At 32.5% G+C, this 72,089-nt stretch overlaps 5 protein-coding genes and 1 pseudogene across 5 annotated transcripts in view; 1 reads left to right on the top strand and 5 right to left on the bottom strand.

The window, feature by feature from the left end:
• The window catches only part of LOC139501425 (keratin-associated protein 10-6-like), a 7,323-nt gene extending 6,900 nt beyond the window's left edge, over window positions 1-423 (bottom strand). The window contains exon 1 of the mRNA XM_071290501.1: window positions 301-423. Coding sequence (XP_071146602.1) covers window positions 301-361 — 61 coding nt within the window. The 5' untranslated portion in view covers window positions 362-423. The remainder of the gene's footprint in view (window positions 1-300) is intronic.
• Window positions 424-27,709: 27,286 nt separating this feature from the next.
• On the bottom strand, window positions 27,710-29,773 carry LOC139501372 (complement C1q tumor necrosis factor-related protein 3-like). Its single transcript, XM_071290410.1, has 2 exons — window positions 29,545-29,773; window positions 27,710-28,293 (listed from the first exon to the last, which is right to left on the bottom strand). Exons 1-2 carry the CDS (start codon window positions 29,702-29,704, stop codon window positions 27,863-27,865), a joined length of 591 nt encoding a protein of 196 aa, XP_071146511.1. The 5' UTR covers window positions 29,705-29,773; the 3' UTR covers window positions 27,710-27,862.
• Window positions 29,774-39,631: 9,858 nt separating this feature from the next.
• Window positions 39,632-42,607, bottom strand: LOC139501369 (cerebellin-2-like). Its single transcript, XM_071290407.1, has 2 exons — window positions 42,377-42,607; window positions 39,632-40,141 (listed from the first exon to the last, which is right to left on the bottom strand). The coding sequence occupies exons 1-2, from the start codon at window positions 42,534-42,536 to the stop codon at window positions 39,708-39,710; spliced, it is 594 nt and encodes a 197-aa protein (XP_071146508.1). The 5' UTR covers window positions 42,537-42,607; the 3' UTR covers window positions 39,632-39,707.
• Window positions 42,608-50,694: 8,087 nt separating this feature from the next.
• Window positions 50,695-54,863, bottom strand: LOC139501370 (cerebellin-3-like). Its single transcript, XM_071290409.1, has 2 exons — window positions 54,612-54,863; window positions 50,695-51,273 (listed from the first exon to the last, which is right to left on the bottom strand). Exons 1-2 carry the CDS (start codon window positions 54,724-54,726, stop codon window positions 50,834-50,836), a joined length of 555 nt encoding a protein of 184 aa, XP_071146510.1. The 5' UTR covers window positions 54,727-54,863; the 3' UTR covers window positions 50,695-50,833.
• Window positions 54,864-60,734: 5,871 nt separating this feature from the next.
• LOC139500186 (myosin-11-like) lies at window positions 60,735-62,741 on the top strand. Its single transcript, XM_071288924.1, has one exon. The coding sequence runs from the start codon at window positions 60,735-60,737 to the stop codon at window positions 62,739-62,741; it is 2,007 nt and encodes a 668-aa protein (XP_071145025.1).
• A 7,665-nt stretch (window positions 62,742-70,406) lies between these two features.
• The window catches only part of LOC139501371 (complement C1q tumor necrosis factor-related protein 4-like), a 2,369-nt pseudogene continuing 686 nt past the window's right edge, over window positions 70,407-72,089 (bottom strand).

The following is a 72,089-nucleotide window of genomic DNA, read 5'->3' as shown; positions in this document are numbered from 1 at the left end:
AAAAAAAAACATTTGACAAGAAAGTCAAAAGATATTATAAGAATGCTCGTCTGTATTACATGCCTTAATCAACTTAGTGCAAACGGTGACAAAACTCTTGTGAAATTTACTCATTTTAATCTTTCACTAGAAAAACCTGACCAATTGTAGCTAGTAAAATATAGAGAATAGGTTATCCACGATTAGTTAAGCCTGACCTTTTTTGCAGATTTGTATTTATTTTATTGAAATAAATATAGCTTATTTTGATAAATATCTTAACCATTATAAGACAAATGTTGCATTAAATAAATAACCTACCAGTGTTGAAAATAACGAAGATGACACAAATCGAAAACATAAGCGTTTTTCTATATGCCATTCTGTTGAGGTATTGAATTTAGTCTTAATTCTAAATCTTGAAGTACCATACGTATCTTCAGCTTATCTAGATATACTTTGAATCTATTGTGTCATACATACTTATATATGTTCCTTTAAAAATCGCTTTTGTTTTTTTTTTTTTTTTTGTGTTTTTTTTTTTCAGAAGGGGAAAACTGAAAATTTGAAGAAGAAAAAAACATTTAATTTGCGACAGAATATGTAAAGTAACTCGATTGAAATAAGAGATCAAAGACGAAGATCAGTCAGAGAGCAAACAATTCATTTACTTTAAAAATCAAAAGCATCTATAAACGTTTGATCAGAAATAGGCTTGAACAGATACTTTTGCATGCGTACTATTATCTAATTTTTCACGACAGAGACAGACGTCATGGACATGTAAAGTCCTTTGTTGACAAATAAAATTATGTAATGAATTATACGATACAAATATCAAAACAATGTGTGTTTCTTTGACATTTTGACCAGGAAGTGATTAATACTGATAATAATAGTAAACTAATAATAGGTATCACATATTTGTTACGAATACGTTAGATTTTGCATATGTAATAACCTAAAAATTGCCCGGTGCAAACAAGAGGTTATTTGTTATTGTGTCCTGATTCCAAATGACGTAATGTCATTGCGTCCTTAACGATAATAACTAACTTCGCCACAGTTATGCCAAAATTATTGCTTTTATGTAGTACTATATTTAAAAATAAGTAGAATGTTACAATACATTTGTATACAGTAAATGATAAAACAAAATATGGAAAATGTGATAAATCTGTTTCGATTTTAACTTTTGAAGTTAATCAGAACGTTTTTCTCTTTTCTGCAGAACTTAAATATGTGATACATAGATTATAACATGTCTTTTCCATATTGGCCCTGGTATCATCCCTCGCCCCATATCGGCCCTCGGCTTTAGCCTCTGGTCGATATGGGAGTCTCAGGATGATACCAGGGCCAATATGGAAAAGGGCATGTTATAATCTATACGTATTTACACATTGGATATCGTTACATAATAATAATTTAAAATATAATTTGACGACAATTTCCTGGTCTCACTGGGTGTTTTCTCCCCGTTTAATATCAAAATACATTGCCCCAGCCATGTGTACCGAGTGTTGATAATCGTGTTGAGGATCGCCCATCCTATTTAAATAAAAAAGTGATAACAAATAAAACCAACCCAGCACTGATATATAAATATAGATTTAGAACTAATGAAGTAACCACGATACACTAGTGTAGTAGTCTGTGATATATCTTTGATAAATTCTTTAGAAATTTCTCTTATCAACAATTTCTGGACATTAGTACATATGACTACCTGAAATAAAATTCATATTCGATGTAGAGGGGAGAAGTGCCAAGACTATGACTGAAATATGAAAAAGTGACAACTCACACATTAGGGAAGAAAATCTACATTGATGAAATCATAAAATTGAGTATCTCTATTTTTGATATTGTATCTGCTATTCAAATGCACAATATAATGCTTTGAAACCCGAAACATATTCTAGATAGGGAAAATACTGGACGCAAAAATAATGAAATTATTTCCAGGAATAAAATTATGATTACCTAAATAATGCATGCTTATAGGATATTCTCAAGGAAAATTAATGTTAACCATATAACTTTTTATTGGACAGGTTTTACGAGTTCTATGTGCAAAAAGAACGGCAATGAAGGCTCTTATTGTCAGGTTTCGTGCAATGATGGGGACATTGACCATGGCCTCTCTTGTTGTGGTCAATCCTGTTTAACCCCGCAGAATTGTTGTCCCAAGTCAGGAGCCCATGGCCTTTGTAAGTCTTATTTTGTATTTTTCGTTTATCTATATGTTTTGGAGTTTAGTGTGAAGTCCATATTCACTGAACTAGTACACAGTTATGTTAAGGTGCCATCTGAAGGCGGGATTTTTTTCGCTGCGCGGAAGACTCATAGGTGGTCTTCGGCTGTTGTCTGCTCTTTGGTCGGATTGTTGTCTCTTTTGAATGTTCCCAATTTCGATTCTCAATTTTATCAACACTTGGTACACAATTCTGGCTGGGCCGATGTATCTTGATATCAAAAAGGGAGAATCTACCTAGTTGGATAAGGAAACTGTCGTCAAATGATATTTTAAATTATCATGTAATGGTATCTAATATGAAAATACCTACTATTATTTTCAATATTAATCACTTCCTGTTCAAAATTTTAAAGAGAAAAACAAAATCTTTGATTTTTGTATCGTAACATTCATTACATTATTTATAAACTCAACCAAGGACTTTACTATGTCCATGACGTGAACAAATATATAATAGTATAATAGTACGCATGCACAAGTATCTATTCATGCTCATTTTTGATTAAACGATTGTATATGCTTTCGTGAGTAAATGAACTGTATACTGTCTGACTGATTTTTATCTTTGATATCTTATTTCAATCGAGTTTTGTTTAGATCTTCTGCCGCTGATGTTGTTTATTGCAAATTGTCAGTTTTCCTTTTCTAACAAAACAAAAAAAAAACAAAAAAAAAAAAAACGAGAGCTAGTTTTTAGAGGTACATATGCAAGTATGTATGATACAATAGATTCAAATTACAGTATATCTAGATAGACTAAAGATAAGTATTGTACTTTAAGATTGAGTCCTATTCCAGAAGAGAATGGCAGACATAAAACGCTTGTGTTTTCGATTTTTGCCATCTCCGTTATTTTCAACACAGGTAGGTGATTTATTCAATGAAACATTTGTCTTATAATAAGAAAGATATTTATCATGATAAGCTATATTTATTTTAGTAAAAAGACCCAAAAAAACTACAGAAATGTCAGGCTTAACTCCTCGAGAATAACCTAATCTCTTTATTTCACTAGCTAAAAAAGAGGGACGAAAGATACTAGAGGGACAGCCAAACTCATAGATTGAAAATAAACTGACAAACAGACAAATAATAGTACAGAAGACAAGACATAGAAAACTAAAGACTTAGCAATACGAACCACACCAAAAAATGGGATTGATCTCTGAAGGTGCTCCGGAAGGGTAAGCAGATCCTGTTGCACATGTGGCACCCGTCTTGTTGCTTGTGTTTTTACAAATGCGGTAAAAAAAAGTCTAAATATAGGTCAAGTTTTTCTATTGACAATTGAAAATTGGTAAGATTTCGTATGATTTTGTCACCTTTTGTATTTAGTTGATTTAGGCCTGTCATACAGATAAGAGAACACATTTATCATGACTCATTCTTGTAATATCTATTGACGTGTTTGTTAAATAATGTTTTTACATTTCTTTTTTAGGTACGAAAATCTTAAATCAGTTTACGCTGACATACATGCTCTTTGCTAAGCATTTCATATCAAATATTTAATATTCCCTTTATATGACAGTTAATGCTAATTATGGATGCACTAAGTGTGGAGGAATATGTTCCGATTCTTGGGATTGTCATACGACTGCAGGCGAAAACTAAAAGTTAATTGTCGTTATGCAAAGGGTTGCAGCAAGTGCACCGGTAAGTATTTTCACCAACTCTTTAGTGAATAGAAAATGATTATCATTTGTTAAGAAATGGAATTATCCATATTATCTCATTTAACCTTATAGGTAAACGTCTGCAATGCAATTTCCCATAGGAACTCCTGTTATGGCTAAAATTGTACTACATTTACTATGAAGTTTTGAATCTTTTTTATCCTAGAATACAAAACTGATATACATTACTATTTTTTCCAAAGGTCAAAATATAGGGTTGTGCGTCATATTTTCAACATATGCCCCAGTCTCTATGGTGAACCTAATATCTAATATTTCGTTGTTACCATCTTTAAAGTTTTACCATGTTATTCTGATTACGCATCCTCCTTTATTTTTAATAAATTCACATGATTTCCCGGTGTGCATATATATGCATATGTTATGATTTTGCTAATTATTAAGGACATACATTGTCCTACAATTGTTTGTACCATGTATCTGCGTCAATTGTTCTCTGGTGGGTAGTTGTCCAATTTGTCAATAGTACAATCTCCTTTCTTAAGATTTGCTTTAAAATTGTGACATTGTCTCTGTTTAAATAGAAATAGTCTTTCAATTAACCTTCTTCTAAGACTGTACTTATACGTTGTTCAGTGTAAAATCCTCTTCATTACTTTCATGTGTATAATTTTTGAACTTGTTTGTAACAGGTTTTTATGGTAATGCTAATCATCTTCCTGTGGATGATGCCTACATTATATATATATTCTGTACCGGTGAACACATTTTTTGAAAGACCTACGTGACATATTCTTAAATTTTTTTGGTCTTATTAAAGAAATTATTGAAGTGCATCCTCAAGCCATACCAGCTTTTAATTCTATCCTGCATTTTGACACTTAAATACCATCACCACCAACACTTTGGATGCTGATTTGTTTTAGTTTTTTTGTGTTTTGTGTTTTTTGTGTTGTTTTTTTGTGTTTTGTGTTTTTTGTGGGTTTTTTTTTTTTTTTTTTTGGGGGGGGGGGTCTTTTATAAGCGCTCTGAGTGTTTTACTTTTATAGTAAAGTTGAGGAAAATATTTCTTTATACAGTAAGCGTGTCTAGAAGTAAATCAGTAGGCATCATACCCCCGAAAGTAAAGTTCAAATATTAAACTTGTTTCGATGCAAAGAGTCCTCGATACACGTACTTAAAGAACTATTTTTTTAATGCCACTTTTGTTCTAACCTCTACTGAAATCCGACTTATTTTCCAGAAATATTAGGAGTTGCAGAATACAACTTTTAGGTTGTTTTTGCGTTTAACTATATTGGCATTTTTCTCTCTCGCACGAATGATGACAACAATCAATTTGTGTGTTTCTATTGGTGCCCATCAGACGTCGTAAAGTGTATAAAATAATGTTCACCCACTTATTATTTTTACACGTGTTATGTTACAATCTTTACTCATATTTTCAAAACTTTAGATACGTGTCCAGAAGGTTCATTCTGTATTCCGAGCAACGCTTCGTGTGATGGTGGTAATGGCATAGTAGATCGTTCATTGTGCTGTGGTGATCAAGTCTGCTGCACACCATGTAAGTTCGACCAATATGAATTAGATATGTATACACATGGAAAAAAGTATTGCAACACCAAATTGAAATTGAAATAACAAAAAAACACTTTTTATTTTTTTGTGATATAATTTGGTAAAATAGAACAACTTAAACATTATTTAAGTATCACCTGAGCTTAATCAATAAATATCGAATCGATAAGTTTTTATCTGCACATGCAGCTACTGTACCCGTAAACAGCAAAACAGATGTTTTCATCCTCATTGTTTTCAACACTTTAAATAACCAAGTTTTTAAAGTTATGTGATTGACATCTTGTAATGGGTCCTCGACAACTCTAAACTGCAGCAAGATGGCATATTATCAGCATGAGAGAAGCAGGTATGTCGCTGTAACAACTGCACGTATTGTTGGTCATCACCATTCCACTATAAGTTTTGAGTTAAAAAATAAGGCACTAAACGATGTTCAAGACCTTCCGAGATAAAGAAGACCCCCTATACCATTTGCTAGGGAAAATCAAGCATAATGAAGGTTGGTCAGAAGGAAACCCATTGCATACAATACAATTCTAAAAAGAGAGTGGTGGGCATACAGGAGCTTTTTAACAAGAACTGTTCGTGATCGACTCATCGCTACTGGTTATCGTGCGATAAGACCATTTCAGAGACCTTTGCTTACAAACAGACACACAGTTATCCGTATCCAATGTAGTGCAGAGCTCGCTAAAGTTGAAAATTAGCATCGTGGAGGAAGATCCATTGTTCCAATGGAACTCGGTTCATCTTCCTCGGACGGATCGTAACCCGGATTTGAACCATATGGAGCATATATGGAACACTATTGGGCGGAACGTGCGCGAAAGGACACCCCAGTTCAAACACACCATGAAATAAACAATGCTCTTCATCAGAAATGGTTGCTGCTACCTTAGCAACAAATTAGTCGATTTTTGGCAGGAATCAGAAGACGTTTAGATGCGGTTATCCGTTTGAATGGAGGCTGCGCACAAAGTACTAATTCTTTGGCGTATAACGATCAACCATGATGTGAACAGTCATCTGAAGATTAATTTTGAAATGTCTGACATTGTAAGGTTCGACTACAGTAAAAGTTGTAAAATGCATATTTTTGTACAAAAAACACTTCATTTTGTTATTAAAATTGTGGTTATATAAATCAATTTTTTTCAAACATTTTTTGTTCCTTTCAATGCCAATGTTATCATAAACTATATTTCAATAATATTATACAAATATTTTATTATATTCCATCCAAAAAAAAGAGACTGATTTTTCAACTTCTAAAAAATCAAGGTGTTGCAATATTTTTTTCCATGTGTATATATGAGACAATATCTGAAAAAGTCAAATTTTTGGCAATTAGAAAAAAAACAAAAAAATATCTTTATCCCGGTATTTTAATAGCACAAATCAAAGAACACACATTGAGGATCTAGGAACTGTTGTCTGTAATTCAAACAATTCTTAAATGTGGTAACAACATGAACAATGGCAATTTGAAAAATGGTAAAAAAAATCCAGTTCTTTCCTGTTACCTTTAGTGAATCAATTTTAAAAAGTTTCTAATGAGAACAAGGAATAAGTTTAAGACACTATGTGTGGTTTACTAGTATAACCTGCAATAGTTGATTAAATGCCAATTATTGATTTTAGCATTTACTATACAAAAGGCTTAGAAATATACTAAAATATAGTCAGATATGTCAATTACATGAAAGAAACTTGAGTAACAGGACAACGGTAACAGGACAGAGTTGGTAACATAAAGGATTTTTTCTCAAAAAAATGCTTTATTTTATATTTTAAGAAAAATACATCATTTCAGATTGGTCTCAATTAGAAGATAACAGCAAGCAATGTCATTTATCCTTTGAAACTGTATTTGCAAGACGAAAAATCTGCCTAGGTAATGAAAAATTTTAAAATAAATTCCTTTCTGTTACTATCTACTATACTATAATTGCACAATGTTCTCTGCTGTTATCAAGAGCAAAAAAACTATTTTTTCATTCAATATACTGTATACTATTTTGAAATTTATTTAATATGGCGATGATAACTTATATTAAATGAAATAAATGGTATATAGTATATTAACTTTGTGATTAATCAGTGAAATTGTATTTAGCATACTTCCTGTTACTGATTATGGTTATGCTGTTACTTTTTATCAAGTTGCTGTTACTTTTTATCAAGTAACATGTCAGAACGTAACAGAAAGGAATTTTGCAATACTTTTTGTTCATTTAATCGAATTGTGTAGAAGTTTACTTCTATCTACATATCAATTTTTCAAACTGGCTGATGTTCATCTAAACATATGTAGTCATACATTCAGGAAATGATGCTCTTCACGTTGCATTACAAGAAATACATTTCTGGTCTTTCAAACGTGTCCACAGGTGGAAAAAAAACAGCGGTAACAGGAGGGAAATTACCCCTGGGGACAACATTTAAAAGACCTTTAAAAATGCCAAATTTTTATTACATGCTTCAGTTATAACAAAATCAGACCAGTAATGGAGAAGTTTTTGTATATAATCTATCAGATTTGTGAAAATCGGTAGGCTGTCTACCTATATTCTTTGAATGATTAAATTTTCAAAAAATAACAGGGGACAACCTGATGGGGGTGGGGGTGGGGAGGGGGGTGGTTGACCATTTAAATCATAAAATTATTAGAAGAAATATTAAAAAGAATGTTTAATTGGGTGCGATTGGTGCATTATATACTTTAGACAATACTAAAACTTAAAATTTTCCAAAAAGATGCATGAATAAAAAAATAATTGCTGGTGAAAGGTGGGACAAGAAAATTAGACTTTTTCAGATATTGTCTCATATATCAACATACATGGTCTGCTTGTTTGATTGATACACATTAATAGTATACAAACTTTAAAAAAAAACAATACACACTTTTACTATTGCAACGGCAAGTATTTGAAATTGTAAAATAAAATCTGTTATTCTTACTATTTCTAAATAATTTAATTTTTGATTGGCTGACATTATTTTGATATCAGACCATAGACATAATTTAGTCATGTGATTGTGACGTCAGCAACGTTTTTCAAGGTTTTCTACGGTTTAAAATGGAATTTAGAATTAAATTATAAGAAATGACTGTAATATGTTTTCTGTCTATTCGAAATAACATAAAAAATGTGGTGCACACTGTTAAATAACCTGCTACGCGCGTTATTCAGTGTGCACCAAATTTTTGATGTTATTTCTTCATAGACAGAAAAAATATTACAGTCATTCCTTAAATGAATACAATTAAACATAAACATCACAGTTATAGTCTTTTCTTTATTTTTTCGCTTAAACCCTGTAATTAAAAACGCGATAACAAATCAAAACCAATCCAAAACTGATATATAGATTTAGAACTAATGAAATAACCACGATACACTAGTGTAGTAGTGTGTATAATATTTTTAATAAATTCTCCCGCAATTTTGTCTTACCCAAACAATTTCTTGACATTAGTACATATGGCTATTGCTTCTAATTTTACAGGTTTTGAGTTTTCTATGTGCAAAAGTATGGCGCTGAAGTCTCTTTTTGTCAGGATTTTAATGTCATTCATTGACGTATGATTTTTTTTATATTGAGTACTAATCTAATAATATTCTAGTAGAATTATGCTTCAATGGATGCTATTAACATTTGTTTCTATTTTCAAGGCTGTTGGTACCATAAAGATATCAGAAGACATGCTATTTATGGGAAGATACTATATGAACCTAAATGAAAAATGAAATAATAAAACATAGCATTACAATTGAGTTATTTTATGTCTATCTTTTCAATACTTGTTTCACATATTATAGCATGCTACATAAGAGCACCTTAGAGGTTACTTCATACTTATAAAACAACGAAGCACAATAACCGAAAATCTTGAATAGCTAAAAACATACTTTCTTATCCCGTTGTGATGAACATATGTGTATGATGTACCATCAACGCGTTCTACTGATACATGTATAAATGCAAATGAGGAGTTCCGAGCTTTAAATAAAGTTTAAACACCGAATTGTTCCGAAATGGACGACGACGACCAGAATGTCGATGTCGAGGTAACTTGTATTTTGAAATATTTCCTAATTTGCACTATTTTCATAAGGTGTATATCAAATACATCAATTGTTAGATTGATTTACTTATATCTGCTATACATCTAGCAATCTATTTTACAGGCATAATATTGAGTGTTTTAACTAGAAAAACTGACATGACAATTTAGGTCGTGTGTGTACATATCGATGTGGGTAACTAAAACAAACAAATAATACTGGTGGATACAAAGTAGCTTAAGAAGTGTTCTCATAACAGATTGTTTTTTGTGCATTAAATGCGACTGCGAGCTTCTTAAATAAACATACAATATCCACTAGATTATTGCCATATATAGATATAAGAAAATGTGTTATGAGTGCTAATGAGACAACTCTCCATTCCAATCAGCAATCCTTGGGTGAATTCGCTACTATGAAGGCACGGAATCGGCCGAATTGTGACGAATGATCTCAATCCAAGTAACAATTTGTAAAAGAAAAACCATTATAGGTCAAAGTAAGGTCTTCAACACGGAGCCTTGGTTCACACCGAACAGTAAGCTATAAAAAAATGACTAGTGTTAAATAAAGACAACAGTAGTATACCACTTTTGAAAGTCATAAATCGATTGAGAGAAAACAAATCCGGGTTACAAACTAAAACTTAGTTAAACACATCAACTATAAGAGGAAAACAACGAAACAACAAAACACTAAAGTGCAACAAACAACCAAAACGGCAATGCAATACACATAGAAACGAACTATAAGATAACAACTGCTATTTTCCTGACTTGGTACAGGACATTTAAAGAATACAAAATGGTTGGTTGAACCTGGTTTTACGGCCAGACAAAACCTCGTACTTTGATGGCAATGTTAAATATAACACTAAAATGACAACATTGCATGACAGGACTACATTATATCTACGGAATACTCATCAGTGACACTCAGATCAAAATAGAAAAAAAAGCCAAACAAGTACAAAGTTGAAAAGCATTGATGATACAAAATTCAAAAAAAATTGTGACAAATATTGATAGGTTATCTATGCTTGGGATAAGAAAATCCTGCGTATGCATTTAAAATAATTCGTACTTTTGCAAACAGTAAATTTATAAAAATGACCATATCAGGAATCTAATGTACAGTGGTTGTCGTCTTTTTATGTAGTTCATAAGTGTTTCTTGTTTCTCGTTTTTATTTAGATTAGACCATTAGTTTTCCCGTTTGAATGGTTTTATACTAGTAAATTTTGGGGCCTTTAAAAACCTGCTGTTCGGTGTTAGCCAAGGCTTCTTGTTGAAGGTCGTACCCTGACCTATAAGAGTTTACTTTTATAAATTGTTACTTGGATGGAGAGTTGTCTCATTGGCACTCATACCACATCGTCCTATATCAATATAAATGATATTCATGTGGACAACAAAGTGGTGACTAATCACAGAATAAAAACGAGTACGTAAAACAACCTAGGATAGCACATAAACAGCACACAATGAAAAAAACACATGCATTGTCTTATACACGACTGGATAACGCTACAAAAGTGACGTCACAGGTAAAAGCATTCTAACGAGAAAGCCAACGGTGTAATCTATATAAAAAACGACAAACGAAAAACACGTATGAACCACATCAACAAACGACAACTACATAACATCTGATTCCTGACTTAGTACGTAGAAGTACACACATTAATATCCATGTAAAATACACCTTTTATTAACAAATATTCAAGTCTTACAAGAATGCCTATTCGGTGAGGTTAATTTATGACCAGAACAGAAGTGGATACAATAAAAGAGATACATATGGATATCAGAGTTACATACAGGACATGTAGAATTTGTACAATAGATATACAGAGAATACAAACAATAGATATAAAGGCAATACAAATAACAGATATACAGATAAACAAATATAACAAAAACTATTCACATGCTCATGAACAATGATAGGAACAACATGTACATAATGTTTGAATACATGTTTAGTGGAATGATATATGGACATTTATAAGTAATGATAAGAAATAATGATCTTTTATCTATTTAGTTTTTGGGTTGAAGTAGGCAGAAAAGATAAGTCTAAGAATGTTTGTTGGATATTTACTTTTAAACATATATCATTAAGAGAAATAACATAGATATTATTACATGTGCATTTGCATTATACCTGGCAAATCCTTGAAAACAAGCAGGTAAAATTAGATTATTGATATCAGACTAGACAAAAGAGAGGCTTAAAAGTTGTTCTGTATGTTAATTTTTGGACAACAAATCAAAACAAATTCAGGAAATTAGAAAATATTTTTGGTAAAGCAATTCCAAATTTGCTATAATGGACATATAAGAAATGAACTTCGTAATCAATAATTTTAAAGTATGAACAACACTTAATTTAGTGTATAAAAGAAATAATTCACAGAAAATAGAGAATAACTTTGTTTTTCATTTGCGTATTCAACAATTAAGAGTTATCTTTATTTGCTCTCTGGTATTGTTTAAATGATGACATATTGTATATTGCTTGAAATTTCTATTATATACAAATATATAGTATGAGTTGAAATATAAATATATCATCTGCCAATGAAGAATCTTATGTTTCAATGATAAACCAGGGTTGTTGTTCTTAAGTCAATGATATGGCAGTAGACAAACTTAAATGCAATCTTGATTAGAAACATATAAAATAATAGTTGTAATGATTTTTTGCAGACTATTTATTTTACTAAAAAAAATAACATGGGAACACATAAAAATAAAGGTTTTCTGACTGTTTCTGCTTGGAATGAGCGTGGCCTCGGGGACAAAATCCAAAATGAACTATTTTTAGATAAAATTCGAAGTTTGATACATATATTACTTCAAACCTGGAAAGGGGAGTATAAAGATTACAAAATATATAATTATAATACCTTTTGAAAAATTCGAAAAAGAAAAAGAAAATGCACGTCGACATAGAGGAGGGATAATTGTTTATTAAAAAATATAAATAGCTAAGGGTATAACAAATATAGATGGTACAAAATCTAAAACTTGAAAATGAGTTCTGTTGAAGATTTATATATATGCGTAATATACGTCCCCTTATAAATTCAAACTATTTTAGAAATGATTATAACTTATTAAAAAATGAGATCAGTACTTTTGCAAGACAAGGAAACATATGTTTAATTCGGAATATGAATATGCTGGGATTGGAAAAATGTCCTGATTGTATTATAGGAGATTCTTGTCAAATAAATAATGTTGATCCTGAAAATCTAATACCAAGTTATGATGAAATGAAACTGAAATATCTAGAAACAAGCAAAGTTATCTTACACATGTACAAGACGAATCCTTATTACAATAAAGTCACATTTCTTTAATCATCTAATGTTCCCATAACACATACATCAAATTTTCCATCAACAATTACTGTCTCTAACCATGGCGATTATTTTTTGAAGCGAAATTCTAACACTAACCCAACAAAAACAATCTTGTATCATAGATCACCATTACTAGATCTACCAAACTTTACGGGAGACATATTAACATAGAAACATGTGTTGGTCGTTTTAGAAAAACATTCGAAACAAATCAGTTCATACATCAAACATGCATTTTCTGCCAAGAAGCACATTCTTGCTTCATATGCACTATTGTTGATGTTTTGATATTATAAAGCAGAAAAAGGAATGCTACAATTTCTTTGAAAATCACATGGTCTTGGAATGTTGCTCACGATTTATATGTAAGAGATGTAATATCTAGCATCATACTAGCCTTTGTGATATGCAGGAATAAAATTCATGAATAAGAAAACGCATGTTCATTAAAAACCCTTACCACAAAATGCTTCTAAAATTGAAAATAAAAGCAATGTTACTTCTTAATTTGTATTTATGAAAATTAAATGTACACATTTCTGACCAATGACAGTTTTTGTTACACAATTTGTTATAGAATCTGGGGGTAAACCTTGTAAAGAACTAGTTAAAGTTGGATCATTTACAATAATTGTGGCATATTCTCAATTTTTTGTCAAATAAACATAGATTTTCTGAATTTACTTAACTGAAAAAGGGGAAGTCAATAGGAAAACTTAAAATCGAAATTCCAGTATCAAATAGACATTTAAAAGATCAACACATCAAACGAATAGAAAAACGGTACTATAGACCGTCTAGAAAAAATATGGTTAAAGGCAGAAAAATATCATATTAGAAATGGTTATCAATATATTGTACATTTAATTATATAAGAATATCTTTTGCGTTTAATTTACACTCCTTTACGTTTTGACACACCAAAGCAATATATTTCATTTTGTCAATAGATTTAATATTTGATCATATACGTATTAAAATTAAAAATGTAAATATATTGGATCATCAATTCTAGGTTTTGTGATAGGCAAGAATAAATATGACTAAATATGACTAACAAATTCAAGAACTAATGTATAATTATTGTCTCCTTAATGTTTTGTATATGAATTGCTTCAGTTATTATAAGATCACCAAAGAGGGGCGAAATATACCAGAGGGACATTCAAACTCATATATCGAAAATTAACTGACAACGCTATGGCTATAAAGGACAAAGCCAAACACACACTAAGGGTAGTATACCTTACCTAACAATGCCTTCACGATTCAGCTATCAAGCAAGCTAACCAAAAATATTACATTTAGCTACATACTCATTGAAATCGGCTGTAAGTATTCTATCGAACTCGGTTCACATGACAACATTATATCTCTGACCTGATTGACAAAGCACCAATCAAAAGACGCGTTACATCCAAAACTTAATTATTGTCGTATATATAACTTCTGTTTTGATTTATTAAAGGCATTTGTTATATCCCATTACTAACCTTCGTCAATAGTCAAATGGTATCAGAAATAAACAAAATACCCCGGTATAAATGATGAGTTGTTTATTAGCGGATTCACCCGATGATTGCCGAAAAATAAGTCCGAATTTTTAAGTTATTAAGTTTTAATAACATGGTTTGTTATCTACCTAAAAGATTCATAATTAGACAGTTGATTTGCCTAACCTTTTTCTCGAAACATATGCAATGAATGAATTTTTGAATATTCTGACTTATAATCATAATTAGAATATCATTAATTGCATATATATTTATTAAAACTTAACCACACCAACAGTTTGTCAACGATATAACTCAAGCAAAAAACAAATATTAACGAACATCTTTTTTTAATTATAATTGAGATACTTTTGTGATTCACACGAGAATATTCAATGTTTATTATATGCTTTTTATTTGTTATTTAAAATTCAAAGTGTAGATACAACATAAGTAAATAGCCAGGTGTGCTTGCAATAAATTAAGTTGATGTGTTATCATATATACAAATGATCTCTATTCTGTCGTTGTCGTTTGTTTATGCGTTACATATTTGATTTTCGTTCATTTTTTTTACACAAATAAGGCCGTTAGTTTTCTCGTTTGAATTGTTTTACATTGTCTTATCGGGGCCTTTTTTAGCTGACTATGCGGTATGGGCTTTGCCCATTGTTGAAGGCCGTACGGTGACCTATAGTTGTTAATGTCTGTGTCATTTTGGTCTTTTGTGGATAGTTGTCTCATTGGCAATCATACCACATCTTTTTTTTTCTATATTCTATGAATATTGGCTAAAGATCTTTGGTAATTTTCAAGGGTAACTTTAAAGATGAATATCTTCTGAAGGACTGCTTCATTAACATAGCGTTGTGATAATATCAGGTAAAGCAGTTATTGTTCACATTTTTATCGATACTTCTCAACGACCATAAACAAGTTATATAGACATTCGTCACAACTCGGTTGATTCCGTTTCGTTCCGAATAGAAAGGTAGTAGCGGATTAACCCGATGATTGCCGATTGGTAATATAAGTTCATCCATCTACAGATGTCTACGTTTTCCTTCAAGGACGTTTGTTTTCATAGATATGGCGACATTTGATATATATCTGAGGTGGTACATTACACTACAGGGAGATAACTCTGTAAAAATCAAGTGAACGTTTTAATCGCGTGTTATTGTTAAGGAAATGTTGGTCTTCTCAATAATCACAATTAGTACAATTAGAAACTGCTAAATATTCAATGAAATTTTCCGATAAAGTGTGTGGTTCAATTTTTTTGAAATTTTTATATTTTGCCAAAAGGTTAGAGTAAATATTTTGTCCATACTTTATGAAACCAAACGAGACAATCAATTTTAGTCAAAGTGTTTGGTACCACCTAAATACATTAATACAATAAAAGTATAATATTCGATCTCATGCTATGAACTCTGCCCAGCTCTTTTGTAATATTTATAATATTATAATAGTGTAACAAATAGCATTATTATGAATGATACCACAGGGGCAAAAACTGGCAACATAATGTTAAAAAAAAGGAAAACAAGGTGTTTAATTCAAAGATTGAACAGCATGAACACTATCAGTTTCTGAATTCAGTCTATTGGTGGTAAGGGACAGCCATTTCTGCAAAAAAGGTTTCTTATTAAAATGTATATATGGCTAATACTGTAACATTCTGAGTTACGGTTTATTTAATGTTTTATCATAGAAACACTTATTCAAATGCATGAACTTTGATCTGGAAATGTCAGTTTGTTTTCGATAAATGACTTTGAATGTCTCTGTTGCATGTCTGGTATCTTTCGACTCTCTTTTGAAACTATAAAAATACTTACACACGCAAACAAAAGCATATTATTAACAGTAAAATGAGTCAAAATCATTTGTTTCGAAGAATAAGGAAGATGATAGTAAAGCAACATCAGGATGATAAGTTATATTCCACGTTATATCTCAGAATGTTAATTGCGACACGCAGTCGAAACTGATTCTTCCTTTTGTATTAAGGTGTAATATCACCAAATCATGGTACGTCACATCCGGTTGTATACGAAAATAGGTGGAAAAAAATATTCCCTTGAATTTGACAGTTGTAGGTAATTAATCCTACATTTTATTGCAGTAAAATATTTCTGTGTCATAAACATATGTCTTGGTTATTTCAAAGCAAGCACCATTATTTTTTTTATTTGGGGTTTCTGTAGAATATTTTGTAAACTTGAGGGTACATGGTTACTAAATCTTGTACACAGGTTAAAAAAGGGGAGACATTTGATTGGTTAACATCAGTGATGTATATGTTCTTATATGCAATGAAATGTTATGTGAATTTTTTTCTATAGTCCTGGACAGGATAAACCTCTACTCATGCCAAGAATTTCTTTATTTGAAACAAAGATAAATTCTGCACATTTGTTTGAAAAGTGCATATTTAACAAAGACTAACAGGGGAAAATAAATGGTGGTATCACATTTTAAGCAAATCTTACAATAAATTCACATACATTGATTTTGTATCGACTGCAAAAAATGATTTTAGGCAAAAGAGAGTCAAGGGTTGTGTCACAGTTTAAACATGGGAATACACAAATATGCAACTCAATAATTGTTTAAAAATATACTGTGGATTCATTATTATTCGTTGGATACCAATTTTCGTGGCATTCGTGGGTACAGGTGTAACACGAAATTAAATGTTCAATGAGTGACAAATTTTCGATAGGTTTGTATTCAGACTTCGACAAAACTACAAAATTAAATGTCCACAAACATGTGATGTTTCCTTCATCCACGAAAATTTATACCAACGAAAATAAATGAATCCACAGTATATGATGAGTTTAAAATAGGCATTTGATTTTACAAAATATGCAGTAATAGTTTGGTCCTGGCCTTATATGTCAATATTTTTTCATATCACTTTTTCAAATATTTAAGGATGTTCGCAAATCATGTTTTGGAATTTCTGTCAGATTTTCGGAATCCTCTGGTTTTATCCATTTGAATGCCTTAAAATAAATTGCCCACTAAGCCCATTTTTCTTTCTTATAAATCTTTCACATGTGTAATTATAAGCAATCTGTAAAAGTCTTATAACATCTTTGTTTTTCTAATAGATTTTGAGAACTTAAACTTGTCAATGATAAAGCTCTGAAAAATCAAGAGAGAACACTTTCCCGCCAAAATTTCAATAGCTAATATGTCGAAAACAAGCAAACGGACCTATATATTGTTTTCGCTCATTTTTTCCCTAGATTTTAGCATTTTCTACCCCAGGAATAGATTACCTAAGCTTTCTTTTACAAAACATTTCAGAATGTTTGGTCCTCAATTCGCCTTTTAAACTATTTTCATACGAGCATTATTGATGAGTTTACTTGATTACACAATTTTAAACCTGGTGTATGTGAAGAGTTATTCATAGAAATTATATTGGCACTTACAAGATGTCAAATGCGTTAGGTTTGATTTTCCTCTTGGGTTTACTTTTAACAAGAAAATCGTCGGGATAAGCTCATTTGCGCGAATGTTTATTATATCACTGATGACATGCCTGTGGTCGCAGTTGATGATGGTTCAGTTCATAATGGTTGTGATCACAAAGTATTGTCACCATAACATCTCATTATGTCTTGTTATTTTGACATTTATTGCAACAAGAGTATCATGTCTCCCATAAGCTATTCTTTATAGGGTACAATAGTGTATCTGGAAATCTTATATATGATACATATGAGTACAGGGACATTGGCGCAAATGAACACTCTTTATATTGGTGCAATTGATACCTTTGTAAAAGATATTTGAAGCAAATAAGTCATATATAAAGTGAATACATGGTACAATAGAATCAAAATCAAAGCAAGTTACCTTAAGCGAAGTAAAGAACGGTAATTCAAGACTTTGATAAAAACAATAATAACAAAGAAAAATCTTCATCACAATTGCAGTTAGTATTTTTTCGACTTTCGTCATCTCTGTTGTTTTCACAACAGTTAACCAAGAACTAGTTTAAAACTGTAACTGTGTTTTTATTTTGAAATAAAGAATAGTTTTATATGATATTTTCTACTTTCTTTACATAATTTCAAATTAAAAAAAAAATAATATACATCAAATACGGTACTATTCAGCTAAAATGTAATGTTATTTTTCCTCTGTCCTTATTGCTGAGGATTGATGGAGCATCAGCGTCAAAAGTAAAACTGGACTCACTTTTTTCATTCCTATGTTTGCTTGTTTTGTGACATAGAAAGTAACAGAAAAAAGGAATGTTGATTTAATAATTTGCTATTTGCAATATCTCGATTTTTTACAGATTTTATTTTTTGTATGTTTTAATGTATTATTGTAAAAATCATACAAAAAATCCTGATTGGTTTTATCTGGCAAAAGGATATTTTACATTTAATTTTTTCTTAATAGTCGGGGCTAATAATGGATGTACTAAACGTGGAGAAAAATGTTCTGATTCCTATGACTGTCCTTCAAGTGGAGGCGAACAGGAAAAACTAAGAGTAAAATGTCGCCGAGCGAAAGCTTGTTGCAAGTGCACTTGTTAGTACCCTTATCAATTCAATTCTGATTACAACATAATATATTCAACGACACATGAATACTACAGTTAAACTAGTTAATACATGATCATGTCGAACAAGTCATTAATGAGGGGTTAAAATAGGGTCTCTGCACGGAAGATCGCGAAATAAAATTGACATTTTACGATAAACGAACAATAAAAAATTTCTTGCACGTTGATCTTTTTACAGATTTCAAGAAACACGGTTAATAACGAACCTTTTTTCACGGGTGCACGTGAAATAAAAATGGCAAAACACGTTGCACGAAAATAACACTTTACCACCCTCGTTAATGCATTTCATTTCTCAATTATACTACAATAAGTTGCATGTTTAAGTTTACATTTGGAACTGCATCGTAACGGCAAAAAGGATGCAATGAAATACATGGTTTGTTTTCGGAATCCAAAAATGAAACAGTTAATCCTGCAATGCCTGTATGTATGCATACCGGGCGATAAATTTACTGAAGGTAACATGACACGAAGTATTAATCATAACTTGACAGGTTCATTTGTTCAACTGTTCAAAATTGTTTAAATATTCATATAGTTGTCGTTCCTATCGAAATTCATCATTGAATATGGCTAAAATAAATATTCTTTGTTTAACAACAATAATTATAAATATGTTTGTTATCTCGGATTTATTTCTTTTGGCCGACTGTATACTTAATTTCTATGTGATTTTCCTATTCAGTTAGCGCACTTATTTAAGATAAAATCTTAATTTGACATGTTCAGGACATATTCTCTTCGAGTTTAACTATTGTATCTGTTTGCGAGAGTCACAAAAACTTATAGATCGTGATTATTTGTTGGTTGAAAGCACATTGTTGTTTTGTTATATTGGAAGGTGTTTTATGTAAACTATCAGTATTTCCTATTTAGTTTGTTACCAGGATTTGTTTTTGTCTCAATCGATTTATGACTTTCGAACAGTGGTATACTAGTGTTGCCTTTGTTTTTTTTTTGTTTTTTTTATTTTTTTTATTGAATAAGCTTTTAATATATATTTTATTTAATCTAGATACGTGCCCAGAAGGTTCATATTGTAATGACCGTGACGCTTTGTGTGATGATGACAACGGCACCGTTGACCCTACTGGGTGTTGTGTGGAGTCTGCTGTACACCATCCGAAGGTAAATTACATTGAGAAACGAGAATGATAAATTAGTTATTATTAACATACGTATCGTTCAATAACTGTTGATTGATTTATTTTCGTGGGTACCAATTTTCGTGGACGAAAGAAAACTTGTATGTTCGTGAATATTTAATTTAGTGGTTTTGTCGAGGTCTGCATACAAGCCGAAAGAAAATTTCTCATTCGTTGAACATCTAATTTCGTGGTTTACCTGTACCAACGAAATTCACCAAAATTTGTATCCAACGAATAATAATGAATCCATAGTAATACATAAAAGCACAGATAGATACAATGATAACGTGTATGCACCTAAAAATCATCCAGTGTGTTCCAATTTACTGCTTCAATATATTTTACTGCATCAGATGTGCAATTGGACAATTACCGCCTCTTCAATGATGCTTTTATTCAAAATATTTGAAAATACAAACGTTGAAAAATGATACATGAATGCCAACTATATATTTGAAACATAGAATACCATATGATAGATTATATAGACTTAGATTAAAACATAACAAAAAGGACATTCATACTGAAACGGTGGTTTAAAAACATGTGTTTAAATTACAAAAATACAACAACAAAGATGTTGACAATTAATCATATTTTTATATGTTTATATGTAACAAGAAAACTGTCTCCAGAATTCTTTACAAATTCTTCTGAACCGAAATAAATGGAAGCTAAATACATCAAACGTTTTAAAACATCAAAACAAATAAGGATCTAAACAAAGGAGTAGGTAACGGCCGATTTTGGCCTCAAATTTCGGGTTCCTCTGACGAAATATTTTGGACACTTTTTAAACTCTTAAGTGTCTATCTTTGTTGATTTCATTAGTTTATGTGAAGATTTTAACTGATTTAATCATTAAAAACGCTCCTATTCAAGCTGAAGTATGAAAAATCTACCAAATATGCCAAAACATTTCACTTTTCTGATAGTTTTTTGTCAAAAATGAAAGTGGCCGCATCCGTGTTTATTCTCAAACTTTATATATGTTATGTATTATCATCAAATACAACTTACATTTCAATATTAAGAATGAACACAAATGCGGCCACTTTCATTTAAGACGGAAACCGTCTAAAATTTGACTAAAAAAGCATTCTACTTTCCAATAAGTAACTAAAAGTTTACATTTTCACAATTTTGTAAAACTGCTATATTTTGGGGCCAAAAAGGGGTCTTACTGGATCTACTCATGATGCAAGAGAATGTGGACAATATGAACCACTTAAGCATTTATATTAAAAGCAAGATATACAGTAAACATAAAGAAGTAAAATCCAACGGTTTATTTAGGAGATCCATTTAAATGAGATTGTATTAAATAAAGGTTAATGACAATAGACATTTTCAATTTACAGATCCGCCCTGCAATGAAACTGAGTATAGCTGTAAAATAGGGTGCACTCTGTATGAAACTGAAATGCATTTCAAGTGCAAAGAAGTAAAAACGTGTTGTTTTTCTCGCTTCCCTTAGTTAGTATACTAGTACTGTGGATTCACTTATTTGCGTTGGTACTAATTTTCGTGGATGAAGGAAATCTTACATGTTGGGGGATATTTAATTTCGTGGTTTAGCAGTTGTTTGCACACAATCCTATAGAAAAATTGTTATTTGTTGAACATTTAATATGTAGGTTCGACTTTACTCTCGAAATCCACGAAAATTGGTATCCAACGAATAATAATGAATCCACAGTATGCTTGATTTGCATATGATGAAGACATAATGTTTCAATCAGTTTATAAGTTGGGGCCTGTAGCTGGTATGTCAGTAACTGCTTGTGGTCCTTAGTTAATTTATGTATCATTGTCATTTTGCTTAGTTTCTTTTGTTAAATATTCTGGCATCGGACCCGGACTTCTTTTAAACTAAGTTTTACTGTGTATATTGCTGTGTGTTTGTTATTGACATTGGCTAGAGGTATAGGGGGATGATTGCGATCGCACTTAACATGTTTATACCGGTCGCAGTTTTTCTCAAGTCAGGAAACTCTGGCCTTTATTAGTCTGGTATGACTTTTAACAGTTGGCAATATCGTACTTAAAGTTTTCAATACAATCCTTTATAAGTTTATGTTGATCATTGTCATTTTGCTTAGTTTCATTTGTTACCTTTTCTAACATCAGACTCAGGATTCCTTAAAACCCTTAAAATTGTGGGAAATTACTGTTACTAATATATAATGTGTCTGATATTCAACTGACCATATCTTAGACGTCAATGAAAGTGTATTGATTGTATTGTGTCTGTCTCGGTGGTTAAGTTAGATTCCTAAAGACACATATTCTGTCTTAAAAGATCGGTTTAATTGACGAATACGCCCATTGAAGATCAATTCGAAACGCTTATATCTTAACTCTTGTTAAGACTGCCCTTTTCTATAACTGAACAGTCATTATCAGTGATCATATGATAATAAATAATTGTTGTAAATGATAAAAATGTTGCTTACTTAACGTTAAGCGTGAAATATATACTATGCAAATAACTGACGCATTTAAACTGTTATTTGGGGTTCATAACCTTTTTTGACAGCTCACACAATATATCACATAAACTGTTTAATGTTAAATTTAATGTTAAATCCATATGCAGGCGTTGGTTTAATGATTATACCTTTTACTGAAAAGATCAGAATAGAAAGCTGATGTCACCCTGTTGTCGTAAAGATGGTCATTGCTTGCTTAACATTTATTGATAAATATTTTATGCATATTCAACACTATAAATGATTTTTAAAAGTAGCTATCATAACCTTTCTTTTATTTTTCAGATGGTTATTCATAAAGGAAAGATATCAAAGCCAAGCTTTTAGTTGAGGAACAGATACGACGTGGCCTTACAGATTTTATGAATAACAATTATTAAAAATTAATCTGTTTTGTCCTCTTGTACATATATCGCCACCTTACCCTTATTTACATTTGGAAAACAGAACTTTAAACTAATAATATATAAATTATCACCGTATGGCGGAACAATACAAATGTTTTGATTGACGAATGAAATATCGCCTCATCGCACAATGATATGTTCATAAAGTTTCACCCAATTCATAGTTACCAAAGTCACGACTAACATGGTATGCTTCAAATTCTATTAATTGACGATGTCAACAGAAAAGAAGTAGGTTTGATAGCACATACATGTAAACTAAACAAAGTGTTTTATGATAGTCGAGCCAGTTCTTTTTCTTCAGACATACCTAACGTACTATACGTCAATGTTAATTTCCTTTAGGAAGTGTTAAGGATGTTCCCTTGTCATGTTTTTGGATTTTTGTCAGATTTTCGGAATCCTCTGGTTTTATCCATTTGAATGCCTTAAAAAAATTGCCCATTGACCCCCATTCTTCTTTTTATAAATCTTTCACATATGTATGATTATAAACAATCTGTAAAAGTCTTATAAAATCGTTGTTATTTTTTAATAGTTTTTGAGAGCTTTAACTTGTCAATGATAAAGCAATGAAAAATCAAAAGAGATCATTTTCCAACCAAATTTTCAAAGGCTAATATCTCGAAAACAAGTACATCGACCTATATTTATGTTTTACTTTATTGGTTCCTTTATTAAACCCCTATCAATATATACTAGTGTTATGACAAGCTTGTTATTTTGAAACTGAGTAGCGAACTTCCTTAACGTGCCATACGTATTTAGTTGAACAATTGACATGGAACTTTCTATTTAAACACATCAAACGAATGGAAAACAACTGTCTTATTCTTGACCTAGTACAGAGGTTTCCACATGTAGAAAATGATGGATTAAACCTGGTTTTGAGCTGGATAAATCTATAATGAAATGATAGTCATATATAATTCGATTATATTTACAACAATATGTGAGCCAAAAAAAAGACTTATTTCTATTTGTGTCAATCTGATGAGTTAATCCTTTTTCAACTGATTTGTATAGCTCGTTTTAATGTTGTGCTGTTACACCATTGTCTCAGGTTATGAAGAAGGTTGGATCCCACTAACATGTTTAACCCCACCTCATTCTTTATGTATGTGCCTGTCCCAAGTCAGGAGCCTGTAATTCTGTGGTTGTCGTTTGTAAATGAGTTACTTATTTGTTTTTCGTTCATTTTTGTACATAAATTAGGCCGTCAGTTTACTCGTTTGAATTGTTTTACATTTGTCATATATGGGCCTTTTATAACTGACTCTGCGTTATGGGTTTTGTTCATTATTGAAGGCCGTACTGTGACCTTTATTTGTTAATTTCTGTGTTATTGGATATCTTATGGAGAGTTGTCTCATTGGAAATCATACCACACCTTCTTTTTTATAATACTAGTAGGTAAAAAAGTAAGACATTGGGGTACTCCAGTCAACATTATGTTTTAATCTTAACCACTTTATAAAAAAACTATAACCAATGCAACAAGAAAAACAAAATGACATAAAGACAGAAACTCTAAAGACAAAGGACATGAGCAAAAATGAAATACAAGAACACCAAAAATACCATAGCACAATAACATATTGGCGAGATGTATAAATACGTAGCCACGCAAAAAGTATACAAAGTCATGTATTACAAAAAGACGACTGACTTAGTTGTAAACTTTTAAGGTTAAAACTATACAAAGACAAATAAAAAGAACTCTACAATACGTAATTAAGATAATAAACAACGTCAGTACTTAGAATCTATACATCAAGACCATTATGTATTATTTGTTAATTTGATACGGAATATTTATCAACAAAGTTTTGGTATCTTCCGATGAACTTTGTTTAGTAAAAAGACAAGACGTGTATTGACATAACCCTGGTTCATGATCTTTCTTCTCAGACACTGGTGACGTTTTATAAAGTCGGAGTAGTAGTTGCAAGCTATGGAATACCTAATGAGTATGGAAATGTATATCCCATATGCAGGTGAGGTTGGTATATTGCTTCTAAAACACAAAAGGGCCCGCAATTACAAATGTAAAACAATTCAATCGAGAAAACTAACGGTCTGGTTTATGAACAGAACAAAAAACGAAAAACAAATATGATAATTAGTTAACCTTGAACTTTCATCACCAATGGTCAATATGAAGTGACAGTTTAAAAATATATGTTAAAATATGTTTTTGTTCCAACTTTCGCGGTATACTTTAAATGAAAATGTGGTACTGTGAAATCATTACAATGTCAGGTTACAGTTTTTGTTTGAGCTAGTTTGTCATGCAGTCAAGTTTTATAACTTGAAAACATAGAACTTATATATTCATTACGGGTACGACATAGAAAACACATCATAATTTTACTTTAAAAAACGACGTTCTGCTTATAATAAATTTAGACAGCAACCAATCATTAATGAGTTGCTGCCTAAAAATAAGCATTATAACATATTATATGAATTCCAAATATAATAAGATGAACATGCTGAATTCGAAGTTTTAGAGTTTGTTCAACAGTTTTGTATCTGAGGCATTAAATGAAAACTCTTCAAACAATAAAATGTAAATCGGCATTGAACGGCTTCAAAAAGATAGACGAAAGATACCAGAGGGACAGTCAAACTCATAGATTGAAAATAAACTGACAACGCCATGGCTAAAAATAAAAGGACAAACAGACAAACAATAGCACAGAAGACACAACATGGAAATCCAAAGACTGAGCAACACAATTGTAATTTTGTACTTTAAGTAAATTCAGTACTGCTGAATTTTGTACTTATATTTGTACAGTAACTTTTTTTTACCATCATTTTTTTTCAGCAATGTGACAGCTTAGTGTTTTTTTCAGTACCGTAATTGAACGTTTCACGGAACTATTTATTTCCCTAACGAATCTGTACTTACATTTCAGTGTTCACTTATCAGTATCAATATTTCACTTCTGTTTAAGTTATGATGCATTTTTTCAGGATCTTTTTTAACCTGGCACCTTTTGTTAGCTATTATTCGTGTGTTTCTCTGTCCTATATGTTCTCCCGTGTATTTGTATTGTAGTCCTATCACGTTATAATTTCATTTTAATGTTATATTTAACATTGCCATAAAAGCGGGAGGTTTGGCATGCCACAAAACCAGTTTATTTTTTCATCAATCGATTTATGAATTTCGAACAGCGGTATACTACTGTTGTCTTTATTTAAGGATGTTAAAAGAAAGGCGATCGACACCAAAGGGACATTCAAATTCGCATTTCGAAAATAAACTGAAAATGTCATGGCTAAAAGAAAAAGACAAAAAAAAAATATACACAAAACACAACATTCTCAAATGAATTAACAGCACATACATATACACTTTTCTTGGCCTTCTCTAATTGCAAGGTGTAAATGATGGTTGCAATATTGACAGTGCAAATATTATAACTGCGGTGTTAAAATACACGCAATCGACACCCAACACTGATTGGATCACTGGGTCTTACACACTTTATCGCCTCTTAATCACAGTCATGCGATGGTTAACTTCTGTCGAAAAAGAAAATATCAGTGAAATGAAATGAAGGACAAAATACTTCATAAAACACTATAAGGTGAACAATACAAACTAAACTACTGAAAAGTTAAAATACTCATTTTAGTCCATAAACAATGAAGGTAGAAACAAATGTGAACAAAACAGTCCACAAAACACTACATAGAATGAAGATAAAGCAACAAAAAAAAATGTAGCAACAAAGGGGAGGAACTCATGTGATCCGGAAATGTCAGCAGTATCTGATCCACCACTAGCGACGGTAGTGTTATTCCTGTAAACATATGTTTGTTGGTACACGTCAATTTTGTAACCCCAATAAATCTTCGAATAGATGCTCCGGAAGAGTAAACAGATCCTGTTCCATCAAGGACAAATCCGATAATAAGCCGCATTGGTTCATTGACCCGATATTGTTCAGTAGTCTCCTCTTGAAGCATTAAAAAGTAAAATCACAAAAATACTGAACTCTGAGGAAAATCAATTCGGAAAGTCCTTAATCACATGGCAAAATCAAATGACAAAACACATAAAAAACGAATGGATAAGGACTGTCATATTCCTGATGGGTACAGGCATTTTCAAATGTAGAAAGTGGTGGATTAAACCTGGTTTTATAGCGCTAAACCTCTCACTTGGTGACAGTCTCATCAAATTCCGTTATATTTACAATGATGCGTGAACTAATTGACACTCTACCACGCAAATAATGATTGATTTATTATTGCTCGTTTAAAGTCAAATTTCAACTATTTTCTTATCCCCGGAATAGATTACAATAGCCGTTTTTGGCACAATTTTTTGGAATTTTGAATCCTTAATGCTCTTCAACTTTTTTCATGTTTGGCTTTATAACATATGTAGACGAAACGCGCGTCTGGCGTTATAAATTATAAAAGTGCAACAGTAATGTCAACGTGTGTGACACTTATGTATTATTACAAACATTTTGAAATAGATTGTACATATCTAATTCAGCTGGGATTTTTTAGGAGTTTAAAAGTGTCTATAGTTCGCATTTAAGATGCTGAAATTTAGTATTAAACATTCTACAATTTCATGTTTAACGTAAATAAATGAACTATTATAATATTTCTCTTTGAATTAAAAAAAATTAAGTTTATTTCAGTATACTAGTACTTGAATCTCTTTATTATTAGTAGCAGCAGTAATATTAGTTACAGTAGTAAAAGTAATGGTTGTAATAGAAGAAGTAATCTATACTAATTTCATTTCACACAATGTGAGTAAAGCAGCAGAAAACCATCAAAACTAATTCAAGAGAACACCAGAGAATGAGTTATACATAGAACGAGCTTTTCCTATCAAAGTGTAACCAACGGAAGATGCTGCAACTGAAGATGTTCGCATCCATACTTGATCACCTCGTTGTAACATAACTGGGAAACTCCTAGACGACTGTGTGTTATAATAGCTTCCCGATCTTAAAACAGCAATTGTGACACCATTGTGGACCATATCTAATAATATATGCTTTCCAACTTGTTTAACAAGCATACTGGCTGATAATAGATAGATTCCTCTTACAGGTGCAGTGAAATGACCATGAAAGCGATTGTAAGCGTCTCCTTTGTTAAGCAAAACTTCGTTATATACCACAGCCTGGTTCGTCCCTAGTTTCGTATCTATCGACAACTCTGCAGTGATTGCAATGATACGTCTTCCGGTACGAAGATAAGGACCTGCATGAAGAAAAACTTGTATAAATGAAATTCAACATGTAATATAATTTAGCATATTATTAAAAGTATTGTCGTCACTTATCAAAACGCAGGCCATATATCCCCCCCCCCGCCTATATTAACTTCTACTAATTTTTGTTTTGTAGAAAAAAATAAAATAAACAAAGAATTTCAATAAATCCTGATACAACATGCTTAGTATTTGCAAACCGATTTTAATTGTAAAGAACAATAAAACAAAAACAAAATACTCATCTTACTCTTCATATATGACTAAGTCAAACTGAGTTCTTCCAAATAAGTATAAACCACAGTTTTCGATTAATTTGTAATGCAATTATTTTGTACGAGATAATCGAACTACGGTTAAGCTCGCATACTCCTCTAAGGAAGCAACGCGAACAATTTTATTCAGTTTTTCAACCCTATTGATCAAATTTGTTTTTCAAAATTTAACACTATAAGGTATGGGGAAAATCTGGATTCAGAATAAATTTTTTTTGGTCATCTGCTTGACCAGAATATTTTTTTCATCAAATTGGGTATCAGAATATTATTGTTTACAGAAAAACCATAACCACCGCCCCCATCTTTTGAAGTTAAATGGTCGTTTGCTAAGGGGCTCCGTGAAATCTAAAGAAATCAGAATTAAACTGGTGACCAATAGAAAATGGTATAAACATATACATCTGATATTGAATGCACACTTACATTTGTATGTACAGGATTGAGTTCAATATCGTAGCAGCTACATAGCTGCTATCAATATCTATGTAGCAGCTAGTCTATAGCTACACATTCAATAGTCAAATCGACGTAGAACTACGTAGCAGCTACGATATTGAACTCAACCCAGGGTTGTGTTCAATATCGTAGCAGCTACATAGTGCTAAGAAGATTTTTACCTATTGAACGTGTAGCTAGCCTAGCTACTAAATATATCTTTAGGCTAGCTACACGTTTGCTAGTCAAAAGTCTACGTACCCCTATAGCTTCAACTATATTGAACGCAACCCTGGTACGATATTAGGGGGTGTTAATCATTGTCTGCTACCGACATTTTATTTAATAATGCAAAAATAATTTTCACAATATATAGGGTATCTGTGTGCATTCCTGTTTGTATGCTAAATGCCCGTCTGGGGCCCTAATTTGGTGAATAAATTTATTCTGTTTTATTCTATTTCAACATATCTTCATTGGCATATCTTTTGTGAAAAAATACAAATCTGTAATAAATAGTCTACATACCAACTTGGCTAAAGAGAAGAGGTTCGTTCCTGCCTTTGATAATGTCTCTACCAAAACAGGGACTATTGCAACAGATAACTACTACCAAAACGGCAAGCACTGTAAACAGGTTCATGCTTAGACTTCGAAAATATCTGGTGAAAATTAAAAATCTAAACATGAAAATGAACAAAAGCCAAGATGTGTGTAATTATATAGAACCGCTATGCAGAAGGATATCCGAACGTTGATAACTATCATCATCTTTATTATATAACACATGGAGGAAAGCAGGAAAACTTGAACGTCCATCCGACATTTGTTTTTTCCGACAATTTTGGCAGAATACAACAAATTTTTCTGCGTGTTTATATAATTACAGTTTTAAATAACATTTATAAGGTTGATGTCTTAACGAAATAATGATACCAAATTTGATTAATATCAAATAAAATCTTAAGAAATGATTGGGTCAATTGACTGTTGATTGCTTAATGTCCAGTGACAAGTATTTCATGCATATATATAGGACAACAACGATACTTAAATTAATGACAATGACGATAATAATTATTTCATGACAAAAGACATTAAATTTGGACAAGCGAAACTGTTGTCTAAAAATCGGTCAAGTTCGGATTTCCCGGACAATAACTGCGAGGATATTTTACGAGCAGCACTTCCTTGTACCGTTACGTACTTTAAAGACTCATAGAAAAAATGAGATTCAAATAAAAATACTAAGAGGAGAATTAAAAAATCAAACGTTTGCAAAACAAATCAATAAACGACATACCAAACAAGATAAAAAAAAAACAGAACAAACATCATGAATTAATTGGAAAATCACCAAACGATACAAAGTCCAAACACAAATTTTTAAAATTAAATAAAAAATTAATAGTTTTTGAAAAAAAAATATCCAAACTTATTAAAAATTGAAAACTTTTTAAAATTTTGAATTGATAAGTGTAACATGGACCAACAAGCCTTAGTTTCGGATTTATTTCTCGGCCACTTTTCTGATACTCTTGAGATTGCCAAACCTGAAATTTTAATTTTCCTTGTTTAAATCTATAATCAATGTTTTGACACCGTCCCCACATTTCTATACTATTAAACAAGAAGACCTCCTTTTGTGTGTCACTTCTCTTCCATCAACACTAAATTGATCATCATGTTCCTGTGTCCTATAAGTACCATGCATATTAATCGCATTTGTCATCCATTATTATGATTATTCAGTTTGGGTTATTTTGGGAGAAAAATGGGAAAAATGCGTCTTCGGACTGACTTTTAAGTCATAAACAAGACTTCAGTTTACAGCTTTAAAACTGTTTTAAAATTTCAGATAATTTGTACTTGGGGCCGGACATTTTTTTTTTCACGGTTTTCTGTATGCTAGAATGAAATTCAAAACAGTGTGGCTGTGGCCTCTGATTGACACATTGAATTCATCCATTGACTGGGACAATTTAGGTGAACGTTTGTATGTAACGACCACTGCTCACTATGTACTTTTTAAAGACACTTAAAATATGGGGTCACCAAAGGTTCTCAACACCTTCATAAAGTAATTCGAAAAACTAATCAGAAATAACACGATGTTTTAATTTATATCAATTATATAAATCAAAACATAAAGGTTATTCTTGATTATTTTTTTGAATTATTTTATAATTAAAGGCGTTAAGAAACCTTTAAAGACCCCACAGTTTAAATGTCTATCGTAGGTACGTCGTGAACAGTGGTCGTTACAGACAAACGTTCATGTAAATTGTCCCAGTCAATGGATGAATTTAATGTGTCAATCAATGGCCACAGCCACACTGTTTTGAATTTCATTCTATGATCATACATATAGTATTAATAAAATGTTTTTGCTATTTACTATCAGTTCCAAGTTTACTATCCAGGGCGGTTGCTGGCGTGTTTGCTGATATATTATATACAGAGTCCCCTTATATATGATATATCAGTGACTGCCGTGTATAGTAGACTAGGAATGATAGTAAATAGCAAATAACCTTTTTTGTATATATGTATGTTCATAGTATATAGCAAAACAGAAAAAAAACAATCACGGACTTTGGAAAAAGGAGAAGGGCTAAAACAAATTTGTACTGTCAACATGGCACCCGCAGGCTAAGACTTTTGATACCTTTTCTGAAATTAGCCAGTCATAGAATATTTTACGAAAATTCATCCTACAACAGTTTACATATTTTCAACTACGCACATAAAGCCCGCGATTGCGCTGGTGTGTACTAGTAAAGTCTAAATTGTCAACCTCAGCGTTGAGAATATACCTTTCCGTAACATGTCTAAAACTTGGAAATAATTGCTTTCAACTGTATGTATGTACGTATTTTATACAGGAAAAAAAAGATAAAACACCATGGTGAATTTTATTTTTATCATGAACAATGTTTGTTTAAAAAGATACAAGGGAAAATCCACAATAAAATGTAAAATGTACACGTCCAAAAATTTACTTACACTTTTTAATGTACGATTCAATCCTCTTGGAGTCTTTACTAAAGGGCAACATGATACAATTGTTATGTTGTATTTTTGGTAAATTCACAACTGCTAAAGTTTTGTTATGTTGAACTTTTGGTAAATTCACAACTGCTAAAGTTTTGTTATGTTGTATTTTTGGTAAATTCAATACTGTTAAAGTTTTGTTATGTTGTATTTTTGGTAAATTCAATACTGCTAAAGTTTTGTTATGTTGTACTTTTGGTAAATTCACAACTGCTAAAGTTTTGTTGTGTTGTACTTTTGGTAAATTCACAACTGCTAAAGTTTTGTTATGTTGTACTTTTGGTAAATTCACAACTGCTAAAGTTTTGTTATGTTGTACTTTTGGTAAATTCAATACTGCTAAAGTTTTGTTATGTTGTTCTTTTGATAAATTCAATACTGCTAAAGTTTTGTTATGTTGTACTTTTGGTAAATTCAATACTGCTAAAGTTTTGTTATGTTGTACTTTTGGTAAATTCACAACTGCTAAAGTTAATACTTATACTTGTAGAGTAACTTATTTTCATATTCAATACGGGTTTTTTCAACTCTTTTTCAGTACTGAATTTTTAGTCTTTCTTTTAGTATCTTTTTTAATGATGTTAAAAGAGAGGCGAATGATACCAAAGGGACATTCAAGCTCACAATTCGAAAATCAACTGATAAAGCCATGACAATAAGACAATAAATCAACAGTACACAAAACACAACATTCTTAGGGAGCTACCATTTGATTTTTATGGGGGGGGGGGCTAGGATGAAAAATTTTGTCCTGCATGTTTTTTTAGTTGTAATTCCTGTCCTGCCTTTTTATTTTCACTCTATTCGGTCCTGCCTTTTTTTATTAGTTTATCCTGACTTTTTTTACCCAAATAGCCAGCCTGCTTTTTTTTTGCAAAGTGTCTCATCCTGCCTTTTATTTACTCAAAACTCCTGTTCTGCCTATTTTTTCAAATTTCATCCTAGCCCCCCCCCCCCACCCCCCCCCCATAAAAATCAAATGGTAGCTCCCTTAAATGGATTAACAGCACATAAATATACACTTTACTTGGCCTTCTCTTGTTGGAAGATGTTAAACATGGTTGTAATATCAACAGTGAAATTATTATGACGTTGGTGTCTAAATACACTCAATTGATAAGCAACACTAATTGAATCACTGGGTCTTAAACAACCTTATAGCCTTTTCACATTCATGCAATGGTAAATTTCTGTCGAAAAACTGCTACCCTTCACGACCAAAATATTTGGTCAAGTTAATCTCTAAGAGTAAAAGGACATCAGAATACAAACAAATAAACTAGGAGATATATTTTGGTCGTAAAGGGTAGCAGTCGTATTGTTACTGAAATATGTCAATACTTATTTTAGTTGCGATCGATGTTCCAATCAATAATGAACGTAGACAGCAATTTGTAATTGACGAATAAATCATCGTTTTTGTTATCTATGAACAAACAGACAAACAACTGTTACAGTCCCCAAAACACTACATAGACTGTTGAAGATTATATCGCAAGGCGATATAGTAATTTACGTTCCTTTCCCCGATACTAAATTTCCCTTGGAACAGAGAAATGTTGACATTAATTTGCTCAAGCTATTTCAGGGGCGGATGCAGGAATTTTCGAAAGGGGGCTGTGCTAACCCAGGGCACCCAGAGCAAAGGGGGGGGGGGGGTGCAAAACATATGTCCCGATACAAATGCATTGATCGGCAAAAATAAAGGGGGGTGCGCACCCCCGGAACCCCCCCCCCCCCCCCTGGATCCGCCACTGCATTTACATATTGGAGCTCGTCAATGCGTAAGTTTGTTTGAATAAAAGTGACAATATACATCGGACAATACATGACATACTATAGACCTATCATTCTGTTATTTTTATATCTTACAATGTAGTAAATGTGGTTTGTTCTTTATTTCAGGTTGAAACGTACATCATAATAAAACAATAAATGTTAAACAACCTGGCGTGTATTTCTTGAGTAAAACAAAGATTACACAACACTAAAGGTACCAAAACGTGGGTGAACTCATGTGATCAGAGAGTGCCAGCAGTATCTGTTCCATCACTAGCGAGGGTCGTTTTATTCCTGTAAAAATATGTTGGTTGGTACACGTCAATTTTGTAACCCCAATAAATTTTCGAATTAATAAGATATCGTTCATATAAATTTTCATAACAAGAATCTCGGCTGGATTTAAATGGAGAAAAATGACACCAATGAAATTCTGCAAACTAAATTAATAGCATAACTAACAAATCTGGAGGCGACCACAAATGCTCCGAAAGAGTAAACAAATCCTGCTCTATCAAAGACAACTGCGGTAATTAGTCGCATAGGTTCATTGACACGATATTGTTCAGTAGTGTCCTCTTGAAGCATTAGTTAACACTATATCAAGGAAATCATGATTGATTGATTTTTGATTGTTTAAAGTCCAATTTCAAATAGTTTATGCATATTCGGGACGAGATAACAATATATACAGTAGGTAGATTCCTCACGGGTTTTTTTTTTTGCGACCAGACTGAAGGGAAGGAATTTGCTCTGGTGATGGAAAGTTTGTTGTCAGCTAAGAGAGTTTTAAGGATCCTTAAACATGCAAAGAGCTTAGCACACATCATACATGCGATATATCACTCACAATACACGAGGCATCTGATTGAACGTCCCCATGCAGACCGTGCGTAACCGCAATTTCATACATCCCGCACACCCGAATGGAAAACCCACTTTAGAAATGTTCACTATCGGAACCAGAGAAGTCCATGTTCAACCATATTAATAAAACTAAGTTAAACGTTATGATTATAAGGACATCAAAATACAAACAATGAAACTAGGAGATATATTTTGGTTAATGAAAGGATGAAATTTGATCCTGCACGACACACCATATCCATACGTGCTATAAATTAGAAGCAAATGTTATAAGATGGATTTACATCAAGTTTTATTTTCCATTTTATTATACAACAACTCAATTATTTCATTATTTTACATGTTGTACTAATTTTTTCCATGATTTTGTTTTAAAGGTGAACCTAGTCTGGTACCCGTTCGATGTTTTACAAGGTTGATAATATCGCCATGTCTGGGATAATTAAGTTTTGAAATAACCGATATGAAGTATGCGCATTCACTCATGGTCATGTATTTCCGTCTATTTAAAGATGAAAGAGTACTCCTATACAGGAATCCCTGTACATGTATATGTTACAGGCATTTTCTAAATTTAGGCATTTTGTAAAATGACTGAATTTTCAGGCAGTTTACAAAATGCCTAATCTTGACAGGCATTATACAAAATGACTAAAATTACCTAGTCATTTTGTAAAATGACTGAAATTTTTAAACAAAATTCAACAAATTGCCTGTCCAGTTTTAGGCAATTTGTAGAAAAAAGATATCATTGAGATGCAATAAAAAAAAGAACAAAAACACAACATCTCGGAAATAAAATAACCATGATAACTAATGATTCGAGAATTAATTCATTTTGCAAAAAACAGATTGGAAGGTTTGTATGTCATATGATATGTCCTTTTAGTGAAACTAAGTTAAGTATGTCCTCACTCTGTATTAAGTTACTGAGCGTCACTGATGAGTCTTCTGTAGACGAAACGCGCGTCTGGCGTACTAAATTATAATTCTGGTACTTTTGATAACTATTTACTAGTAGTAAATTTATCATTATGTTGTCAAAACGACAAAAGGACAAATTGTTCTTTCAATAGAATAACATTTACAATGAACTTTTAGAACATCTAGATTTAAAATAGTGAATTGAAACATATGAAGCAGAGAAAACGTTTGTTTATATTTGACTGATTGGTGTTTGTTTGTTTCAGTGGCAAATATTTCATGCATTTTTAAAGACGAGAACCGTTTGGTTATAATTAATCTTTGTTATTTCTGCAGTGGATTGACACGGGTAAAGAACATGAAATCTAACTGCCACTTGCTTTTGAAATAACGGTGTTTAGAATAGGGACAAAAAATCAAATTGAAAAACGGTCATAGGGTTCTCAATGTGCAGAGCGTGCTGCAATTTACTGACATGCGGCAATATATTTAATGTTCCCATTTCGAAAGAATGAGAATTTATACATCCACAACCAAACTTTTTTCACCTCTTTAGCATGGGTTTTGCCATTTAAGGTCCTTTTTTTTTGTTGTGATTCAAATATAAGTATCTGAGTTTCAATAAAAAGAACATATTATTTGTCAGACTTACTGCCACAAGGAAATTCGTGGGTTTTTGCAATCTGATAAATTAACAAAACAGTAGTTAACTGTGGTAAAAATCTTAAAATTCTCAAAAAAAACCCAGATTTTACGGCAAACAATGTATTTGCAAAAAATCAGGACAAATATTGTTTAACAGTTCAGTTCTGTCATCCAAACATTTTTGAAATAACAAATAATTGTCCAGCTCTGTGCTTGTGTAAATTTGGAATAATTCAGTAAAAAAAAATTTTTATGTAAACTCTTAACATTCAGTAATTATCAACCAAAAAACTACTTTGTTGACCAAATTTTTCAATCGTTTTTTTTAACATTTTATTTTATTAAACAAATTTCAGGCATTTTGTAAAATGCCTTTCAATTTTTCTAGGCATTTTGTAAAATGCCTAGAAAAATTAGGCATTATGTAAAATGACTGAATCTTGCAGTCATTTTAGAAATTGCCTAAAATGTTCAGTCATTTTAGAAAATGCCTAAATTTAGAAAATGCCTGTAACATATACATACTGAAGGCATACTGAATATTTTACGGAAAATACAACCTAGGTTAAACCGTCTATTTTACATTTCAATTTATTCAAAAGCACAAAATCAAGTTTCCACGAAAACACACATTTCCCTAAATCAACGAACAAGTGTGCCTTTGAAAATAAAAGTATTCACAAATGATTGATAGAAGTGGGCGTTTATTATTGGTTTTGTCATGCTGGATAATTTTCAAAGATAAATTCGCCGTTTCCAAATACAAGCACACCAAGAAGTTGTTACTAGCTAAATATGTCCACAACAATACAAATTCAACCTAAGACATGACGTTATTATCATTTTGAGGTACGAACAATTATATTTCCAATAGCCCTTTAAGGTGGTACCTAACACTACAGGGAGATAACTCTATAAAATCAGCAGAACGTTTTAATGACGTTGTGTTCTTAAGGGAATATTAAGCTTAAAATAAATGTTTGTCAAACTGCTATATAACCAGTGCATTTTTTCTGATTAAATGGTTGGTTCAATTTTTTTTATTTTTTTATATTTTTGTCAAAGGGTTAAAGTAAATACTTTGTCAAAATTTTAAGAAAATTAAACGAGCCAAATTAATTTTAGTTCAGGTGTTAGGTACCACCTTAAATTCTAAAACGGCGACCTAAAATTGTCTTATCTGTTTATATATATACGACCCACTACTGACCTATTCAATGGCAACATCAAGAACAAAATGATCTCAAATAGCATTGAGCCGAACTCCGAAACAGCGGTTACGTCCTCTTTACTACGCTACGTTGACTTTAATGATAGTTTAGCGAAGCAACGTCACCACTGTTTCGGAGTTTGGCATTGAGCAGATAAAAAAAAAAAACAGAAAGAGAAATAGACATGGTATTTCAGGATGTTCAAGTGGATACACAGTTTCATGCCATGGGGAAATAAAAGCTTTATTAAAAGTTTGAACCGATAGCAACACTACAGGCAAATGACAGATCCTGCTTTGATCACGTATCGAAGTCAATAAATGGGGAATCTTTGTTAGTGTACATATCGGTAAAAGGACTATCTGTAGATATGTTTTTGATCATTTGTGACACATTCATTTCATATATATCAACTTGTTTTAAAAAAAGTTTTACAAAATATTTAAACAATTAGAAGTAGTCATTTCATCTTACAAAATTCAGGGGAAATATTACCGTAAGGTTCAAACGTGAAATTAAATTGAAACGAGACACAAACTCAAGAAACATGTATAAACTTCCATTATCAATTTACAAGGCAATATGTAAAAACATAATCGCGTGCTTGAGTGAAGCCTCCGTACTACAAAAGACGAAGCGACATTAATAGAAGGGTCGGGATAAAAGTTAAATAGTACTGTCAACGTATGTTGCACTTCGGTAGTATTAGACAATATTAGAAAAATTGTCTAATTATCTGGTTGTTCGTTCATTTAGAAATGAAGTGTCCAATGTCTAATTTAAGTTGCAAAATTTTACCTGTTTTAAACCTTCTACTTGTATGCTTTAAAATCTATACTATTAAACGAGAAGACCTCATTTTGTGTGTCGCTTCTCTTCCTTCCACAATAAATTAATCATCATGCCTATTTGTTTTTTAGGTAACATGCATAGTCGCATTTGTCATCCATTCTTATAATTATTCAGATTGAGTTATTTTGGGAGAAAAATGACTAAATAGATGTCCGGATATTGTTTCCGTCATCAGACTGACTTTTAGTCATATATAAGCCTTCCGGTTTTAAACATGCACAAGAACAACCAATCGTATGATAGATTACAAAAAATAAAAATAAATAAGCCAATCAGAGCGTTCTCCATATCATGGTTTCTAGATCGCAAGATGTTCCAAAGTGAGAAGTCTATGCATCATAGGTGTCATGACTGGTTTCAAGTTTGTTATGTCTAAGTTAAGGTGGCACGGTAGTATTTGCATTCCAGAATTTAGGTTGCTCTTTTGTGTACCCTACTTAGGTAAATGTATCTAAACAGTGTGATTGGACAAAAAATACAGTATCAACTGAACATACTTTCCCAAACTGAGGGATGAATCAGGTGTAGAAAAATATGAAATAATTTAACATACAGATGAAAATGAATTTTTGAGAATTTTTTAAATTTTGTATTCACTGCACCATAAAAAACCTAAAAGTACTAGTGGTCTTATTTTTTGAAAATAGCAAAAAAAAGTAAACGGTCATGATTCATATTTAAATTCATTTCTGAATAGTTAAATGATTCACAGTAGAATTTTTTGCAGTGTTACAAAGGGGTGAAAATTCTAGAAAGGCTATCATTATCCCTTATGGGCCAGGAAATACTACCGTGCCACCTATAGAGACTCTCTGTATTCTGTCTACTTTTTCCTGAAATATATTTACTATCTAAGGGGTCATACCAGTTGCATATATATTGAAATAAGTAAAACATGTGGAAACAAGAATGTGTCCATAGTATACGGACGCCACATCTGCACTATCATCTAAAAAATGCATTGTAGCAAAGGGGAAGAATAATTGTGGTATAAGCCCAGAAACACGAAAATAATTGAATTTAACAGAAGGGAAACACATAACGGACTTTTGAAAAAATGGAGAGGGCTTTTGATACCTTGTATTAAATTCTCCAGTCTCAATATCTTTTACAAAAATTCTTCCTACAACAGTTTACAAGCTGCATATGCCCGCGATTTCGCGGGTGTGTTCTAGTAAATATAAAAAAACAATAAGTACTTTCGTTAAAATAAAAACACCTAGTTTATCATTATCTTTTTTTATTATTATAAGCAATAGTAGTAGTTATTCCAGTAAAAAGTATAAGAAATAGTTGTAATTTATTAGTATTTTGTATTTCCAAGAGTTAATTACATTTCACAGAAAGCGAGTAAAACCGTTAAAACTGATTCAAAAGCACACCAGAAAATGAATTATAAAGAGCATGCGAGTGTCCAGCTAAAACCTGACCCTCGAATCCTCGAAATGTTCGCATCCACACCTTGTCACCTCTTTGTAACATAACTGTATAACTTCTAGATTGTGAGGAATATTTGTTGACATCCCGAGAATCGCCATATAAAGCATCAAAGTTGATACCATTGCGGACCATTGACAATGCCACGTGCTGTCTTGGTGAGGCCATTATACTAGCTGATAAAAGGTAAAGTCCTCTTACAGGTGCAGTAAAATGACCAGTGTGAACATTGTAAGCGTTTCCTTTGTTAAGCAACAGTTTGTTATATACCACAACATGATTCGTCCCTAGTGTTGTTGTTTTTGACAGCCATGCAGTAAATGCAACGACACTTCTTCTATATCGAAGATTAGAACCTGCTGCAAAAAATAAATATGTAATATTAATTAAATCTTTCATCGTAAAAGTTCGGTCGTTACTAATAAAAATGCAAATATCTTTAGTCTACACATTTTCCACGGGTAAATTCACTCTTTTATTTTTCTGTTTATAAATTATAAGAAAGATAGATTTCCAATCAATCCAATATTGATTGCTTCGAATTTGCATGCAGATTTCAATTTTCACTACGTGTAGAAGTAATTGTAAATACTAGTAAGATCTTACACAATAATGACCAAAAACAAATATACTATGTTCAAGTAAAAGGTATTACGTTTTCGGTCATTGCCCGATGTCGTATGAAATCCTTTAATAAGTGTGCTCATAATTTTGTCCAGGTTCGCCTATTTTTTTTACCACGTTTAGCATGTTTAGGGATGTCTTTGTGTATATTTTAAGTGTAGACCTATGGTCAAATATATTCGTTCACATACAAAATGTATCGTTAGAATCAAAAGGAGATACCATACTAGAACCCGTGACTGAATTAAAGTACCTTCATCTTATTTTCAGTCTGTATTTTAGTATTCGTATTGCCATTTGATAAATTCATACTAATTATGAGGTGCACAGTTTTCTCTGCTTTCAAAATCTTTCTGTTTGAATCCGTCCTGGTTTTCTTACTATAACCGGAAACTAATTGAATATATATATTTTTGTCAATTACTGAATTCGATAGTGTTCATCCCTGTATAATTGCGAAGTTCACTTGTGATTATGACCCGTGTATATACCAAAACCCAAATACACCGTTAAGAGGAGCGCCTGACAGAGGCGGAACATACAGATTAGGTAACAGGTTACAAAAACTTAAGTATCGAGAGAGTAGTAGAGTCACCCGAGGATTGCCGATTGATGTATCGGTATCGGATTCGACCCGGAACTTGTTAATTGTAATATTAAAGGGGCACTAGCTGTCAAATTCATGTTCACCGATTTTAATCAATTCTCATATTTTATTTTTAACAACATAAAACATTTATTTAAACTATTTAAAGTCTAAAATAAACTATAAACAGGGCACGAGCATAAAAATACATAGCTTCGTTTCGTGTGTATTTTAGTCCAGACGCCATCTAAATAATTATCGAGTTGACCTCTAAAGTCATGCGATGACCATATATATATAAGCGATGTAAACATAAATATAGATATAAATAGATTAAGCACACTCGTGTTTTTTTATGATTCTAGGTCTATTAAATTTCATATTAAAGATGAAAATAGATGTTAATCATCGTTTTTTACCTGTATAAGAATAAATTTGTGTGGATCGAATCAGTCAATCAAATAATTTATCTTTATTTCACTTTCAATGTTGACATTCTTTTCCTTAAAATATCTTTACACATACAATTCACATGTTATCCATCTGAAGCTAAGGGGTTAAAATTGAAGTTCACATGAATACGGACTCAATGAGGTCGAATTATTCACTTGCAAGTGAATAATTCATAACCACTGGTTTTTTTTTTTAGCTTATTTTGATAAATTTGAACAATACTGGCTGCCAAAAGCTAATTATTCTTTCACTTTGTGCATTTCATTATTGATAAAGCAATAAATAAAGATATTAGATTTTTTATACAGCTCGAAGCTAGTGCCCCTTTAATTATGTTGAAAACAAAAGGGAAAAGAAATGATGTAGTTTATTATTCATCATTTGATTCCTCGTTTTTACGCCATACCACTTATGTACAGGGTTGAGTTCAATATCGTAGCAGCTAGTCTATAGCTACACGTTCAATAGTCAAATCTACGTAGAACTACGTAACTGCTACGATATTGAACTCAACCCAGGGTTGTGTTCAATATCGTAGCAGCTACATATTGCTAAGAAGATTTTTAACTATTGAACGTGTAGCTAGCCTAGCTACTAAATATATCTTTATAGCAGCTAGGCTAGCTACACGTTTGCTAGTCAAAAGTCTACGTACCCCTATATAGCTGCTACTATATTGAACGCTACCCTATTAAGATATTAGGGGGTGTTAATCATTGTCCGCTACCGTCATTTTATTCAATTATTCAAAAATATTTTCACAAGATGTAGGGTATCTGTGTGCATTCCTGTTTGTATACTAAATGCCTGCCTGTGGCCCTAATTTGGTGAATAAAAATATTCTATTCTATTCTATTCTATTTCAACATATCTTCATTGACATATCTTTTTAAAAAAAATACAAATCTGTAATAAATAGTCAACATACCAACTTGGCTAAAGATAAGATGTTCGTTCCTGCCTTTGATAATGTCTCTACCAAAACAGGGACTATTGCAACAGATAACTGCTACCAAAACGGCAAGCACTGTAAACAGGTTCATGCTTAGACTTCGAAAATATCTGGTGGAAATTAAAAATCCAAACATGAAAATGAACAAAAGCCAAGATGTGTGTAATTATATAGAACCGCTATGCAGAAGGATATCCGAACGTTGATACCTATCATCATCTTTATTATATAACACATGGAGGAAAGCAGGAAAACTTGAACGTCCATCCGACATTTGTTTTTTCCGACAATTTTGGCAGAATACAACAAATTTTTCTGCGTGTTTATATAATTACAGTTTTAAATAACATTTATAAGGTTGATGTCTTAACGAAATAATGATATCAAATTTGATTAATATCAAATAAAATCTTAAGAAATGATTGGGTCAATTGACTGTTGATTGCTTAATGTCCAGTGGCAAGTATCTCATGCATATATAGGACAACAACGATACTTAAATTAATGATAATGACGATAATAATTACTTTCATGACAAAAGACATTAAATTTGGACAAGCGAAACTGTTGTCTAAAAATCGGTCAAGTTCGGATTTCCCGGACAGTAACTGCGAGGGTATTTTACGAGCAGCACTTCCTTGTACCGTTACGTATTTTAAAGACTCATAGAAAAAATGAGATTCAAATAAAAATACTAAGAGGAGAATTAAAAAATCAAACGTTTGCAAAACAAATCAATAAACGACATACCAAACAAGATAAAAAAAAAAAAGAACAAACATCATGAATTAATTGGAAAATCACCAAACGATACAAAGTCCAAACACAAATTTTTAAAATTAAATAAGAAATTAATAGTTTTTGAAAAAAAAATATCCAAACTTACTAAAAATTGAAAACTTTTTAAAATTTTGAATTGATAAGTGTAACATGGACCAACAAGCCTTAGTTTCGGATTTATTTCTCGGCCACTTTTCTGATACTCTTGAGATTGCCAAACCTGAAATTTTAATTTTCCTTGTTTAAATCTGATAATCAATGTTTTGACACCGTCCCCACATGTCTATACTATTAAACAAGAAGACCTCCTTTTGTGTGTCACTTCTCTTCCATCCACACTAAATTGATCATCATGTTCCTGTGTCCTATAAGTACCATGCATATTAATCGCATTTGTCATCCATTATTATGATTATTCAGTTTGGGTTATTTTGGGAGAAAAATGGGAAAAATGCGTCTTCGGACTGACTTTTAAGTCATAAACAAGACTTCAGTTTACAGCTTTAAAACTGTTTTAAAATTTCAGATAATTTTTAAAAGTACCGGGGCCGGACATTTTTTTTTTCACGGTTTTCTGTATGCTAGAATGAAATTCAAAACAGTGTGGCTGTAGTCTCTGATTGACACATTAAATTCATCCATTGACTGGGACAATTTAGGTGAACGTTTGTATGTAACGACCACTGCTCACTATGTACTTTTTAAAGACACTTAAACTATGGGGTCACCAAAGGTTCTCAACACCTTAATAAAGTAATTCGAAAAACTAATCAGAAATAACAAGATGTTTTAATATATATCAATTATATAAATCAAAACATAAAGGTTATTCTTGATTAATTTTTTGAATTATTTTATAATTAAAGACGTTAAGAAACCTTTAAAGACCCCACAGTTTAAATGTCTATCGTAGGTACGTCGTGAACAGTGGTCGTTACAGACAAACGTTCATGTAAATTGTCCCAGTCAATGGGTGAATTTAATGTGTCAATCAATGGCCACAGCCACACTGTTTTGAATTTCATTCTATGATCATACATATAGTATTAATAAAATGTTTTTGCTATTTACTATCAGTTCCAAGTTTACTATCCAGGTCGGTTGCTGGCGTGTTTGCTGATATATTATATACAGAGTCCCCATATATATGATATATCAGTGACTGCCGTGTATAGTAGACTAGGAATGATAGTAAATAGCAAATACCCTTTTTTGTATATATGTATGTTCACAGTATATAGCAAAACAGAAAAAAAAACAATCACGGACTTTGGAAAAAGGAGAAGGGCTAAAACAAATTTGTACTGTCAACATGGCACCCGCAGGCTAAGACTTTTGATACCTTTTCTGAAATTAGCCAGTCATAGAATATTTTACGAAAATTCATCCTACAACAGTTTACATACTTTCAACTACGCACATAAAGCCCTCGATTGCGCTGGTGTGTACTAGTAAAGTCTAAATTGTCAACCTCAGCGTTGAGAATATACCTTTCCGTAACATGTCTAAAACTTGGAAATAATTGCTTTCAACTGTATGTATGTACGTATTTATACAGGAAAAAAAAAAGATAAAACACCATGGTGAATTTAATTTTTATCATGAACAATGTTTGTTTAAAAAGATACAAGGGAAAATCCACAATAAAATGTAAAATGTACACTACCAAGAATTTACTTACACTTTTTAATTTACGATTCAATCCTCTTGGAGTCTGTACTAAAGGGCAACATGATACAATTATTATGTTGTATTTTTGGTAAATTCAATACTGCTAAAGTTTATACTTATACTTGTAGAGTAACTTATTTTCATATTCGATACATTTTTTTAGTCTTTCTTTTAGTATCCTTTTTAACGATGTTAAAAGAGAGGCGAATGATACCAAAAGGACATTCAAGCTCACAATTTGAAAATAAACTGATAAAGCCATGAATCAAAATAAAAAGACAATAAATCAACAGTACACAAAACACAACATTCCTAGGGAGCTACCATTTGATTTTTATCGGGGGGGGATAAACTAATAAAAAAAGGCAGGACCGAATAGAGTGAAAAATAAAAAGGCAGGACAGAGATTACAACTAAAAAAAAATGCAGGACAAAATTTTTCATTCTAGCCCACCCCCCCCCCCCTAAAAATCAAATGGTAGCTCCCTAAAACAATAAATGTTAAACAACCTGGAGTGTATTTCTTGAGTAAAACAAAGATTAAGCAACACTAAAGGTACCAAACGTGGGTGAACTCATGTGATCAGAGAGTGCCAGCAGTATCTGTTCCATCATTAGCGAGGGTCGTTTTATTCCTGTAAAAATATGTTGGTTGGTACACGTCAACTTTGTAAACCCAATAAATTTTCGAATTAATAAGATATCGCGATCGTTCATGTAAATTTTCATAACAAGAATCTCGGCTGGATTTAAATGGGAAAAAAATGACACCAATGCAATTCTGCAAACTAAATAAATAGTATAACTAACAAATCTGGAGGCAACCAAAGATGCTCCGAAAGAGTAAACAAATCCTGCTCCATCAAAGACAACTGCGGTAATTAGTCGCATAGGTTCATTGACACGATATTGTTCAGTAGTTTCCTCTTGAAGCATTAGTTAACACTATATCAAGGAAATCATGATTGACTGATTATTGATTGTTTAAAGTCCAATTTCACGTAGTTTATGCATATTCGGGACAAGACAACAATGTATACAATAGGTAGATTCCTCACGTTTTTTTTCGACCAGACTGAAGGGCGGGAATTTGCTCTGGTGATGGAAAATTTGTTATCATCTCAGAGAGTTGTAATGATCCTTAAACATGCAAAGAGCTTAGCACACATCATACATGCGGCATATCACTCTCATAATACACGAGGCATCTGATTGAACGTCCCCATGCAGACCGTGCGTAACCGCAATTTCATACATCCCGCACACCCGAATGGAAACCCACTTTAGAAATGTTCACTATCGGAACCAGAGAAGTCCATGTTCAACCATATTAATATAACCAAGTTAATCGTTATGACTAAAAGGACATCAAAATACAAACGATGAAACTAGGAGACATATTTTGGTTAATGAAAAGATGAAATTTGATCCTGCTCGACACACTATAAGGCACACGTGCTATGAATTAGAAGCAAATGTTATAAGATGAATTTACATCAAGTTTTATTTTCCATTTTATTATACAACAACTCAAATATTTTACATGTGGTACTAATTTTTTACATGATTTTGTTTTAAAGGTGAACCTAGTCTGGTACCCGTTCGATGTTTAACAAGGTTGACAATATCGCCATGTCTGGGATAATTAAGTTTTGAAATAACCGATATGAAGTATGCGCATTCACTCATGGTCATTTATCTCCGTCTATTTAAAGATGAAAGAGTACTCCTCCACAGGAAGACCTGTACATGTATGCATACTGAAGGCATACTGAATATTTTACAGAAAATACTTCCTTGGTTAAACCGTCTATTTTACATTTCAATTTATTTAAAAGCACACGAAAACACACATTTCCCTAAATCAACGAACAAGTGTGCCTTTGAAAATAGAAGTATTCACAAATGATTGACAGAAGTGGGCGTTTATTATTGGTTTTGTCATGCTGGATAATTTTCAAAGATAAATTCGCCGTTTCCAAAAACAAGCATACCTAGAAGTTGTTATTGGCTAAATACGTCCACAACAATACAAATTCAATACAAGACGTGACGTTATTATCATTTTGAGGTACGAACAATTATATTTCCAATAGCCCTTTAAATTCTAAAACGGCGACCTAAAATTGTCTTATCTGTTTATATACGACCCACTACTGACCTATTCAATTATAACATCAAGAACAAAATGATCTCAAATAGCATTGAGCAGATAAAAAGAAAAACCGAAAGAGAAATGGACATGGTATTTCAGGATGTTCAAGTGTATGCACAGTTTCATGCCATGGGGAAATAAAAGCTTTATTAAAATTTTGAACCGATAGCAACACTACAGGCAAATGACAGATCCTGCTTTGATCACGTGTCGAAGTCAATAAATGGGGAATCTGTTTTAGTGTACATATCGGTAAAAGGACTATCTGTATGTTTTTGATCATTTGTGACACATTAATTTCATACCAATCAACTTGTTTTAAAAAAATGTTTAAAAAATATTTAAACAATTAGAAGTAGTCATTTCATCTTAAAAAATTCAGGGAAAATATTACTGTAAGGATCAAACGTGAAATTAAATTGAAACGAGACACAAACTCAAGAAAAATGTATAAACTTCCATTATCAATTTACAAGGCAATATGTAAAAACATAATCGCGTGCTTGAGTGAAGCCTCCGTACTACAAAAGACGAAGCGACATTAATAGAACTTCAAGGGTCGGGATAAAAGTAAAATAGTACTGTCAACGTATGTTGCACTTCGGTAGTATTAGACAATATTAGAAAAATTGTCTAATTATCTGGTTGTTCGTTTCATTTAGAAATGAAGTGTCCAATGTCTAATTTAAGTTGCAAAATTTTACCTGTTTTAAACCTTCTACTTGTATGCTTTAAAATCTATACTATTAAACGAGAAGACCTCATTTTGTGTGTCGCTTCTCTTCCTTCCACAATAAATTAATCATCATGCCTATTTGTTCTTTAGGTAACATGCATAGTCGCATTTGTCATCCATTCTTTTAATTATTCAGATTGAGTTATTTTGGGAGAAAAATGACTAAATAGGTGTCCGGATATTGTTTCCGTCATCAGACTGACTTTTAGTCATAGATAAGCCTTCCGGTTTTAAACATGCACAAGAACAACCAATCGTATGATAGATTACAAAAAATAAAAATAAATGAGCCAATCAGAGCGTTCTCCATGTCATTGTTTCTAGATCGCAAGAATTACAACTATTATACCTCCTTAGAGACAATTATTTTTCGCGTTTATCCACATGTAAACTACGATTATACTGTTATAATATATAGGTGGCACGGTAGTATTTGCATTCCAGAATTTAGGTTCCTCTTTTGTGTACCCTACTTAGGTAAATGTATCTAAACAGTGTGATTGGACAAAAAATACAGTATCAACTGAACATACTTTCCCAAACTGAGGGATGAATCAGGTGTAGAAAAATATGTAATAATTTTACATACAGATGAAAATGAATTTTTGAGATTTTTTTTTTAATTTTGTATTCACTGCACCATAAAAGACCTAAAAGTACTAGTGGCCTTAGAATTTTGAAAATAGCAAAAAAAGTAAACGGTCATGATACATATTTAAATTCATTTCTGAATAGTAAAATGAAAGTACTTCAGTTAACTGTGAATGTAGAATTTTTTGCAGTGTTAGAAAGGGGAGAAAATTCTAGAAAGGCTATCATTATCTCTTATGGGCCAGGAAATACTACCGTGCCACCTTAAGGGGGATACATATTTTTACCCTTAATCAATAAAGGAATGTTTTTTAACTATGCAATTTGTAAGTTTATAAATAAAAAGTTGAGTAAGGGCAACTATGATAAAAACAAGCCTTAAATTCCACCCCTGGGAGTGAAAATTGCTGATTCAGCAAATTTTGCCTGATCTGTAGATAATAATGTAAAAATTTACCTAGAAAGTAGAACTTCATTATTTTTATGTAACTTGCAATACATTTTTAATTATAAATGCTTGCGTTAACTTTTCGCAGTGTCTGACACATGGGCAACCACTGAAATTTGAGACGCGACATTCTTCGGTTGCATGTACATCCTATTTTTTTCACCGAAATAAATAAATTGCATAATTTCTTATTTTTTTCAACACAAGTACAGCTATAATAGTTTTCTTGAGGTTTAATTTGTAGTTCTGATGTAACATGACACCAGTAGGAGCTTTTGGGGAACCAGTAAGTGGTTCAGTGGTCCTTACGTATTCATTTAGCTGTCGTATTTGTCTAAAATAGAGATAGAAATAGGGGTTTCTATGCATTGACTAGACATTATTTTTGACAAAGAATGTATTTATGATGTTATATCAGCAAGATTAAATGGTTTATTCATTTTCCATGCAAATACCATTAGTTGTTAAGATTTTCTGACAGTGAAAAGCACAATAAAGGCAAATTGATTATGTAAGGGGACATAATTTAACTTAATGCATACATGAGAAATAGACAAACAGTCAACTTAGAGATGTATTCTAGTACATGTATTGTCAAACAGATTTTGGAATAATAGTTAACTGCAATCTAAAGACTCTTGTTGTATTGCCCTCATAATCTGGAAATGTTTAAAGTAATATAAGGCATGCTGTAAAATGTGGAATGGACTTTAATATCAGTTTTCATGATTTGGTGCTTAAATTGTTTCTTTCGGTCAGATTAACCATAAACAGAGTTGGCAATCCAATAATTCCTCCTGAATCACCATGTTTGACTTCTGTGTTGATTTGAAACATCATATATATGGGGTTTGTTCAATCCTTAAGTAAAAATGGTAAGATGAAAAAAAAGTGAAAATCTGCCAGATGGGGTAGGGATGTAATGTTTCATTTTTTTTGGTAAGAAATGAGTGCAGACTAGTATTCTTTATTGTAATATGTTCCAAAGTAAGAAGTCTATGCATCATAGGTGTCATGACTGGTTTCAAGTTTGTTATGTCTTAGTTAAGGTGGCACGGTAGTATTTGCATTCCAGAATTTAGGTTGCTCTTTTGTGTACTCTACTTAGGTAAATGTATCTAAACAGTGTGATTGGACAAAAAATACAGTATCAACTGAACATACTTTCCCAAACTGAGGGATGAATCAGGTGAAGAAAAATATGAAATAATTTAACATACAGATGAAAATGAATTTTTGAGAATTTTTTTTAATTTTGTATTCACTGCACCATAAAAGACCTAAAAGTACTAGTGGCCTTAGGTTTTTGAAAATAGCAAAAAAAGTAAACGGTCATGATACATATTTAAATTCATTTCTGAATAGTTAAATAAAAGTACTTCAGTTAACTGTGAATGTAGAATTTTTTGCAGTGTTACAAAGGGGTGAAAATTCTAGAAAGGCTATCATTATCCCTTATGGGCCAGGAAATACTACCGTGCCACCTATAGAGACTCTCTGTATTCTGTCTACTTTTTCCTGAAATATATTTACTATCTAAGGGGTCATACCAGTTGCATATACATGTATATTGAAATAAGTAAAACATGTGGAAACAAGAATGTGTCCATAGTATACGGATGCCACATCTGCACTGTCATCTAAAAAATGCATTGTAGCAAAGGGGAAGAATAATTGTGGTATAAGGCCAGAAACACGAAAATAATTGAATTTAACAGAAAGGAAACACATAACGGACTTTGGAAAAAATGGAGAGGGCTTTTGATACCTTATATGAAATTCTCCAGTCATAATATCTTTTACAAAAATTCTTCCTACAACAGTTTACAAGCTGCATATGCCCGCGATTTCGCGGGTGTGTTCTAGTAAATATAAAAAACAATAAGTACTTTCGTTAAAATAAAAACACCTAGTTTATCATTATCTTTTTTTATTATTATTATAAGCAATAGTAGTAGTTATTCCAGTAAAAAGTATAAGAAATAGTTGTAATTTATTAGTATTTTGTATTTCCAAGAGTTAATTACATTTCACAGAAAGCGAGTAAAACCGTTAAAACTGATTCAAAAGCACACCAGAAAATGAATTATAAAGAGCATGCGAGTATCCAACTAAAACCTGACGCTCGAATCCTCGAAATGTTCGCATCCACACCTTGTCACCTGTTTGTAACATAACTGTATAACTTCTAGATTGTGAGGAATATTTGTTGACATCCCGAGAATCGCCATACAAAGCATCAAAGTTGATACCATTGCGGACCATTGACAATGCCACGTGCTGTCTTGGTGAGGCCATTATACTAGCTGATAAAAGGTAAAGTCCTCTTACAGGTACAGTAAAATGACCAGTGTGAACATTGTAAGCGTTTCCTTTGTTAAGCAACAGTTTGTTATATACCACAGCATAATTCGTCCCTAGTGTCGTTGTTTTTGACAGCCATGCAGTAAATGCAACTGTTTCAACACTTCTTCTATATCGAAGATTAGAACCTGCAGCAAAAAATAAATATTTAAAATTAATTAAATCTTTCATTGTAAAAGTTCTGTCGTTACTAATAAAAATGCAAATATCTTTAGTCTACACATTTTCCATGGGTAAATTCACTCTTATATTTTTCTGTTTATAATTCGTAAGAAAGATAAATTTCCAATCAATCCAATATTGATTGCTTCGAATTTGCATGCAGATTTCAATTTTCACTACGTGTAGAAGTAATTGTAAATACTAGTAAGATAAGTAATTGTAAATACTAGTAAGATGTTACACAATAATGACAAAAAAAATATACTATGTTCCAGTAAAAGGTATTACGTTTTCGGTCATTGCCCGATGTCGTATGAAATCCCTTAATAAGTGTGCTCATAATTGTGTCCAGGTTCGCCTATTTTTTTTACCACGTTTAACATGTTTAGGGATGTCTTTGTGTATATTTAAAGTGTAGACCTATGGTCAAATATATTCGTTGACATATCGTTAGAATCAAAAGGAGATAACATACTAGAACCCGTGACTGAATTAACGTACCTACATCTTATTTTCAGTCTGGATTTTAGTATTCGTATTGCCATTTAATAAATTCAAACTAATTATGAGGTGCACAGTTTTCTCTGCTTTCAAAATCTTTCTGTTTGAATCCGTCCTGGTTTTTGTCGAGCCTGCAACTTTTGTTGCAGAAAGCTCGACATAGGGATAGTGATCCGGCGGCGGCTACGGCGGCGGCGGCGGTGTTAGCTCACTTCTTAAAAGCTTTATATTTTAGAAGGTGGAAGACCTGGATGCTTCATACTTTGTATATAGATGCTTCATGTTACAAAGTTTCCGTCAGTCACATGTACAATAACCTTGACCTCATTTTCATGGTTCAGTGACTACTTGAAAAAAAAGTTCAAATTTTTTGTAATGTTGAATTCTCTCTTATTATAAGTAATAGGATAACTATATTTGATATGTGCGTATCTTGCAAGGTCCTCATGTCTGTCAGACAGTTTTCACTTGACCTCGACCACATTTCATGGATCAGTGAACAAGGTTAAGTTTTGGTGGTCAAGTCCATATCTCGGATACTATAAGCAATAGGGCTAGCATATTCAGTCTATGGAAGGACTGTAAGGTGTACATGTCCAACTTGCAGGTATCATCTGACCTTGACCTCATTTTCATGGTTCAGTGGTTATAGTTAAATTTTTGTGTTTTGATCTGTTTTTCTCATATTATATGCAATAGGTCTACTATATTTGTTGTATTGAATGATTGTAAGCTATACATGTCTAGCGGGCAGATGTCATGTGACCTTGACCTCATTTTCATGGTTCAGTGGTCAAAGTTCAGTTTTGAGTTTTGGTCTTTTTATCTAATACTATATAGGTCAACTATATTTGGTGTATGGAAATATTTTATGATTTGAAGTCAGTCGCGCAGGTTTTATTTGACCGTGACCTCATTTTCACGGTTCATTGCACAGTGTTAAGTTTTTGTGTTTTGGTCTATTTTTCTTAAACTATCAGTAATGGGTCAACTATATATGTTGTATAGAAGCATTGTTAGCTGTACTTGTCTGCCTTGTATGGTTCATCTGACCTTGACCTCATTTTCATGATTTATTGGTCTTTGTTTAGTTATCTTGGTTAATGTTAAGTTTATGTGACAGTTGTAACAAAGCTTAGCTTTATACTTAGGTCTATCAACATAATATCAATGATTAATATAGAAGGCGAGACATTTCAGCGTGTGCACTCTTGTCTTACTATAACCGGAAACTAATTGAATATATATATTTTTGTCAATTACTGAATTCGATAGTGTTCATCCCTGTATAATTACGAAGTTCACTTGTGATTATGACTCGTGTATATACCAAAACCCAAATACACCGTTAAGAGGTGCGCCTGACAGAGGTGGAACATACAGATTAGGTAACATGTTACAAAAACTAAAGTATCGAGAGAGTAGTAGAGTCACCCGAGGATTGCCGATTGATGTATCGGTATCGGATTCGACCTGGAACTTGTTAATTATTTGTAATATTTAAGGGGCACTAGCTGTCAAATTCATGTTCACCAATTTTAATCAAATTCTCATATTTTATTTTTAACAACATAAAACATTTATTTAAACTATTAGAAGTCTAAAATAAACAATAAACAGGGTACGAGCATAAAAATACATAGCTTCGTTTCGTGTGTATTTTAGTCCAGACGCCATCTAATTAATTATTGAGTTGACCTCTAAAGTCATGCGATGACCATATATATATAAGCGATGTAAACATAAATATAGATATAAATAGATTAAGCACACTCGTGTTTTTTTTATGATTCTAGGTCTATTAAATTTCATATTAAAGATGAAAATAGATGTTAATCATCGTTTTTTAGTTGTATAAGAATAAATTTGTGTGGATCGAATCAGTCAATCAAATGATTTATCTTTATTTCACTTTCAATGTTGATATTCTTTTCCTTAAAATATCTTTACACATACAATTCACGTGTTATCCATCTGAAGCTAAGGGGTTAAAATTGAAGTTCACATGAATACGAACTCAATGAGGTCGAATTATTCACTTGCAAGTGAATAATTCATAATCACTGGGGTTTTTTTTATAGCTTATTTTGATAAATTTGAACAATACTGGCTGCCAAAAGCTAATTATTCTTTCACTTTTTGCATTTCATTATTGATAGAGCAATAAATAAAGATATTAGATTTTTTATACAGCTCGAAGCTAGTGCCCCTTTAATTATGTGGAAAACAAAAGGGAAAAGAAATGATGTAGTTTATTATTCATCATTTGATTCCTCGTTTTTACGCCATACCACTTATGTACAGGGTTGAGTTCAATATCGTAGCAGCTAGTCTATAGCTACACGTTCAATAGTCAAATCTACGTAGAACTACGTAACAGCTACGATATTGAACTCAACCCAGGGTTGTGTTCAATATCGTAGCAGTTACATATTGCTAAGAAGATTTTTAACTATTGAACGTGTAGCTAGCCTAATATATCTTTATAGTTGCTAGGCTAGCTACACGTTTGCTAGTCAAAAGTCTACGTACCCTATATAGCTGCTACTATATTGAACGCTACCCTAGTAAGATATTAGGGGTGTTAATCATTGTCTGCTACCGACATTTTATTCAATAATTCAAAAATATTTTCACAAGATGTAGGGTATCTGTGTGCATTCCTGTTTGTATGCTAAATGCCCGCCTGTGGCCCTAATTTGGTGAATAAAAATATTCTATTCTATTCTATTCTATTTCAACATATCTTCATTGACATATCTTTTTTGAAAAAATACAAATCTGTAATAAATAGTCAACATACCAACTTGGCTAAAGATAAGATGTTCGTTCCTGCCTTTGATAATGTCTCTACCAAAACAGGGACTATTGCAACAGATAACTGCTACTAAAACGGCAAGCACTGTAAACAGGTTCATGCTTTGACCTCTAAAATGTACTGGTGACAATTTAAAATCTAAAACCCGAAGATGAACAAAAGCCAAGATGTGCGTTATTATATAGCACCACTATGCAGAAGGATATCCGAAAGTTAATACCTATCATCATCCTCTTTATTTTATAACACATGGGGAAAGCAGGAAAACTTCAACGTCCTTCCGACATTTGTTTTTTCCGACAAGTTTGGCAGAATACAACACATTTTTCTGCGTGTTTATTTAATTACGGTGACCGTTTAAATAACATTTATAAGGTTAATTTCTTAACAAAAAAAAAATGATATCAAACTTGATTAATATCAAAAGAAAACTTTTCATAAATGATTTGGTCTATTGAATTGGTGATTGCTTAATGTCCAGTGGCAAATATCTCATACATATATAGGACAACAACGATACTAAAATTGTTGATAATGACGATAATAATTACTCTAAAGACAAAAAACATTATATTTGGACGAGCGAAATTGTTGGCTAAAACTCGGTCAAGTTGTGATTTTCCGATCAGTAACTGCGAGGGTATTTTACGAGCAGACACAGTTTCAACCACTTCCTTGTAGGAAAAAAGAGATATTAATGTATGCTTCATGGCTATAATAACATCATTTGTATAGGTCACAATTGATTCAAATAAAAATACTAAGAGGAGAATTAAAAAATCAAACGTTTGCAAAAACAAATTAATAAACGACATAACCAAACCTGATAAAAAAAGAACAAACATCATGAATTAATTGGAAAATCTCCAAACGATACAAAATCCAAAACACAAATTTTGAAAATTAAAAAAAAATAATAGAATTTTGAAAATTAAAAAAAAAAAAAAACTAACTAAACATTGAAAACTTTTTATAAAACTTTGAATTGATAAGTGTAACATGGACAAAGAAGCCTTAGTTTCGGCTTCATATATTGGCCACTCTTTTGATACTCGTGAAGACCTCCTTTTGTGTGTCGCTTCTCTTCCTTCCACAATAAATTAATCATTATGTCCCTGTGTCCTATAGGTACCATGCATAATCGCATTTGTATTCCATTATTATGATTATTCAGTTTGGATTATTTTGAGAGAAAAACGGGAAAAAGGTGTCATACCACCAATTAAAAGTCCCTATCTGTTCAACTAAATTTTCACAGCTTTCTAAATATTTTACCTTAAGTTTAACTTCATAGAAACTAGGTATATCCTGAATTATACAGGTGTCACCTTTCTGCATGCAAGTTTTCAACATACATTCAAAATTATATAAGAAAGAAGAGAGCTCCCGAAAGGAGGTACCACTAAAAATAACCCCTGGTTTTCTGGAAATCTTAAATTAGTATACCATGGAGCGCATTAATCCTCAATTTTAAATGCAAACTCCTAGACAGGTAAAATTTGGCTCAAAATGGTCTTAATATATTTTTCTTTCAACAAAAGTTTCATTTCTGCAAATTTGTTGGTTAGTTTAGGTGAACAATGACATCAAATACACTATTTTTTGTCCAAGTAGGCCTACTTTCACATACGTTCTAAATTTGAGGGAGTAATTGGTGGTATGACACCAAAAGGCGTCCGGATATTGTGTCCGTCATAAACAAGACTTCCGTTTGCAGCTTAAAACTGTTTTAAAATTTCACATAATTTTCAGAAGTACTTGGGACAGGATATTTATTTTCACGGTTTTCTGTATACTATATTCATACATATAAATACTTTTAATAAAATGTGTTTGCTATTTACTATCAGTTCTACGTTTACTATCCATTGTACACGTGGTCGCTGACGTGCTAGCTGATATATATGACATATACATGTAGTATATAAAGAGTCTCTATATGTATGATATATCATTGACTGCCTTGTATAGTAGACAAGGAATGATAGTAAATAGTAAATACCCTATATTTTTTGTATATATGTTTGTTCATAGTATACAGCACACCAGAAAACAAACAATAACGGACCATGGAAAAAGGGGGAGGGCTAAAACAAAGGAGTAGGTCCAGTAAAAGCCCTTTTTGGCCCCAAAATATAGCAGTCAGTTTACAAAATCGTTAAAATGTCAACTTTCAGTTATTAATTGGAAATAAGAATGCTTCTGCTACATAAACATGGACTGTTTTTGACAATACAATGCACATATATTGAGTACTAGCATCATTTAGTCATGCTAAATTACCAATCATGAAATCTTGTCAATTTTAGCATTTTACTTAAATTTTTGACGGTTTCCGTCTTAAATGAAAGTGGCAGCATTTGTGTTCATTCTTAATATTGAAATGTAAGTTGTATTTGATGATAATCATATATAAAGGTTGAGGATGAACACGGATGCGGCCACTTTCATTTTGGACAAAAACCATCTGAAAAGTTACATTTTTTGGCATATTTGATAGATTTTTCATATTTAAGCTTGAATCGGACCATTTTTAATGACTAAATCAGTTAAAATCTTTTACATAAACGAATTGAATCAATTGAAATAGACACTTGAGTGTCCAAAATCTTTCCTCAGATGAACCTGAAATTTGACGCCAAAATCGGCCCTTACCGGACCTACTCCTTTGTCCTGTCAACATCGCACCCGCAGGCTAAGAATTTTGATACCTTTCCTGAAATTAGCCAGTCATAAAATATTTTACAAAAATTCATCCTACAACAGTTTACATAGTTACTTTCAACTACGCACTAAAAGCCCGCGATTTCAAGGGTGTGTTCTAGTAAAGTCTAAATTTTCAACCTCAGCGTCGAGAATATACCTTTTCGTAACATGTCTGAAACTTGAAAATAATTGCTTATAACTGTATGTATGTACGTAGATCCGCCCGTTTACGGAGCACCACTCGAGAGCTGCGAGGGTACAGTGGAATCCCCTTAACTATTAATATCTTATTTCATTTTTTATTTTATATCCACATTGTGAAGGCATCGACCATTCATTTCTTGTGGTGATAGCCGGGCACGGATTTTTTCGACTTTAAGCAAAACAAAAATCAGACATACTGTTAATTTCAGAGAGTATCATGACATGGTGTTTAACAAAATGTTCTTAAATTTTCCATTGACAAATCAGAAAATTCTTAGGAAACTAAGATTCCAACTCCCTCACACCTTTGGTGAATTTGGCCAATACTTATTCCCTTTAGGCCATGTAGCTCTTCGTGTGTTCAGGTATTATACATTCTTTGCTTGCAAACGTTTGGGTTGAGCGTTCATAATGAGGTAAAAAATTAAAAAAAAGCTCTACAGGCGCCCGAAATTAATAAAGTAACCAATATTTCTATTTATACAGGAAAAAGAAAAAAAAAGATAAAACACCATGGTAAATTTTATTTTTATCATAAACAATGTTTGTTGAAGAAGATACAAAAGAAAATCCACAATAAAATGTAAAATGTACACTACCAAGAATTTACTTACACTTTTTAATATACGATTCAATCCTCTTGGAGTCAGTACTAAAGGGCAACATGATACAATTGTTATGTTGTACTTTTGGTAAATTCAATACTGCTAAAGTTAATACTTATACTTGTAGAGTAACTTATTTTCATATTCAATACGGTTTTTTCAACTCTTTTTCAGTACTGAATTTTTAGTCTTTCTTTTAGTATCTTTTTTAATGATGTTAAAAGAGAGGCGAATGATACCAAAAGGACATTCAAGCTCACAATTCGAAAATAAACTGATAAAGCCATGAATCAAAATAAAAAGACAATAAATCAACAGTATACAAAACACAACATTCTGAAATGAATTAACAGCACATAAATATACATTTTACTTGGCCTTCTCTTGTTGGAAGGTGTTAAACATGGTTGTTATATCAACAATGAAAAAATTATGACGTTGGTGTCTTAATACACTCAATTGATAACCAACACTGATTGAAACACTGGGTCTTGAACAACCTTATCGCCTTTTTCACATTCATGCAATGGTAAATTTCTGTCGAAAAACTGCTACCCTTCACGACCAAAATATATATCCTAGTTTATTCGTTTGTATTAATTCTGATGTCCTTTTAATCTTAAAGATTAACTATTTTGGTCGTAAATGGTAGCAGTCGTGTTGTTACTAAAATATGTCAATACTTATTTTAGTTTCAATCGATGTTCCAATGAACAATGAATGTAGAGAGCAATTTGTAATTGACGAATAAATCATCGTCTTTGTTATCTATGAACAAACAGACAAACAACTGTTACAGCCCCAAAACACTACATAGACTGTTGAAGATTGTATCGCAAGGCGATGTGGTGCCGTTGGATGATTGATACACCGCTTTAGCGGTTCTCCCATATAGGAGAAATATGATCTCTGAAACCGGGAACCAGACTAGCTTACCCTCGCTCTCTATCTGATGGGAAACGGAAATAAAGAACCAGACAGGAACCATGCTGAGCCTCACTTCTATTCCAAGCTTCAACGAGTAAACATCGCATCCTAAAAGACTGCAACGTTGTACTTAGTGCTTAAAGAAGACCCTTAGTAATTCAGGTAACAATTGCATTACACGCCCCAAACACAATCGCTTCATTGGTGTCAGATGTAAAAACATCTGAAACCGCAAAAAATACCTGAAATTGTCATTTGAATTTCGTGCGAGTTCTCGCGGGGAAATTGTCAAATTTATCGGATTTGAATTTTGAGTTTCTCGCGATTTATAATTCGTATGCAATACATATTTATGTCCCAATACACATAAAACTATTATTGTTTTGCATCACTGTAGTTATATAAACAGTGAAGTGAAATTTGTTGCACTTTTTCAATATTTGAAACAGTGAAGGGAGACAACTGTGTTGTTTACAAATTGCACAGTATATATAAATCAAATATTGTGTTTCTTAAGAGTTAGAATATTAACTTTGAGAAGTTTTGTTGTTGAAATAAAAACATTTTAACAGTATTTGTGTGATAGTAAACATAAATTCACATAAAATAAATAAGATTAAACCGCACACAAGCTTGAACTGTTACATGTATGAAAATTCTTTCATTTTTGAATATAGGTCAATAAACCGGACAACTGGTATTGACTTTTCAATAATTCATACATGAAAATATTTCAAATTACTGAAATTTGGTACGGTTCGAGTCAATAAACCGGACAACTGGTATTGACTTTTCAATAATTCATACATGAAAATATTTCAAATTACTGAAATTTGGTACGGTTCGAGTCAATAAACCGGACAACTGGTATTGACTATTTAACAATTTAATAAAGAATAATAAAAAAAAAAACAACACAACAAAGCAAACAAAACACACACAAACCATCATTTTCATTTGTTATACATACTCCGGATAAACTGGATAAATGTATTGATACAATAAAATTTATGATTGGCAAATTATTACGACAAGCTTTGTTCTTTTGAATATTTCGTAATTCTACCACCATAGTCATTGATAGTTTGTGATTTTGCTATATTTACATTTTTACATATTGACTTTTCTACATATATATTTCAATAAAGAATTTTCATATACAAATTGCATATTGTTGTACGTGTACTGTTATTACATTTAAAGTTGTTACTTTTGATAAAATAATTATTCATATACATTCATATTTATTTTTTGTATGTGTGAATACCGGATTAACTGGTTTTGACACGATTAATCTCGAATTGTCTGTTTAGTTCTTAAATATTATTACCATTATTTTTTGTATTTTGTTTTCTGAGTGTGTATTATTCCGGATTAACTGGTTTTGATACATTCATTTGAAAAATTGTAAATTAATTTCAATTTTAAGGAGAAATTAGAAAACAAAGATAATTTAACTAAATTCAAGGAAATTTGAGCAATTTTAATTGGTAATATTAAATAACTTTTATCAGATTTTTGAAATTTGGCTATTTTTTCTTTTGCATATTTATTTTTCAAAAAGGTAAATTATAATTTTTGATACACGGGTTTATTTGTACCATTTATTGTACACTGGTAAATTTATTTTATTTATTGTGGTACTATTATTTGTTAATATCTCAATATGGCGGCGAAACAAACAGTGAATATTAATACAGCCAGTATTGAGGAATTGATGACTTTAAAAGATATTGGACAAAAGAGAGCGCAATTAATTGTAGCCGAAAGGTCTAAATTAGGAACCTTAACAGCAGAGACACTTAAAGCCATAGAGGGAATACCAAGTAATATCTGGGATCCATTTATTTTTATGGGAAAGGTCGTATTCGAAGAACAACTGGATACTAAAGAAACTGAAATAGGAAAAAGTGTCCAACAAGATAATCAACAGGTGACTACAGAGAACAAAGAAATAGTTACAAAACAACAAGATCAACTTCAGCAACAACGAGATCAACTTCAGCAACAGCAAGATCAACTTCAACAACAAGAAAAAGTTATTGAAGATTATAAGACCAAGTTAATGATTGCTGATCAAGATAAGAAATCAATGCAGCAAGATGTGAAAAAACAGTTATCGGATGTAAAGAGCCAATGCACTGCACAGCTTACAGCCAAGGCTGAAGAATTAGAAGAAGTGTTGGACTCCATGCAGAAATATAAAAACAAATTTGAACAAGAGCTACATTATGTTAAAATAGAAGAACGTCAGCGATGTGAGGAACTTGAATCAACACTGGAGAGTGAAAGAAAAGAATTTGAACAGCATTTACTAGACATGCAACATAAAATGAAAATGGAAGCGGTCCAAAAAAGTCAAGAACTTGAAGAGTCATTTTATCAGTTGAAGACGGAGAGGGAAATGCTGATGAATAAAGTTGAGGAACAAGCTAGACTTATTGATAACGACAGAGAAAAAATCAAAAGTCAACAGAAGGAGCTGGAAGTGAAAGATCAACAACATGCCACCAGGGTTCAGAAGTTAGAAGAGGACTATAAGACAAAAACATTTTCAAAGTTGGTGGAAACGACGGGAAATCTTGCACCAGATAACGTCTATAAATCCAAAATCATACCAAAGGTTGATGCAGATAAAACAGCGGTCAAGATAGCAGAAAATAAATCAAGCGTGTCAACAGTTAAAAGTACACCTAAAACTACACTGGATGAACGTCCTATTTCCAGACACAGAAATGAAGGTCCGATAGCACCAAAACTTGCAACATTTGATGGTAAGAGCGAGTGGAAACTTTATTATTTACAGTTCATACACATTGCCAACAAGTACAACTGGGATACACAGCAAAAGTTGGATAAACTTATTGAGTGTTTAAGAGAGAAAGCTCTGAAATTTTTTAGTACCAGACCACTATCAATACAAACTGATTTCAAATTACTGGCAGATAAACTTAACCAGAGGTTTGGTAACAAGGATCTTCCATACACAATACGCCGACAGTTACAAGATGTTAGACAGAATGGTGATGAAATGATTGAAGAATTTGCCGAACGAATACAAGAGATGGCAACAGATGGCTATATAGACACCCCTGAACATGTGGTTGAAACAATTTCTGTTGATGCATTCTTGAAAGGTTGTACGGATAAAAAAGCAGCATTACTGGCCATGGAGAAAAGTCCTACCAGGATGGATCAGGCTCTTCAATTCGTTAAGAGTTCTATACATAATCAGAGAGTCCTACTTGGTTACAAGAAGAGTGATGTAAGGAGAGTACAGTTCGAAAAGTATGACCAGGATGACTCAGATGACGATTCAGAGATTGCAGTAAGAGTTGTAAATAAGAAACCAAACTATGTACCTTGGCAGGAAACTATTGAAAAGCGTGTCATAAAGACTGAGCAGGATATAACGGGTATTAACAACAATGTAGGAAAAATACTGAAAATACTGGAAACAAGAGGCAATGATAATAGGAGACCTAGATCACCATCTCCAAGTAGAAGTCCAGCGCGTACAGTCACTTGCTACACTTGTAACCAGGAGGGACACTACAGTAATCAGTGTGAAAATAAGAATAACAACTCATCTCCAATGAGAAGGAATAGGTCACCATCACCTGTTAATTCCAGACCAAAGGTTCATTTAAACGAACAAGGATCGAAGAAGTAGACCATTCTTCGATCCATCCAGATAACACAGGTCAACCACCTCCTTTACATGGAAATTCTGTAAATTATGCCGGATTAACTGGCACTTACAAAAATAGAAGTTTTAACGAAAATAAAGGGTCAATTATTGCCAAGTTGGTGGAAAACAAACACTTTAGGAATACTTAGTCAGGAAAAATCTTCAATGTTAACGAGTCAACATGAAAAATCTAATGCATGCAAAGCCGGATTAACTGGCGCATACAAACAAAACTCTGAAGGTTTGAAAATTTCTGAAGTTTCAGTCAACGACCCCTATGGGCCAACAGTAGCAGCAAGCTTAATATTGAAAGTGAAAATAAATGGTGTTGATGTAGATGCTGTGGTGGATACAGCTGCACAGGTCACAATTATCAGTGAGAAATTTATGAAGAAATTACAGCCGCCATTAGAACTTAAGTCATCTGTTACATTGAAAGGAGCTGGAGCTGAGAATAAAATAAAGGCAAGATATGCTAATAGAGTGTCTATCAGGACTGGTAAAACTGAAACAAAATGGCAAATTATAGTGGCCGATATTACAGATCCTGTATTATTAGGTTTAGATTTTTTACAACATCTACAAGCTGTGATAGATTTGGCAAATTACACAGTGAAAATTAACAATCAGACCTTACAGGCTTCAGCAGTGAAGTCCAACAACAAAGAAATGAAAGTTTGCAGAGTTACTTTAAATCAAAATGTGGTTATTCCATCTATGACTGTTATTGAATTTTCTGCAATGTTTTCAACAACTCCAGGATTTAGAGTCTTTCCTCAATATTACGGAAAAAAATCAAGAAATTGGTGTAGAGCAGCATAGTACAGGGTTAGAAACAAGATACTCATCTGATGTTGACTTAGGTGATAGACATATTGTAACTAATCTAGATGGTATAAATGTATTTTTAAATAATGATAGTGCTGATAATTTAGATGATACATTTTTTTACGCAATTGACAACTATGGTGGTAGAATCAGAAATCGTCCAAAATACCTGGACGACTATGATTTGTCTGATGAGTTTTAATTTTTGCCAGATTGACTGGTTTTTAAACAAATAATAATGAAAAAAAAAAAAAAAAAAAACCTAACTAAACATTGTAAAATATTGTATATAGAAGTTTTAAAAGAAAAAAAATAGCATGAGGATAATTGTGTACTTCCAGCATGGCAAAAAGTTGGAATGATGGAAAAGAGATGGAAGAGGTATATAGACGGCATTATGAAGACCTGGACTATGATGAGGATACTCAACAGGAGGAAGATAATCATCAAGAGACAGAGCAGGAGGAGTTAGGTATAGAGGGAGATGTATGGATAGAGGAAGATGTTTGGATAGAAGAGGAGGAAGATACCAAGCAGGAGGAAGAACAGCAAGATAAGGAAGATACCCAGCAGGAGGAAGAACAACAAGATGAGGAAGATACCCAGCAGGAGGAAGAACAGCAAGATCTGAGAATAGTAATTAGAGAGAAAGAAAGAAGGAGGCAGGAGAAAGAGGATGAAAGATACCATCAAGTGATGAGAGAGGCTGACGAGGACCACTGCGTTCCTATGGTCATCACCAGGAAGCAAGAGTTGGAGAATGATCAGAAAAAGTACCAGGAGGTACTGCAGGCAGCAGATGAGGATATGGGGATACCCATCGTGGTAAGATCTAATCCAACAGAGGAAGAGCAATGTCACCAGTTAGTGAGGGAGGCTGATGAGGATCCCTGTATACCTCCCACAGCACCTGAGGTACTGGTACCCTGTCCTCCTAGGTGTAAACTTTGCTTTATCTGTCAGCTTCCCATGAGGCATCCATTTAGGCATACAGCAAAACTCCATCTGCCATGGTATGTAGCTGCCGAATCAGCTTGTTTCCATTGTAAGCAACAATTTGCCCAGGTTACAATGCTGAAACACCACATAAGTGACACACATCCAGAAGTTGACAGTGAAGCAAAGTTTGGCCCAGATAAATATCAGATGTGGGTGCAGTTAGTCAATGGTCTGCTAAGGGAATTAGCCAGGATGTTGGAAGTGTCCTATCCAGATGGACTAGTAAATTTTATTAATTGTTTAAATATTGCTGGTAATGTATCGTATGGAGCATCCCAAGAATTAACATTTAGAACAGAGGAAGTTTTTCTGGCAGATATTTTCTGTCAGATCAACAATTTACCAAAATTCAGCTTTAACATCTTCAACAACTTTGGCCAAACATTCATTAACTCTCTACTTCATTGGAAAATCTTGAAAATAGTAATCAGCAAATTAACTCCGGAACAACAAAACTTTCTACAAAATTTCGAAGAACAAAAAGACCGCTTTGGATTACCTATTGGATGCCTATCAGTGAAACCAACTGGACCATTGATGGCTATCGATGCTCATTTTCATCTCGACCAACTCATGGTAAAAACCGGATTAACTGGTATCCATGAGTTGGATGATATGGGTACAGCTGATCTCTACAAGACCAAGTTGTCGTTCTTGGTTGCTAATTACTGTAATCCTGCCAAATTCCCATCATCAACAGAAAGGTCAGAAATTAGAAAAGACCACAGAATTCGACTCTCATTCGGAATACACCCTCGAATTGTAAACTCAAATTCAACATCAACTTTGGACCGGTTTTTCAAAAATTTAATTTCAATTTTGGACTCTTCAAAAACTGTATCAGTAGGGGAATGTGGATTAGACACTACAGACAGACCAAATTATCCAAATTTCCAGAAACAAGTAACATACTTTGAGAAGCAACTTAATTTGGCCGTACAGAAAAATCTGTCAGTTGTCATCCACAGCAGAGGAGACAGAAACCTCAATCTTGCAACTCTAACCTCCATGGTTAATACTTTACCCCAGAATCACAAAATTCACTGGCATTGCTTCACACGGACAGAAGAAATTTTTGAATCTGCTTCATTACATTTTTCGGACATTGTATTTGGCGTTACACCTTTCATATTTACCAACAAATATCCAACCATCAAACAATTCATTTGCAATAAAGGAATCGACAGAATAGTTTTGGAATCTGATGCACCATATATCCGCTATCAAGAAGAAATTGCTAATCCATATACAGTCATCTTTGTAGCTCATGAAATTGCAAAATTACTACTGATACCTGTTGAAGAAGTTTTGGCCACCACTACAAAAAATTCTCAAATGATTTATGGTTGTTAAGGGGGAGGGGTTGGAAGTAAAGTTTGGCAGCAATTTTAAAATTTCATCTTCATAAATTCATAGTGATTGGCAGTTTTTAAACACAATTTGTAAGATTTGTAAATAATATATAAATAGTGTCCCATTGATGTACACTTTTGGTCTTCAGCCTTTTACATCTCACCGGATTAACTGGTTTGTAATTGGTTTAAGATATTTTGTAAATAATATATATTTGATTAAATAAGTGTCCCATTGACGTACACTTTTGGTCTTCAGCCTTTTACATCGCACCGGATTAACTGGTTTGTAATTGGTTTAAGATATTTGTATAAATGTTACTACTTTTAATTGTCAACAAATTTGCTAATAGCGAACAAACCAAGATCATTTGAGTTTTCCTCTAGAAAACGGGGAGGAGTGTGGTGCCGTTGGATGATTGATACACCGCTTTAGCGGTTCTCCCATATAGGAGAAATATGATCTCTGAAACCGGGAACCAGACTAGCTTACCCTCGCTCTCTATCTGATGGGAAACGGAAATAAAGAACCAGACAGGAACCATGCTGAGCCTCACTTCTATTCCAAGCTTCAACGAGTAAACATCGCATCCTAAAAGACTGCAACGTTGTACTTAGTGCTTAAAGAAGACCCTTAGTAATTCAGGTAACAATTGCATTACACGCCCCAAACACAATCGCTACATTGGTGTCAGATGTAAAAACATCTGAAACCGCAAAAAATACCTGAAATTGTCATTTGAATTTCGTGCGAGTTCTCGCGGGGAAATTGTCAAATTTATCGGATTTGAATTTTGAGTTTCTCGCGATTTATAATTCGTATGCAATACATATTTATGTCCCAATACACATAAAACTATTATTGTTTTGCCTCACTGTAGTTATATAAACAGTGAAGTGAAATTTGTTGCACTTTTTCAATATTTGAAACAGTGAAGGGAGACAACTGTGTTGTTTACAAATTGCACAGTATATATAAATCAAATATTGTGTTTCTTAAGAGTTAGAATATTAACTTTGAGAAGTTTTGTTGTTGAAATAAAAACATTTTAACAGTATTTGTGTGATAGTAAACATAAATTCACATAAAATAAATAAGATTAAACCGCACACAAGCTTGAACTGTTACATGTATGAAAATTCTTTCATTTTTGAATATAGGTCAATAAACCGGACAACTGGTATTGACTTTTCAATAATTCATACATGAAAATATTTCAAATTACTGAAATTTGGTACGGTTCGAGTCAATAAACCGGACAACTGGTATTGACTATTTAACAATTTAATAAAGAATAATAAAAAAAAAAAAAACAACACAACAAAGCAAACAAAACACACACAAACCATTTAGTAATTTACGTTCCTTTCCCCGATACTAAATTTCCCCTGGAACAGAGAAATGTTGACATTAATTTGCTCAAGCTATTTACATATTGGAGCTCGTCAATGCGTAAGTTTGTTTGAACAAAAATGACAATATACATCGAACAATACATGGCATACTATAGACTTATCGTTCTGTTATGTTTATATCTTACAATGTAGTAAATGTGGTTTGTTCTTTATTTCAGGTTGAAACGTACATCATAATAAAACAATAAATGTTAAACAACCTGGCGTGTATTTCTTGAGTAAAACAAAGATTAAGCAACACTAAAGGTACCAAAACGTGGGTGAACTCATATGATCAGAGATTGTCAGCAGTATCTGTTCCATCACTAGCGAGGGTCGTTTTATTCCTGTAAAAATATGTTGGTACGTACACGTCAATTTTGTAACCCCAATAAATCTTCGAATTAAAAAGATATCGTTCATATAAATTTTCATAACAAGAATCTCGGCTGGATTTAAATGGAGAAAAATGACACCAATGAAATTCTGCAATCTAAATTAATAGTATAACTAACAAATCTGGAGGCGACCACAGATGCTCCGAAAGAGTAAACAAATCCTGCTCCATCAAAGACAACTGCGGTAATTAGTCACATCGGTTCATTGACACGATATTGTTCAGTAGTGTCCTCTTGAAGCATTAGTTAACACATATCAATGAAATCATGATTGACTGATTATTGATTGTTTAAAGTCCAATTTCAACTAGTTTATGCATATTCGGGACGAGTCAACAATATATACAATAGGTAGATTCCTCACGTTTTATTTTCGACCAGACTGAAGGGCGGGAATTTGCTCTGGTGGTGGAAAATTTGTTGTCAGCTCGGAGTTGTGAGGATCCTTAAACATGCAAAGAGCTTAGCACACATCATACATGCGGCATATCACTCACAATACACGAGGCATCTGATTGAACGTCCCCATGCAGACCGTGCGTAACCGCAATTTCATACATCCCGCACACCCGAATGGAAAACCCACTTTAGAGATGTTCACTATCGGAACCAGAGAAGTCCATGTTCAACCATATTAATATAACCAAGTTAATCGTTATGATTAAAAGGACATCAAAATACAAACGATGAAACTAGGAGATATATTTTGGTTAATGAAAGGATGAAATTTGATCCTGCTCGACGCACTATAAGACATACGTGCTATAAATTAGAAGCAAATGTTATAAGATGGATTTACATCAAGTTTTATTTTCCATTTTATTATACAAAAACCCAATGATTTCATTATTTTACATGTACTAATTTTTTCCATGATTTTGTTTTAAAGGTGAACCTAGTCTGGTACCCGTTCGATGTTTTACAAGGTTGACAATATCGCCATGTCTGGGATAATTAAGTTTTGAAATAACCGATATGAAGTATGCGCATTCACTCATGGTCATTTATCTCCGTCTATTTAAAGATGAAAGAGTACTCCTCCACAGGAAGCCCTGTACATGTATACATACTGAAGGCATACTGAATATTTTACGGAAAACACAACCTAGGTTAAACCGTCTATTTTACATTTCAATTTATTCAAAAGCACAAAATCAAGTTTCCACGAAAACACACATTTCCCTAAATCAACGAACAAGTGTGACTTTGAAAATAGAAGTATTCACAAATGATTGACAGAAGTGGGCGTTTATTATTGGTTTTGTCATGCTTGATAATTTTCAAAGATAAATTCGCCGTTTCCAAATACAAGCACACCAAGAAGTTGTTATTGGCTAAATACGTCCACAACAATACAAATTCAACCTAAGACGTGACGTTATTATCATTTTGAGGTACGAACAATTATATTTCCAATAGCCCTTTAAGGTGGTACCTAACACTACAGGGAGACAACTCTGTTAAATCAGCAGAACGTTTTAATGACGTTGTGTTCTTAAGGGAATCTTTAGCTTCTCAATGATCAAAATAAGTGTTTGTCAAACTGCTATATAACCAGTGTAATTTTTTTGATTAAATGGTTGGTTCAATTTTTTTTATTTTTTTTTTATATTTTTGTCAAAGGGTCAAAGTAAATACTTTGTCAAAATTTTCAGAAAATTAAACGAGCCAAATTAATTTTAGTTCAGGTGTTAGGTACCACCTTAAATTCTGTTTATATACGACCCACTACTGACCTATTCAATGGCAACATCAAGAACAAAATGATCTCAAATAGCATTGCAATCTCCCATACAGACAGAGTTATCGTCTTTTCCTCCTCAAGATTGAGGAGGAAAGGACGATAACTCTGTCTGTATGGGAGATTGATAGCATTGAGCAGATAAAAAAAAACCGAAAGAGAAATAGACATGGTATGTCAGGATGTTCAAGTGTATACACAGTTTCATGCCATGGGGAAATAAAAGCTTTATTAAAATTTTGAACCGATAGCAACACTACAGGCAAATGACAGATCCTGCTTTGATCACCTGTCGAAGTCAATAAATGGTAAATCTTTGTTAGTGTACATATCGGTAAAAAGACTATCTGTAGATATGTTTTTGATCATTTGTGACATATTCATTTCATACCAATCAACTTGTTTTTAAAAAATGTTTTAAAAAATATTTAAACAATTAGAAGTAGTCATTTCATCTTAAAAAATTCAGGGAAAATATTACCGTAAGGATCAAACGTGAAATTAAATTGAAACGAGACACAAACTCAAGAAAAATGTATAAACTTCTGTTATCAATTTACAAGGCAATATGTAAAAACATAATCGCGTGCTTGAGTGAAGCCTCCGTACTACAAAAGACGAAGCGACATTAATAGAACTTCAAGGGTCGGGATAAAAGTAAAATAGTACTGTCAACGTATGTTGCACTTCGGTAGTATTAGACAATATTAGAAAAATTGTACATCTAATTATTTGGTTGTTCGTTTTATTTAGAAATGAAGTGTCCAATGTCTAATTTAAGTTGCTAAATTTTACCTGTTTTAAACCTTCTCCTTTTATGCTTTAAAATAAATATAAAAAACAATAAGTACTTTCGTTAAAATCAAAACACCTAGTTTATCATTATCTTTCTTTATTATTATAAGCAATAGTAGTAGTTATTCCAGTAAAAGTATAAGAAATAGTTGTAATTTATTAGTATTATGTATTTCCAAGAGTTAATTACATTTCACAGAAAGCGAGTAAAACCGTTAAAACTGATTCAAAAGCACACCCGAAAATGAATTATAAAGAGCAAACGAGTATCCAACTAAAACCTGACGCTCGAATCCCGGAAATGTTCGCATCCACACCAGGTCACCTCTTTGTAACATAACTGTATAACTTCTAGATTGTGAGGAATATTTGTTGACATTCCGAGAATCGCCATACAAAGCATCAAAGTTGATACCATTGCGGACCATTGACAATGCCACGTGCTTTCTTGGTGAGGCCATTATACTAGCTGATAAAAGGTAAAGTCCTCTTACAGGTGCAGTAAAACGACCAGTGTGAACATTGTAAGCGTTTCCTTTGTTAAGCAACAGTTTGTTATATACCACAGCATGATTCGTCCCTAGTGTCGTTGTTTTTGACAGCCATGCAGTAAATGCAACTGTTTCAACACTTCTTCTATATCGAAGATTAGAACTTGCAGCAAAAAATAAATATTTAAAATTAATTAAATCTTTCATCGTAAAAGTTCTGTCGTTACTAATAAAAATGCAAATATCTTTAGTCTACACATTTTCCATGGGTAAATTCACTCTTATATTTTTCTGTTTATAAATCGTAAGAAAGATAAATTCCCAATCAATCCAATATTGATTGTTTCGAATTTGCACGCAGATTTCAATTTTCCCTACGTGTAGAACTAATTGTAAATACTAGTAAGATCTTACACAATAATGACCAAAATAAATATACTATGTTCCAGTAAAAGGTATTACGTTTTCGGTTATTGCCCGATGTCGTATGAAATCCTTTAATAAGATTGTTCATAATTTTGTCCAGGTTCGCCTATTTTTTTACCACGTTTAGGGATGTCTTTGTGTATATTTTAAGTGTAGACCTATGGTCAAATATATTCGTTGACATATCGTCAGAATCAAAAGGAGATACCATACTAGAACCCGTGACTGAATTAACGTACCTACATCTTATTTTCAGTCTGGATTTTAGTATTCGTATTGTCATTTGATAAATTCATACTAATTATAAAGTGCACAGTTTTCTCTGCTTTCAAAATCTTTCTGTTTGAATCCGTCCTGGTTTTCTTACTATAACCGGAAACTAATTGAAGATATATATTTTTGTCAATTACTGAATTCGATAGTGTTCATCCCTATATAATTACGAAGTTCACTTGTGATTATAACCCGTGTATATACCAAAACCCAAATACACCGTTAAGAGGTGCGCCTGACAGAGGCGGAACATACAGATTAGGTAACAGGTTACAAAAACTAAAGTATCGAGAGAGTAGTAGAGTCACCCGAGGATTGCCGATTGATGTATCGGTATCGGATTCGACCCGGAACTTGTTAATTATTTGTAACATTAAAGGGGCACTAGCTGTCAAATTCATGTTCACCGATTTTAATCAAACTCTCATATTTTATTTTTAACGTAAATCATTTATTTAAACTATTAAAAGTCTAAAATAAACAATAAACAGGGCACGAGCATAAAAATACATAGCTTCGTTTCGTGTGTATTTTAGTCTAGACGCCATCTAATTAATTGTCGAGTTGACCTCTATAGTCATGCAATGACCATATAAGCGATGTAAACATAAATATTGATATAAATAGATTAA

The sequence above is a fragment of the Mytilus edulis genome, chromosome 13, assembly GCF_963676685.1.
Source record: "Mytilus edulis chromosome 13, xbMytEdul2.2, whole genome shotgun sequence".
Classification (NCBI taxonomy): domain Eukaryota; kingdom Metazoa; phylum Mollusca; class Bivalvia; order Mytilida; family Mytilidae; genus Mytilus; species Mytilus edulis.
This window is presented reverse-complemented; position numbering and strand designations above follow the sequence as displayed.

Excerpts from the sequence above, each read along its gene's own strand:
- LOC139501370 (XM_071290409.1), bottom strand. The coding sequence starts at position 54,726 with ATGAACCTGTTTACAGTGCTTGCCGTTTTAGTAGCAGTTATCTGTTGC. Across the intron at positions 51,274-54,611 it reads TCTTATCTTTAGCCAAGTTG|GTTCTAATCTTCGATATAGA; the intron begins GTATGTTGACTA and ends TTTTTGCTGCAG.
- LOC139500186 (XM_071288924.1), top strand. The coding sequence starts at position 60,735 with ATGGCGGCGAAACAAACAGTGAATATTAATACAGCCAGTATTGAGGAA.
- LOC139501369 (XM_071290407.1), bottom strand. The coding sequence starts at position 42,536 with ATGTTTGGATTTTTAATTTCCACCAGATATTTTCGAAGTCTAAGCATG. Across the intron at positions 40,142-42,376 it reads TCTTATCTTTAGCCAAGTTG|GTTCTAATCTTCGATATAGA; the intron begins GTATGTTGACTA and ends TTTTTGCAGCAG.
- LOC139501372 (XM_071290410.1), bottom strand. The coding sequence starts at position 29,704 with ATGTTTAGATTTTTAATTTTCACCAGATATTTTCGAAGTCTAAGCATG. Across the intron at positions 28,294-29,544 it reads TCTTCTCTTTAGCCAAGTTG|GTCCTTATCTTCGTACCGGA; the intron begins GTATGTAGACTA and ends TTCTTCATGCAG.